Genomic DNA, 72,089 nt, shown 5'->3' on the forward strand with positions numbered 1-72,089 from the left:
TCCATAACCCACAGATCACAGACAGAACATTCAAATTTGATGCCACTAAATCCAGCCATGTTTGCCAAGGCCATGATTTCTTCTTGGGTCCTTTCCTTTCCTCCAGTGTATTGAGTCATCATTAACATATCCAATTGATAGGTGCTCTTCATAGGAGTGCTAATATTGGGCATAGTTGGAATAACTGCCTCTACAACAATAACCTTTCCATCATTAGGGATAGCATTGTAGCAATTTTTTAACAGCTTCAAGCAGTATTCGTCACTCCAATCATGAAGTATCGACTGAAAAATCATCCAATTATGGCATCATTTTTCTTGAAAAATTATACCATATATTATTTATTTAGTATAAATTATATATATATATATATTTATTTATATATCATTTCTACCTAATAAATAACCAGTTTCTTATAATATTTTGCGCCATTACCAAATCAATTGGATGGGGAATAATTGAGACAATCAAATAAGAAGAAAAGCATTTCCTATGGAACACAAATCAGTTTGTAATGTATTTGGGTTTATGTCAAGGGTAACATAATGCCTTTTAGATATGAAACTAACCTTCATAAAAATGACATGTCCTTCAGGAACTTTCTCAAACATATCTCCTTCTACATGTTCCACACCTGTAACATAAATTAAAACCTTAACTACATATATTGCGTATAAATACACCTTAGGCTATTAAGGTTTTCAAACTTATGATCCAAAATTATTATTCCTCAAAAACATTAAAACATTTGATCAAATTTTAACTTTTTAACTTATTCTTCTTCTTCTTTTTTTTTTTTTTTTTTTTGGGAGAATCAATCATGTTTTAACTTGGTGAAAAAAGAAGACACCTGAAAAATAAAAATTATGAATTGAAATAATACCAGGATAAGGTCGAGCATGTTGTATAACATGAGGCAAGTCGAAATTAATGCCCTTGATATTGGGGTATCTAGTAGTGATTAAGTTAATGGTAACTCCTACACCACCACCAACATCGACTAGTTGCCTGAGTTGCTCAAAACCTTTGTAAGACTCAAGGATCTTCTTGATGACAATAGTAGTGTGGTTGAACATTGCTACGTTAAACATCTTATTAAACATTGCCTGAGTTGGTGTATCCGTGGTCTGAGGTTGCACTTGTGAAGCGGTTCTGTTTCGGCGTGTCTGAGACTGTCCGCCACCTGCTTCCATCGTACGGACCCTAGTTCCGACCTTAAGCCACTCGCCATACGACTTTTCTCCATTCACTGAGTTCACAGGTATCTCACATTCTTTTTGGTCGTGCCCAATGCAGCCACAATTGAAGGACCAACCCACAAGCCGCTCATACTAAAAGGCCTTTGGTTGTCACCCCTTCTAGGCTGATCATCGGACCTCCTCGCCTGAGTGGTTTGTTCAACGGGACTTCCACACGTATCTGTAAGAATCTGGATTGGTTCGACTTGAATGCTTTACAATCCACCTCCACCAACTCTCCTATGCTCCTACCAATATCGTTGCCCGCCTCCTCATTAATCAAGTCAAAAGGCAGCCCCCACACTTGAATCCAGAATGGTTGTTTTAGAAATGTCACGGACCTGAATGACATTCTTTTTTCCCATTGTCGAAGAGCCAAAAGATGATTATCAAAACACCATGGCCCATTATTCCAAACCCACATCAGTTGGCTTTCCAACGAGAACTCATATTGAAGCAGTCCCTCCCCTACGTCAATGATCTTTAAGTCGTCGCCAAGTTTCCACATAGACCGCAACAAGCTTTTGGCAGCTCTTAAGTTAATTGGCTTCTTCGTGAGGAATCTTCCTATGAGGCTTAGGGAGAATTCCTCTAATATTTTATCTCTTTGTACTAATTGGATTGCCATAGCCTCATCTTCATCCGTTGTAAGCTTTATATGCTGTATGCGTTCAAGGACTTTAGACTCCATGATGTTACTTTTAGCGAAGCTAGTATGGCTTACTTCACTAATACGACTGGACAAGAACCACAACTCCCACGTTAGTTAAGAAGCAAGAAAACTAGAGGAAAGAATGCTCACAGTAGGTGAGAAGTATCGCTCCCATGTAGAGGAGAAACAACAAACTTTCTTATATCCTTTATGCATCATAAATTTCAATGAGGTTGATGGCATGCTAAGCATGGCTGTAGTTTTATACTTGCGATTACATTAATGTACTTACATAATTGTATTATAAGAGTTCCAATTAAAACAAAGTAGAGATTAATTATAGTAAACAGTTTCTCCTTTATGTGATATAAAATCAACTAAAACGTAATCGATCATAATGCATCATGAAAAGGTATAGCTGAAATTATGTGCACTTCAAACAACTTATGAGAAGCTGTCCAATACATAGCAAATAGATTAATGACACAAACACATGCAGTGCCAAACAACCAGTGCACCATTCTAAGTCTCTCCAAATCAAAATCAAAACAAAAGAAACACCCAAAAGACAAAAATCCTCAGCACCAAATCTCAACAGAAAACCAAGAAATTAAATAGACCCACTTCCCAAATCCCATTGATTTCACCTGAATCCTCAGAAATTGGAAAGAGAAATTGTTATAGATCATGAAGTTCATGAACAAAAGCTAACATAAAATGCAAACCCAAGAATACATTGTTAAGTTATAGTAACTCAGTTATCACAAACCCACAACTTAATCCACAAGTTTATTTTTTCCATATCTATTACATAATAGAAGTAAAATTATTAGGACATATGATATGCAATACTTCTTCTTCTTATTTTGGGAGCTACCTGTGTTGTTGTTAGAAGTCTGCTTGGAGGTTCTTTTTTTTGTAAGATCATTTTGCACAGTAAGGAGAGAATACATTTTCAAATTGATTGTTCATTGTGCATAAATATTTAAAATTCTAATAAGGGTAACGAAAAAACATTATGAAAAAGAAAGGTTATGATGAAGCAATTAATAATGAGTTTTTGTCTTCTTACCAATTGTGTATTTGCAAAGATGTCATCTATTATGTTGTCATCAGTTACATCCTTCAAGCTTGTAAGTAATTTAATATCCGAAGTACTGATAGGATCGTTTGTAATAGTTTGGTTATGGCTGATCGGCGTTTCTAATTGTTTCATCTGAATGTTGTCAGCAACATCTATTGAGTGTTTGTTAGACTCAGATTTAAAGACACTTGTGACAGTGTAAACTTCCCATCCCTCTTTGACATTGTAATCGTCAACTTTTATTTGGAATGTATAAGATTTTCCAAGCAAATTTTGAATTTCTTGAGGTACTTTATTTGGCTCTTGATTCTACACAATATGATGTAAAGACCAAAAAATTGTTAATACAATAAAAACATTAGGTTTAAGCATAAAATTGGAAGAGGTTAAGAATTTAGATTAGATACTTTTGAAGAAAATTCCATAGCAGTTTTTTGAATTATTTTTTTTGCATCTTTATCAAAAAGAACAAAAGAAACTATAGTAGTATGATCCTTCACTTGGATTTGTACTTTATAACTGAATATAATAATGAGAGGAGTTAGAAAGTGTAATAAGGTTGTTTGTACATTTATAATTAAAGCAAATATCATTTGGTTTTCCTATGCAGTCATTTTAACAGTTATATAGTATAAGCAATGAAGAATTTGGTCACCTAGGCATAGGGAACTAAGATTCAAATTTGCAAGTATCACACCAAAACATATTATTTTGTTGTTTTACTTTTTGTTTGCAAAGTTGACATGAGATATAATTCCACTCAAATTCTATTTCTATGTTTACAATATCAGCATAACAGGTAAAAAGCCTTTCTTGCAAAATCAGTCCCTGTAGTTAGTTTTAATTGAATAATAAAGATTTAGATTTGAAATATTTCAAGATAAAGAAAACCTTGACTCCTTCCACCCATTACAATGCTTTAATTTCTGCCAATGATAACGTAGTTTGCAATATCAGTTCTAATTTAGATTTTGGTTTTTTGTTACGTGCTGGAATATATCGAACAACATTATCGTATTCATCCTCAACAACTTTATACCTGAACAAAGCAAGAGATCAATTTTTTTAAACATCCATTGATAATCCATCATAGAGTAAAGTAAATGTTTATGAACCTGCCAATAAGCTCAGAAACCTCTGTAATGTCCAAGTTGACGTAAACTTTACTTGCACTTATGTTGTTAAATTCAGTTTGCCTTAGAAAAAAAACCCATAAAACATGTTGAAGAATTTGTTATACACACACACACACACACACACACACACACACACACACACACACATATATATATATAAAACGTTATATATACATCTAGCATACACCCAAAAGAAGGTTACCCTTCCAAACCCTATCAACATCTAGCATATGTATCTAATGCCCATCGGACAAGAAGGAAAAACTGGAGTTTTGAGGGGCTATTGTGGGATATAGAAATTTGATAGGGTAATAATGCCATGTGTCATACCCAAGGCCGAGGCGGCCAATGCAATTCCGAGGGGACCATACCCTCAGACGGTAAGGCCAGAGAGGTGAGTTGTGGCCATGTCAATGGCACAATACTAGAGGAGTCCACACTGTAGAGGAAGAGTTTCGGAGAGAGGGTTAGCCCTGACATGACTGGAGGGATGGTAGCTGCTACCACATTTAATGCACCCCACTAAACCCCCTAGCCGTATTTATGCTGAGAAAACCCCTGAACAGTGCTGTCTTGGTTGCTACAACTCACAAAAGATTTGGGATGGCGTCTGATGGAATAAGCACTTGAGTAGTGTCCTGCACGATTAACAAGTGGAAGGCCAAGATCAATTGAAAGAGGCTATATAATGAAAAAGATGCTCCTGAAAAAAAGGGTGCATGGATGATCCCCAAGAGAGAAATACTGTAGAAAATCGTTCTTGAAATCAAACTAATATAAATATCTGTCCTTGGATCTTTGCCGAGGACTAAGACTCTTCATTATTCCTTGTCTTTTTCTTCTTCTTCAATTGTGCTAGGTTATTTGATTCAAGTTCCCGCCTCTACAAATTCATTGTATTACGTCAACTCATTTTTGGCACTTACAAATATATATATATATATATAGAGAGAGAGAGAGAGAGAAAGAGAGAGAGAGAGAGAGAGAGAGAGAGAGAGAGAGATTTGTATATGGTGTTTATCTTTGATGTTTTGGGGGTACTGATAGATTCTTGTCGCCAATTTAGTTGGATTTGGAAAATTTTGAATTTGATTTGATTTTTTTTTTTTTGAAGTTGTTGTTGTTGTTGTTTTTTTTTTTTTTTTTTTTTTTTTTTTTTTTTTTTTTTTTTTCATTGTGGAAATTGTAGAAAATTGGTATAGAAATGGTAGAAATTGGTTGAATTTTTTAAAATAATTTTTGGAAATTGTTGATGGATATATGCTTTTCATTAAAAGAATTTCTTAATTTCTTTTGTATAAAAATATTTTATTAAAAAAGAAGAAGAATTACCTCTATTCTTTTTACTTTGAAATATATATATATATATATATATATATATATATATATATATTTTTATATAAAAAAATAACTTTATATTTATGTCACCAAAAGCCACTTTATATAATTGGGTCCGGTTAATGTATGCCCTTAGGGCATATATTAACAAATTCGTTTTTGGAAAAATTTTATTTGGAATTGAAAAAACTGTCAAAACTTTTTCAATTCTCGATGAATTCCAAAAATGGTATACTATTGTGTGCCCTTAAGGCACACGTTAGTAAAATCCTATATAATTTTACATATCTATTTTAAGGTTTTTTTTTTTTTTTTTTTTTTTTAACAACATATCATATGTCTCATTATTTATTTTAATTGAAGCCAAAACCAAACCTACCACTACAACCTAAACCCACCCCCGACCTAGCAACAATCCACACCAACTAAGTAACGACCATCAACATCGACAACTCACCCCAACCATGGAAACTATCAAAATCACTGCCACCAAAACCCAAAACCAATCAGAGTTGCTACCATCAACATTAAACTCACCAATATTATCACTGACAACCCACACTCTAGCCACGATGACCACTACAACAACCAAATATGAAAGGTGGGGCCTAAAAAAAAGGAGGAAACGGAAGGATGAGGGACGAGGGATGAGGGAGAGTGCAAGAACAATGACAATGAAAACAAAAACGTGGGAGATTTTGTCAAAAAGGCATTGTACTATAATGTGTTATTTGCTTGTAGAGTATCAAACACTACCTTATTCATTAGACCAAAAATTATTTTTTATTTTTTGTAAAACTTTAGTTGAAAATGATAGCAAATAAAATAAATCTAGAGGATTAAGATGAAGTACGTGAGAGATTTTATTATTTAATTTGGGTTAATATATGCTAAAAAAAAAGAAGTAAAAAACATTTAACCCAATGTGAATTTGTGTACATGGGAGTGCACTTAATAATGAACCAATTGATATTATCCAAAGAAGAAGATGAGAGAAAAAAAGTTTGATAAATGTAATATTTCCTTTTAAATATCATGCACAGTAGCTGTAGGGATAAAGACCCAGAATAATATGTTGGGCCTTGGGCTTTTGTCTGAGGATGCTGAATTGTTCGAGGAGGGGCAAATAGTTGTCAGGGATTCCCAGTTAAAGTCTCATAAGTGAGAAACGAATGGAAGGTGGTTCGAGGAAGAGATCCTCCTCGAATATGATGAATACAACTCAAGTATGTATTCTAGCAACTAGGGTAACCCTCCAAGAAGCTCCAGTGATAGGAACATGTCTCATGAACATGCGAGAAGGAAGGAAACTCAAAAATATCTAAGGGAAAGCTGCTACCACTGCATTAAATGCACTACAGCTACTTTTCTGGTCGCATTTATGTAGAGAAGACCTCTAAACAGTGCTGTCTTGGCGAATGCAACTCACAGAAAGCCAAAGGGGGTGTCTAATGGAACAAGTACTCAAGTAAAGGCTCAGATGATCAATAAGTGTAGGATTAAGATGGTCCAAAGAGGGTTATATAACGTGAGAGACCCTCCATGAGGAAGAAGAAGAAAAAGAAGAGAAAAACACCATCAAAAACTGGGAAATAGATCTGTAACAAAGCTTTAAGAGCAAATATTTAAGAATTAGTGTCCTCGGACTAATCCGAGAACGTTATTCCTTAATAAACTTCTGTTATCTTTCTCTATTTGGCATCAAAATCTATTTTTCTGTTATTAGATTCACTAAAGCCCAGTTCTTCAACCCATTATTTACAAATTTATTGTTTTGGGCTATTTTGGGCTTAAGTCCATATACCCGTTGGGTTAGAAGTCTAAACCAGGTCCTTACAGTAGCTATTAATGGAGTTTTATATACTTTTTTTTTTATTACCAAAAGACACCTATAATCTGTTAGTGAGTTTCAGTTAGTTCAACTAGGAAAATCACTTATTCTTGAATAAGAGAGTAAGAGTTCAAAAATTAATCAGGGTTTAAATTTCACAACATTCTCTATGTAATAAGGAATTTCTTTTATCAGTTTCTACTTGTTTAAAATTCTTAATTGGTTTGGTAAAAAAAAAAAAAAAATCTTAATTGGCTAATTAATAAAGTTGTATGTTAAAATATTTATTAATATTATTGGCATTTCTTTATGTTTCCAAAAAGTTCAGAATTTAAGGTTCAAATTTCTCTCCTCAACATATTGAATTATATATATAAACAAATAATGTTGCAATGGCCAGTTGATGTCCTGAGATCATGAGGAATCTTCGCAATCTCAATTAAATCCTAAACGAGCGTGTATCAAGATGTAAATTACCTATTATATTTTGTATGACAGTAAAGCACTTGTTTTATAATTACTTTATTTTACTAATTATATTATTTATTTATTTTTGAATCATTTATATGTTTCTTTTTGTGAAGTCAATTAATCATATGTTTCATGCTTATGTTTTGAACGTCTTGTTTGCCTAAGCTAAAAGCTTAGCTCTATGCCTCTATCACCTTAATTGGGGAGCAGGGTTTAAATTTTAAACACATCCATTAGAATTACCACGAGGAACTAATTGAATTATAAAGCTCTTAATTAAAGGATTGGTTTTCATGCCTTTACTAGACTTGCTTTCATTATGTTAATAGAGCCAAAATGCAATACGGTAGAGGCCAAGAGTAAGACAGCTAACGTAGGAGACCAGGAAAGACTGCTATTACCATGAAAGCAATAAGGATGTCTTGCTTACCGTTGATTAAAAAACCCCTCAATTTTCTATAGTGTTGTGATCAAGCTTAGAGCCGTCACCGGGTATAGTATAAATAACGTCCAGGTATTATTGGCAATTAGTGAGGGTGGTGGTGGTGATGGTGGTGGCGACAGTAAAAGTGATGATAATGATCATAGTGGTGATGATAGTGGCGATAACGACAACAGTAATTATGATGGTAGTGGTAATAGATATATGGGATGATATTTGCAACAATAGTGGTGATGGTAAAATTAACTATGTAACGAATCCTGATAATGGTATGAGAATGGTTTTATTGATAGAATTCGAATAATGACACAATTCTCCTTAAAATTTAAACTTGGGATTTTAATGCTTAAAAATACGGAGATCAAGGTTTCACTTTCACATACTCATTGAAATAACTCTTTTATTAACCCAAACAAAGGAAATCAACATTAGAAATTTTCAAATTACAGCTTTGAATAAACCTCACACCAAAATCCCTTGTTTGGACACAACGTAAAAGTTCATAAAAAGAAAGAGGGCATCTCTAAATAGTAAATATTACATGAAGCAAGTCGTTTACTTGAAAAACTCCATAACCCACAGATCACAGACAGAACATTCAAATTTGATGCCACTAAATCCAGCCATGGTTGCCAAGGCCATGATTTCTTCTTGGGTCCTTTCCTTTCCTCCAGTGTGTAGAGTCATCATTAACATATCCAATTGATAGGTGCTCTTCATAGGAGTGCTAATATTGGGCATAGTTGGAATAACTGCCTCTACAACAACAACCTTTCCATCATTTGGGATAGCATTGTAGCAATTTTTTAACAGCTTCAAGCAGTATTCGTCACTCCAATCATGAAGTATCGTCTGAAAAATCATCCAATTATGGCATCATTTTTCTTGAAAAATTATACCATGTATTATTTATTTAGTATAAATTATATATATATATATATATATATCATTTCTACCTAATAAATAACCGGTTTCTTATAATATTTTGCGCCATTACCAAATCAATTGGATGGGGAATAATTGAGACAATCAAATAAGAAGAAAAGCATTTCCTATGGAACACAAAAATCAGTTTGTAATGTATTTGGATTTATGTCAAGGGTAACATAATGCCTTTTAGATATGAAACTAACCTTCATAAAAATGACATGTCCTTCAGGAACGTTCTCAAACATATCTCCTTCTACATGTTCCACACCTGTAACATAAATTAAAACCTTATCTACATATATTGCGTATAAATACACCTTAGGCTATTAAGGTTTTCAAACTAATGATCCAAAATTATTATTCCTCAAAAACATTAAAACATTTGATCAAATTTTAACTTTTAACTTATTCTTCTTCTTCTTCGTTTTTTTTTTTTTTTTTTTTTTTTTTTTTTTTTTTTTTTTGGGGAGAATCAATCATGTTTTAACTTGGTAAAACAAGACGACACCTGAAAAATAAAAATTATGAATTGAAATAATACCAGGATAAGGTCGAGCATGTTGTATAACATGAGGCAAGTCGAAATTAATGCCCTTGATATTGGGGTATCTAGTAGTTATTAGGTTAATGGTAACTCCTAGACCACCACCAACATCGACTAGTTGCCTGAGTTGCTCAAAACCTTTGTAAGACTCAAGGATCTTCTTGATGACAATAGTGGTGCGGTTGGATATTGCTACGTTAAACACCTTATTAAATCTGGGGTCCAAGTCTGTATACTTGAAGAAATGCGTGCCATAAGTCCTATTGAATGGAATTCCTCCCTCAAGAATTGCACCGTTCAGTTGGGACCTATGAAGAGCTTTGGTTAGATACCATATCTTTCATTTATCTAGATTCAAGGGCGCTATACAATTACAATAGCATATTTAATTTTTGAAAATTAGATTGGGGAATTGGGTATGCTTTTGAGGTGGTACTGAACCACATAAGTGGAACTACCAAATCTTATGAGATGGTTTCATGAGACTATTCTCTCTCTATGTAGAATCCATACGCATAGAACATACACATATTATGAAAGCGACATCTTATAAGATATATTTTTTCTCTCAATAAATGACCATATGATATATCTATCTCCATTTTGTGAAGTTTAATTTTGGTTTTGAATTTCGTCCTTTACACCAAAAAAAATAATTAATTTTCTTTACTATTAAAAGAAAAATGATTAACTTTCAAGCAAAGTCAAAGTTGCAAATCTTCTGTATCGACACGGCTTTTCCATACAACTAAACAAAACTTTGTTTTGCTTTTGCCCATCAATTATTTGACCCAATTATTTTTGATACCAAGTTTTGTTGATATCAAATGTAATTATTTGACCCAAATTAAGCAAGAAACGAAGTTATTAAAAAGGGCATAAAGCCTATCATAATAAAAATAGTAAAATATAGGGGCAATTACATATATACATATAGCAGATAGTAGACTTTGACCTTTATTTCAAATTTAATTCAATGTTTAATTATATTAACCACCATTTTTATAGTTTATAAGTGTTATAATGTTTTGAGAATTTTGTAATTTCACTCGTTGACACCTTCTAGTATTTTAACTAAAACATTCAGGATTCAAATCATCTATACCCTAATTATCAAATAATAATAATAATAATAATAATAATAAAATAAGTTACGGCACAAAAATAAAAGGGTCTAGATTTTCTCTTACTTCACACATTCGTAACCAATTACCAAAGGTAATAAGCAAAAATAAATCAAACAATCAATGAAGACCATGTAAAGGGGAAAAAAAAAATTTATAACTACAAATTATTTTATAACATTTTTACAAAATATTGACATGATCAATTCTTATTAGTTTTTATCTGGACTTATCGTTAATATCATTTTTTTTTTCACTTACTAATAACCATTTATCGTATAAAAAAAATGTTGTAAAATAATTTATAGTTATAGTATTTTCCAAATTCAAAATAAGAAAGGAAAAAATAATAATAATAAAAAACGAACCAGCATTTTATAAAGACTTGGTCTTGAATCAAGGCCATGAAGGGACCCAATGACACGCCATCTTCATTAGTCACAAAGTACTCAGACACAGGAGTAAGACTGTAGAGCCTCTGGAAAGACCCAAAGTCCTCATCAGCAACCACGGTGCAACCAAGCACAGAGTGGCTGACCAGCAGCTTGAGAATGCGGTCCAGCATCATGGCTGCGTCGGGGTTCTTGGTGGGCATCTGAGCTACAATCTGCGAGGGAGAGAGCTTGGCTCCAGGACCCGCTTTGGTTAAGATATCAAAAACCCCAAGCTCAATGGCCGAGTGCAAGACCATGGGCAGCACAATGGAGGTCGAGAGCTGCATGGCACAGGAGAAACTCTTTTCTTCTCTTTGATCATTATCAAGATTTCTTGGATTGGATTCTTTTAGAAAGGCCATAATATTAGGACTAAAAGTGAACTGAACTCTTATTTGTTTTCATCACGTACAAGATATTTAATTGAATGATTGATATATATAGGCATTCAAGAATAGGTAAAACTTATTGGGCTGTGTTAACGGACACTTTATATATAGGTATTCAAGAATGGGTGAAACTCGGTTAACCACAATATTTTTTACTTTTTTTGGGAAAAATTTTTTGTTTTGTTTTTTGTTTTTGTCATTTTTTTTTCCCAGTATTATAGGTACTATTAGGAGTCCTTTTTTTTTTTTTTTTTTTTTGACAAATTTCTTTGTCTTTTTATGTACTTAACAAGCACCAAGCGGTGCTTGTTAACATTTTCCATATTGTTTACCTAAAAAAAAAAAAAAATTCCATATATACATGGTTTTTGTTGGGTGCACGTGACACCCTTGGATTCCAGCACATACATTTGTCAAAGCTTATTTATGAGCTTGTAGTCTTTTTATGTACTTAACAAGCACCAAGCGGTGCTTGTTAGCATTTTCCATACAGTTTACTGAAAAAAAAAAAAAAAAAAAAAAAAAAAAAAAAAAGACATTTTCCATACATTCATGGTTTTTGTTGGGTGCACGTGACACCCTTTGATTCTAGCACACACATTTGTCAAATCTCATTTATGAGTTTGTTCCAAAAGTCGGACAATTATTAGGTACTCCCGGAGTACTATAAATGTATACTCCCTCCTCTCACAATGAATAGCGGGTCTCACCATGAATTTAATTAGTGGGACCCACCATTTATGTGAGAGGAGGGAGTACGCATTTATGGTACTCCGAGAGTACACAACAATTTCCCTCAAAAGTCTTCAAAATTAGCTCTTTCATTTATTGAGAAATGATAAAAACTTGGGAGAAGTTTGACTTCTCTTAATGAGAAGTGATGCAAGGTGTGTGGGACACGCTGAAGTAAAAGAAAAGAAGGAAAAAAAAAAGAAGGAAACTAAGGCCATTTGGCCTTGTGGGTAGCTAAAGCAAACAGAGAGCCATTTTGGCCGTGAGTTCAAGAGTGAGCAAAACACACAGAAAAGAGAGAGTTTTGGCTTGAGAGGTGTAGTCCGAAAAGATAGAGAGAAACACAGTGAGAGTGTGAGAGAGTGAAAAAGAAAAAAAGGAGACATTTATCCTTGCTCAAGCTACACACAATGAAGATAAATTTGTGGTGTTCTCTTGGAGTTTTTGAGTGCTACAACCATGGAGAGTTGGAGTATTCAGAGGAAGATTTTGCTACTGGTATTGTGGTGAGATTGTATTTTACTCCTTGAGATTTAATTTGTTGTGTATCCAATTTATTGTGAACTCAAGTTTAGCATAAACTTGATAGTTGTAATCTCTATTTCATAGTGGATATTTTTCAGATCTATTCCATGGTTTTTCCCTCTACACCGGAGGGTTCTTCACGTAAGATTTGGTGTTTTTGTGTGATTGTATTTATGTGGTGTTAGCTGGAAATTTTTTGTTTCCATAATATTGCTATTGCTTGGTGTGTATATGTATGTATATATATATATATATATATATATATATATATATATATTTTTTTTTTTTTAATTTACACATAGACATAGCAGGGATTTAGGATTTTTCCCCAACAGTTTTCAAATCGAACAGTTCAACGAAACCATTAAAGCGAGAGATTTAAGGTTTTAAAGGTCAGATTGAAGTTGAACCGTTATGGTATCATAATTAATTTAATAATTATTTAAAATATAAATAAATATATTAAATTAATATAAATTGAAAAATAAAATAAAATAAAATAATCAAATTAAATGTATTTTTCAAAAAAATTCCATAACTTATTTAACATGCTAGTGCCTAGATAAAATGTCATCATCTCATTAACAAAAACAAAACAATAGATGCACTTAGATAGGGGTGTGCAAAAAGCCGAGGAAGCGAAAAAACCGCTTCAAACTGATCGAACCGTTGCAAAAATTTGGGTTTGGTTTCGGTTTTATTATACAAAAAATCAAAAATTTGGGTTCGGTTTTTGGTGGTAGATTAGAATGCACTAAATTGACACGCACACAGAGTAACAAAGAGTATCTAGTAAAAGACACACACCATTGCAGTACTAAGACAATTGCGAACCAAAGGCCTGTTCAGAATTGCTGTTCTAGACCAAGCTAAAAATAGGCTAATTTTGGACTAATTTTACTCTACTCTCCCTCCCTCCTCCTCAATCCAAACGGACCTGGAAAAAAGGTCTCAAAGAAGTGTAGGATGATATTTAATTTTTTAAAAGAAAAAAAAGTGGGTTTTGCATTCTTCCCCCTACCTCTAAGAAGGCCTACAAAATATTGGATTAATAAAAATTCAACCTAACTGAAATTCCAAAATTGTTTATGAGTGTGTTGATTGAGTGGATAAGATATAAAATAAATGTTAATAGAACCTAAATAAGAAAACTTATATAGTAGGTTCCAGTTAACTCAACTGGTAAAGTCTCTGATGATTGAATCTCAAATATCTTATTCAATCCTCGCCTACATCAAAAACCTATTGATGTCTTGACTTCATAAAAAAAAAAAAAAAAAAACTTATTTAATAATTTTGCATCTAAAAGGGAAAAAAAAATTAATTAGAAAAAACATACGTTTTATAGAAATTTAAATAAAAATTCTTTAATTTGAATTTAGAAATTTTAAAATCTCAATTAAAATTATTGTCTTATATGGGCCCCAAATTGTTTTGAGTCAACCCTATTTGAACCTTGAAACTCACATGATTGATTGGTTTTTGAGCCTTGATGGTGGTCTTGGGTTTTAGACTGATTGCGATGATTGATTAATTGTGCTCATGGCGGGATTCAATGATTTGGGTGTTTGGATTTTGTCATTGGTAGTGATGGTTTGATTTGTCATTGCCAAAACCCAATTATATGGTTTGAAGGTCGATTTTATGACGACTTGATGGTGATGGTTTCGGATTTGTGTGGTATTGGGTTGTTGTGTAGGGGCTAGTCTATGGTTGAATATGGTGGTTTAGTGTTTATCTTCGATGGTTTGGGGTACTGATAGATTATTGTCGCCAATTTAGTTGGATTTGGAAAATTTTGAATTTTATTTGATTTCTTTTTTGGAAAATTGATTTTTATCTTTTTTTTTTTTTTTTAATCATAGATGTTCTCATTGTGGAAATTGTAGAAAATTGTTATAGAAATGGTAGAAATTGGTTGAATTTTTTAAAATAATTTTTGGAAAATTTTGATGGGTTTATTGCTTTTCATTAAAAGAATTTCTTAATTTCTTTTGTATAAAACTATTTAATTAAAAAGAAGAAGAATTACCTCTATTCTTTTTACTTTGAAATATATATATATATATATTTAAAATAATGTTATATTTATGCCACAAAAAGCCACTTTATATAATTTTACATATATATTTTAAGTTTTTTTAACAACATATCATAAATCTCATTATTTATTTTACAATTCATCTCATTAAAATAATCTATTAAACCCCCCACCAACAACACAACAGTAATTGAACCCAAAACCAAACCTACCACTGCAACCCAAACCCATCCCCAACCTAGCAATAAGCCAACAATCCACACCAACTAAGTAACAACCATAGACATCGAGAACTCACCCCAACCATGGAAACTTTCAAAATTACTGCCACCAAGACCCAAAACCAAATAGAGTTGCTGCCATCAAAATTAAACTCACCAACATTAACACCAACAACCCACACTCTAGCCATAATGACCACTAAACTGAAAGGAGGGGCTTGAAAAAAAGGGGGAAGAGGAAGGACGAGGGATGAGGGAGAGTGTGAGAAAAATGACAACAAATTAAAACGTGAGAGATTTTGTCGAAAGGCATTGTACTATAATGTATTATTTGCTAGTAGAGTATCAAACACTACCTTATTCATTGAACCAAAAATTAAATTTTTTTGTAAAACTTCATTTGAAAATGATAGCAAATAAAATAAATCTAGAGGATTAAGATGAAGTACATGAGAGATTTTATTATTTAGTTTGGGTTAATATATGCTAACCCAAAAAAAAGAAGAAGTAAAAAACATTCAACCCAATGTGAATTTGTGTACATGGGAGTGCGCTTAATAATGAACCAATTGATATTATCAAAAGAAGAAGATGGGCGCTCTGTTTATTTCGCTGGAAAACCTTCTATAAAGATAGTTTTCCACATTTTTCAGTGTTTGGTAGTATAAAAAAATTGGCCAACGGAAAACTATTTTTAGTCAATGGAAAACTCTTATAAAAATAAGGTTTATTTTCTATAGGTTGTTTTCCAAAAACAAAATTTTGGAAAACAATCTCTCTCTCACCCAGTACATAGCTCCTATAAATATTATCTTCTTCTGACCTAGGAAAAAATATTTTCTTTCGCTCATTTAGTCTTTCTCACAATAAACTCTCTCACCTTTTCTCCTCCGTTTGTTTTTTCTCTCTTTTCACACCCTCACTATCACCCTCTCTGCCCTCTTCTCTTCCCACAGATTTCTCTCTCTATCTGCCTCTCTTCTCTTTTTTCTCCCTATTTCTTCTATCCTCTATAACACTGTTCTTTAATAAGGTTTTAGTATATTTATCAAACTATTTGTACTGGATTAGTTTGCCAGTAAAACTATTTGGCCTATGTGGCATTTTGAACTATTTAAAATGAAACTTAAGGTTATAATGGTTATTTTGAATTATGAGAAGTATGGTTTATATATATATAATGTACGTTACTGTTTATATACATGAGCAAGATGGGTATTTGAAATCATAAAAATTGGATAGCTAATTTTGATTGGATCCGTTGTCAAAATTTTAGTTTGAAAACCAAATTCATTCTTGGTTTTTATTATTATTATTTATTTATATTGATTACATTACGTGGGTTTATACAATACATATATTATACATGTTTTAAATTATACAAGAAATGTTATAAAAATTGTGAATACCAAGCACCAGAAAACATTCTCAAGCCCATATTCAAGGTTATTACCAAACACCGGAAAATAAGATAATTTTCTAGAAAATACTCTCTGAAAAATGAATAATTTTTTAGAAAACGTTAATACCAAAACAAACAGAGCAGAAAGAAAAAAAGTTCAATAAATGTAATATTTCCTTTTAAATATCATGCACAGTAGCTATTAATGGAGTTTTTACACTTTTTTTTTTTATAACCAAAAGACACCTAAAATCTGTTAGTGAGTTTCAATTAGCTCAATTAATGAAGTCTTTTATTCTTCGATAAGAGAGTAAGAATTCAAAAATTAATCTGGGTTTAAATTTCCCAACATTCTCTACGTAATAAGGAATTTATTTTATTAGCTTCTACTTGTTTAAAATTCTTAATTGGTAAATTAATGAAGTTGTATGTTAAAATATTTATTAATATTATTGGCACTTCTTGATGTTTCCATAAGATCATAGTTTAAGGTTCAAATTCTCCTCCCCAACCTATTGAATTATAATATATAATCAAATAATGTTGCAATTGCCAATTGATGTCTTGAGATCATGAGGAATCTTCGCAATCTCAATTAAATCCTAAACGTGCATGTATCAAGATGTAAATTACCTATTATATTTTGTATGACAATAAAGCACTTGTTTTATAATTACTTTTGATAGGCCAAGAATGTATTGATTCCTTGTGATAAATTAACCAATTAATTAGCCAAGTGAATTAATTAAGTTAATTAACATGCAATACACGTAGTAGTATAAACAAATCACCAACTAAGTTAATATGTAGCGGAAAATAAAGTTAACACGGTGATTTGTTTTCGAATGGGGAAAACCTACATGGCAAAAATCCCACTGGGTGATTTTAAGGTCACCACTCCCAAGAATCCACTATTATCACAACAAGCGGTTACAAGTAAAGGAATCTCAATACCTTATACCAACCTACAGTTGAACCTTTACCCAAATATCCAATTGGACTTGTTTTGTAGTGACAATCTCTCCTTTCAATGCACAGCTCTCAGTACATGACTAACTAATTGATGCGTGGAACCTAGTACGCGGCTTACACACCAACTTAAGAAAAATGTTGGCTGCAAAACTCTTCAATTCATCAACACGATGAAGATCACGAAACTCCTTGGTTACAAAACCCTACGGTGTACAAACACAGCAGCTTCTTGAAGAGAAAGATGAACTAGGGCAAATTGTCTCCAGTTCACAATATGCTTGTGAAAAACTTTTGCATTGATGTGCATTAACTGTGACGGCTCTTAAAATAATCCTTATATATGTTTAGGGTTGTGAGAAAAGAAAACCCAAACATGAATACACGGATTGGAGTGAAATCAGATCTGAAAAACTGATTTTCTTAAATCTTGATAGATAGGGTATCTATCAAGTAGCTGTCGAGCATCGGGCTAAACTGCCTTTTAAACCTCGATAGATGTTATCTGTCGAGCAAACTATCGAGCTTTAAAATCAAGTATTTCTTCACTTGAATGGCTTTAACACTTGAACTTGAAACCTTGTTCTTTGAAGCATTAAACATATACTAGATCTACCCAATTACAAGTAAAGTTCATTTTGTCAAAGGATTAGCCAATTCTATATCGACATATATTCCTAACATGATTCACATATGTCCTAACAATCTCCCCTTTTGGCAATCTGTGACAAAACCACAACAAACAAATAAACATATGGAGAAGTCATAAATCACTCAACTCATACTTACTTGTTGAATACAATAAAATCTATCCTAACACAAACTCTTGAAAAACTTTGCAAGAAGAGAGTTCATGGCAAGAAAGACTTTGACAACCTGTATTACTTAAACACTTTAAACAAAACTCATCACGGTATCTTAGTGTGAAACAGAAATATAAGATTGCTTACAATTAATAAAAAGCATGTGCATAAAGAGAGAAAAGAAACAACACATGTAGAGATAGGTGAAAGAACTGTAATAACAACCTCATCATATATATATAACATCATAAGTATAAGGTTTGCTATCACAAAGTAAGAACAATGTATCTATAAAAGAAGAAAAGAAAAAAATACATAAGTCCTCGCTACATCCCTTAAAGAAAAACACTCCTCCTAACAAAAATCTCCTATATTAACTCTCCCCCTAAATACATGACTACTCTCATCCCAAAACTACTTCCTCTTTTTGTTATGAATGACAAAGGGTAAGTAACTCAAGCAGTCATCGTGTCATCACCGGAAGAGCTAGCATCCTCATCCTCATCATCATCGTCGTCATCGGAGTCACCATTATCGTCCTCATCCTCAGATGCCTCTGGAGAAGGAGAGGGAGACTTTACGAAGCCACCAAGGCGAGCATGTTGTTGAGCAATATGGCCGACACGAGTGTTCACTGATACAACTCATCACTGAGTGTGTCAAGGCAAGCATCCATGCGTTGCAGCTACACCATGACTGCCTCGAGGGTTACACCACCCGCCGATGAAGAAGGAGCGGATGTGGAAGGAAAGAAAGAAGCTGGAGGAGTCGCTGTCTCTGTCTGTGGCCACTTCGGTCGAAGCTGGGCCTCGCTCTGGTCGAAGTTGGGCCTCGCTCCGTCTGATGGGAGCAGCGTCTATGGCACACATAGGGGAAAATAGTGTAGACTCTAGATAGGAGACAAAAAAGTGGTGGAGAATCCGCGTGATAGCCAAAGGAAAAATGAGCTTATCATGGGTCGCCGTATCCCTATAGACATCGATAACAAAGAGAATGAAGTGAGAAGGAAAGTTTATAAAGAGTCCATCAAGGAGGGACAACAAAAATCAAGCACGAGGCTTTGTGATTGAGTTATAGTGAGATAATGGATGGAGAATGAATGTCATCACTATGTTAAGGAACCTCGTACCTTTTGCAAAGCTCGAGTAAGGGGTGTTTTGACAGTTACCCCAAGAAGAAGGTGTCTCACAAAAGCAAGACGAGAGCTCGTCTTTGGACACAGTCCTTAGACTTTCACAACTAGGGTAGTCAGTAAACTCTACCCTTGGGACATGTAGCACCTCGGATATAAGATCTGGAGTGACTACAATGTGTGTAACTCAAACGTGAGTGATAAAATGAGGTACTGTATAATCAAATCCATGCATATTGGAGTAAAACTCCTATATGATCACAGAGGGACAAGCGACCGAGATGCCACACAGTGACTCCCAACCCCTACTATAGATGACAGTGGAAAGGTCAGTATCGGAAAAGTCCGATAGAATGACTTGGCGTTTCGAATGAATGCCTTGTCGAGAGAAGTTCTCCGAAAAGTCCTTACGGGCTTCATCATCATGGAACCGGACGTGAGATGGAGTAGAATCACAGGAGGAAGAAGAAGAACGAAGAGGGTTCCGGGACGGAGTGGATTTTTGTTTAGGTGCCATAAAGCAACTAACGAAAGAAAGTGAGGGAGAAAGAGACAAACATAAAAGCATCAAACAGTTCAATATAAGAATATAGAGAAATGAAGGTACGTATGCATGAAAAATGCATGAGCATGTGAAATGCAACAGTAAAAGCATATGGGCTCAGCCGAATCCAAACTTACCAGCACACATCATTTTAACATAATAATCACACATCTAAAATGCATGAATCATAGTTAAAATGCACATGTGATGCAATGCATGATGATTTAAAATCATTTAAACAAAAACCCATCCCAAAAATTTCACAAAAACCTCATTAAACATGAAAAACCCCATAAACTTTTCAAAAACCCAAAACTTAGGTCAGAAAACATGAAATGCATGATAGAATAGAGAAAAAGGATCATACCAGATGAAGAAAACTTGATTTAGGCCGAAGATCAAGTGGGGTAAGTGAAGAGGTTTAGTTTGAGGTGTTTGGGAGTGATGGGAGAGAGTTTCTATCGAGAGAAATTGGAGAAAATGAGAAAAGAATCACGCTAACCCTTTTTTTAGAAATCTCAGTTCCTTAATAGATCGAGAGGTGTCTAGAGCTATTGAGAATTAAAAACTGCCAAAAGGAGCTATTAAGAAGCTATTGAGGAGCTATTGAGAGGTGTCCACAACAAATTAACCTTGATGGATCGAGAAGCTATCGAGCATCTATCAAGCATACAAAAACTTCCTCGATGGATTGAAAATCTGTCGAGAAGCTATCGAGCCTGATTCTCAAAAACCTCAATGGATCTAAATTGATAACAGCTATCGAGAAAGAAAGCTCAAGAGGTTCAATAGATAGCTTAGCTGTCGAGAGGTATCGAGAAGTTGCCGAGATTGCTTAAAAACAGTTTTTCAAAGAAGAGAAAAATACAGACATGAATGCAATTTAACATGCTACTCAACCAAAGATCCAACCAACATTTTAAGCTCTCAAAAACATCTCTCATCAAGAAAAATGTTAAGCATTTAGATCCAAAACACACACACACACTAAACAAGTCTAACCAATTATTGATTTCAAAAACAAGTCAAGATAGTTTAGTGAGCATACATTAACGCATGTATTCCTTGTGATGGCCAGATTACATTGTACCTACACATGTGTCAAGAGTAGTAAAGAATATTGCATGTTGTGTGTGAAAAACATCGCAAGGTTGCATAAATGTTTACATGTTATGATGATTTGAGATATAAGAAAATCACTTTAACTCACACACAATCATAACTACTTAATGGGGACTATCACCTTCGAGGTACATCCTATAACTCCCATATCTCCTAGAAGACACGCTTGCAATCATATATAAAGCATTTTGATTATTTTTTCTTTTATTTTTCTTTGCATATTTTTCTTTTGAGCAAACCATGCATGGGCATATAAGAGAAAGAAAAGAAATATCCAATTATGTTAAGCTTTTGACATTGCACTTTTGCTATACTGAAGCATACAGATGTCATTTCATGATTGGCGGGCAACAGTGATGAGATAGTTATTTATGCCTTTCTCTTAGGATTTTCTAGTCCTTCTCGTAAAAAAAAATGATATGAGTGTTAAGTACAAGAGATTACTTAATCTTACTCATCACAAACACGAGCCACAAAGCTCACTTACTTAATGGTGCATAGAGATGCTTATCTAAGCTATAAATGATACAAAGTTTAGAAAACCTTGTTTCAATGGTCATCCAACAAAAACATGTTGAACAAAGCAAAGTATAAATTAGACTGACTCAAAATAAGAAAGCGAAACACACAAGTAGTGCATACTCAAAAAACAAGAAAGGGAGAGAGAAAAAGTGACTAAATCACTTGGAGCTTTTTTCCTTCCACACTTTGGAAGAACCTTTCCATTTTACAAACCCTTGATCCAGCGGTAAGGGGGAAGAATTGAAACCGTTCAAATTCGAAAGGAACATGAGGGCTTTGAGTAGATTTCCAAGAGGAGTAAAGGAGGATGGAAACTGATTCTGATTTCCCGATGAGACCATACTATTACTCTATTGAGTGGCTAACCACTTATAGCAATTAGGTCAAATATGTCCAGTTGCTCCACAGTGATGACAGAGATGTTGCTTCTTCTGCTTAGGCTTTTGAGTATTTCTCTTCTTAGCCCTAAGGTTTTTATTTTCTTTCTTATCCAGCTTAGGGAGTGCTCCTAAGATAGATTTGACCTTGTCTATGTTCTTACTAGCTAACATATTTTTCACATCATTGTTCTCAGATTCAACATTATTAGTAGGAGAAACAAAAATAGTAGTACTAGTAGAAGAAATACTAGGAAAAAAGAAATCATACCCTAAACCAGTTTGATCGGAAGCAAATTTCTGAAGACTAAGCATCTCATCAAGCTTTGCACTTGAAGTTCTCTCCAGTTGAGCCCTGACTTGAAATAACTCTGCCTCAAGCTTCTTGGTCTTCTTAGCCAAGAAATTATTCTAAAATATCAGTGCTCCAATGGTCTTCGTGGAGATTTCTTATCGTTCAAACTCCACTTCACTGAGCTTCTTGGTGGCCAACCTATACAACTTCTCATGCTTTTCTAAGACCTTGTATAATTTTGCATAGGTTGTGTGGATGTCACCTTGTTCATCCATCTTCTCAAATTTTGACTCCACCAAGTCCTCTTCTTTATCCACATCTTCAACAATCCTCTCAGTAGGATTTACAGTGGTAGTGAAGGCATTTAGGATTCCATCATTCTCATTATTAGAATCATCCTCAGGCTTGATGTCGCTTAAAGTAGCAACAAGTGCCTTGCTTTTCCCAATGGTCTTGAGATACGTAGGGCATTCTTGTTTCATGTGACTGAAACCTGGACACCCAAAGCACTTTGGTCCTGAGGGAACAGTGTACTAACTGCCATCCCTAGCATCCTTCTTTCCTTTGTCTTGGTTCTTGAATTGAGATGAACTAGATTACTTGCAGTCTTTGTAAATCCTTTAGCATTGACATTCTTCATAAACTTTTTGAATTGCCTAGTATATAAGATTTCATCTTAGAATCTTCATGATCTGAAGACTTATCAGTGTCATTTCTCTTGGCCTTCAATGTCATGCTCTTTCCCTTACTAGATTTCCCTATCCTTGTCAAACCTAACTCATAGGTTAGCAGATTGCCAACCAACTCTGTTAAAGGAATTTTATCAATATCTTTTGATTCCTCAATCGTGATGATCTTGGCATGAAATCTCTCGGGTAGAGATCTGAGCACCTTTTTAACAATCTTGGGTTTAGGAATGATTTCCCTAAAATTAAAGGCTAAGTTCACTATGTCCTTAAGCTTGGCATATAACTCATTGAATGACTCATCTTCCTCCATCTTAATCTCTTTGAAACTTGTAGTAAGCCTCTAAAACTTCGAATCTTTGACAGCCTTAGTTCTTTCATAGGTTGTCTGGAGGATGGTCCATGCTTCCTTAGCAGTTTCAGTAGAGGATATCTTCTTGAACTCCTCATTCATGACCACATTGAATAAAACATTCAATGTTCTACTGTTGAAATTTTCCGCCTTGATCTTAGCATCATCCCAATCAGCTAGCGCTTCCCTTGGCTTGATCTATCCTATCTCCACAGCTTATCACACTTTCTCATCTAATAACTGCAAGAAAGCTCTCATGCTGTCATGCATACTTTTCAGTATGTATAGTTAGGGTCCATTTGGATACAGCTAAAAACTGAAAACTGAAACTGAAAATTGAAAAGCACTGTAGCGAAATAATTTTTAAATGTGTAAATAGTACTGTGGGACCCATTTGTAATAAAAAAGTTACTGAAAAGTGAAATTTGTGGGTTCATGAACAGTACACGATGTGCACTGATTGGTCCAAAAAAGTTTGAAAAGTCAAAGTTTGCGGCTATTGTTCATTGAACAGTGATGAACAGTAGCCGCAATATGAAAAAATGCATGAAAAAAAAAAAAGCAAACAAAACGCAGACGCAGACATATCAGCCCAATCCAAACGCAACTTTAGTGTCATCAAATAAGGAAGGTATAATAAGAGACTATCCTCTATCCATGACAAACAGGGGTCAATGGATCACATAGCAAAGATTAATTCTAATTAGAGTGTGCCTGCATTGATACCACTAGATAGGCCAAGAATGTATTGACCCTTTATGATAAATTAACCAATTAATTAGCCAAGTTAATTAACATGCAATACACGTGATAACACAAACAAATCACCAACTAAGTTAATATGTAGCAGAAAATAAAGTTGACATGGTGATTTGTTTTCGAATAGGGAAAACCTACATGGCAAAAATTCCATCGGGTGATTTTAAGGTCATCACTCTCGAGAATCGACTATTATCACAACAAGAGGTTACAAGTAAAGGAATCTCAGTACCTTACACCAACGTAGAGTTGAATTCTTACCCCAATACTCAATTGGACTTAATCTGTAGTGCCAATCTCTCCTTTCAATGCACGGCTCCCAGTACGTGACTAACCAATCGATGTGTGGATCTCAATACGCGGTGTACACACCAATTTGAGAAAGATGTTGGCTGCAAAGTTCTTTAGTTCATCAACACGATGAAGATCATGAAACTCCTTGGTTACAAAACATTACGGTGTACAAATACAGCAGCTTCTTGAAGAGAAAGATGAACTAGGGCAAATTGTCTCCGGTTCATAATATGCTTGTGAAAAACTTTTGCATTAATGTGCATCAGCTGTGACGGCCCTAAATATAATCCTTATATATGTTTAGGGTTGTGAGAAAAGAAAGTCCAAACATGTATACACGAATTGAAGTGAAATCAGATCTGAAAAATTGATTTTCTTAAATCTCGATAGATAAGGTATCTATCGAGCAGCTGTCGAGCATCGGGCTAAACTGCCTTTTAAACCTCGATAGATGTTATCTGTCAAACTAGCTGTCGAGCTTTAAAATCCAGCACTTCTTTACTTGATTCTTGGACAGACTTGCATGATTTTAACATTTGAAATTGAAACCTTATTTCTTGAAGCATTAAACACATCCTAGATCTACCCAACTACAGGTAAAGTGCGTTTTGTCAAAAGATTAGCCAATTCTATATTAACACATGTTCCTAACATAATTCACATATGTCCTAACAACTTTATGTTATTAATTATATTATTTAATTTTTGTTGAATCATTTATATGTTTCTTTTTGTGAAGTCAATTAATCATATGTTTCATGCTTATGTTTTGAATGTCATGTTTGCCTAAGCTAAAAGCTTAGCTCTAGCCTCTATCACCTTTTTATTTATTTAATTATTTTTTAATGAGTTCTTAAATTAAAAATTAACGACTGATTTTGTTTTGATAATTTGATAATTGGGGAGAAGGTGTAAATTTTAAATGTTTCCAATAAAATTATCAAGAGGAACTAATTGAATTATAAAGTTCTTAACCAAAGGATTGGTTTTCATGCCTTTACTAGACTTGCTTTCATTACATGTGATTTTTTTTTTTTTTTTTAATTTGTAAATAATAGACTTGCTTCCATTATATTAATAGAGCCAAAATGCAATACAGTAGAGGCCAAGACAGCTAACGTGGTAGACCAGGAAAGACTGCTATTACCCTGAAAGCAATAAAGATGTCTTGCTTACCGTTGATTAAAAAACCCCTCAATATAATTTTCTGAAGTGTTGTGATCAAGCTTAGAGCTGTCACCAGGTATAGTATAAGTAACGTCCAGGTATTATTGGCAATTAGTGAGAGTGGTGGTGCCGTGGTGGTGACAGTGACAGTGACAATAATGATAGTGACGATAGTGGAGATGACGACTACAGTGATTATGATGGGAGTGGTAGTAGATATATGGGATGATATTGGCAACAATAGTGGTAATAGTAACATTAACCATGTAAAGAGTCCTGATAATAGTATGAGAATGGTTTTATTGATAGAATTCGTATAATGACACAATTCTCCTTAAAATTTAAACTTGGGATTTTAATACTTAAAAATACGGAGATCAGGGTTTCACATACTCGTTGAAATAACTCTTTTATTAACCCAAACAAAGGAAATCAACATTAGAAATTTTCAAATTACAGCTTTGAATAAATCTCACACCAAAATCCCTTGTTTGGACACAATTTAAAAGTTCATAAAAAGAAAGAGGGCATCTCTAAATAGTAAATATTACAAGCAAGTTGTTTACTTGAAAAACTCCATAACCCAAAAATCAGAGACTGAACATTCAAATTTGATGCCACTAAATCCAGCCATGGTTGCCAAGGCCACGAATTCTTCTTGGGTCCTTTCCTTTCCTCCTGTGCATTGAGTCATCATAACCATATCCAATTGATAGGTGCTCTTCATAGAAGTGCTAATATTGGGCATAGTTGAAATAACTACCTCTACAACAATAACCTTTCCATCATTTGGGATAGCATTGTAGCAATTTTTTAACAGCTTCAAGCTGTATTCGTCACTCCAATCATGAAGTATCGACTGAAAAATCATCCAATTATGGTATCATTTTTCTTGAAAAATTATACCATATATTATTTATTTAGTATAAATTATATATATATATATATATATATATATATATATATATATATATATTTATATCATTTCTACCTAATAAATAACCAGTTTCTTATAATATTTTGCGCCATTACCAAATCAATTGGATGGGGAATAATTGAGACAATAAAATAAGAAGAAAAGTATTTCCTATGCAACACAAATCAGTTTGTAATGTATTTGGGTTTATGTCAAGGGTAACATAATGCCTTTTAGATATGAAACTAACCTTCATAAAAATGGCATGCCCTTCAGGAACGTTCTCAAACATATCTCCTTCTACATGTTCCACACCTGTAACATAAATTAAAAACTTATCTACATATATTGCGTATAAATACACCTTAGGCTATTAAGGTTTTCAAACTTATGATCCAAAATTATTATACCTCAAAAACATTAAAACATTTGATCAAATTTTAACTTTAACTTATTCCTCTTCTTCTTCTTCTCTTTTTTTTTTTTTTTTTTTTTTTTTGGGAGAATCAATCATGTTTTAACTTGGTGAAACAAGAAGACACCTGAAAAATGAAAATTATAAATTGAAATAATACCAGGATAAGATAGAGCATGTTGTATAACATGAGGCAAGTCGAAATTAATGTCCTTGATATTGGGGTATCTAGTAGTGATTAGGTTAATGGTAACTCCTAGACCACCACCAACATCACCTAGTTGCCTGAGTTGCTCAAAACCTTTGTAAGACTCAAGGATCTTCTTGATGACAATAGTAGTGTGGTTGAACATTGCTACGTTAAACGGACAAAATGGGCTTCTGCCCTTTTCAGGCAAATTAATTAGCCTTTTGCCATTTTTCCCAAACTAAATAGGGAAATGCCCCTCTTTTGAAAATCAACTTTTTCAAAATCGAGTTAAACCTTATAGTGACGTTTTCAAGGACCTATAGTGACGTTTTTAAGGACCTATAGTGGCGTTTTGTAACTTGATATCCATGAAATCGAGTTATAGGCAATAAAATTGCCTATAACTCGATTTCATGGATATCAAGTTACAAAACGTCACTATAGGTCCTTAAAACGTCATTATAGATCCTTAAAAACGTCACTATAGGGCTCCAGAATTTTTTTTTTTTTAACTCGATTTTGAGAAAGTCAAGTTTCAAAAGAAGGGCGTTTCCCTATTTAGTTTGGGAAGAAGGGCAAAAGGCTAATTAATTTGCCCGAAAAGGGCAGAAGCTCATTTTGTCCTACGTTAAACACCTTATTAAATCTGGGTTCCAAGTCTATATACTTGAAGAAATGCATGCCATAAGTCCTATTGAATGAAATTCCTCCCTCAAGAATTGCATCGTTCATTTGGAACCTATGAAGAGCTTTGGTTAGTACCATATCTTTCATTTATCTAGATTCAAGGGTGCAACACAATTACAATAGCATATTTAATTTTTGAAAATTAGATTCGGGAACTGGGTATGCTTTTGAGGTGGTACTAGACCACATAAGTGGAACTACCAAATCTTATGATATGGTTTCATGAGACCATCCTCTCCCGATGTAGAACCCATACGCATAGAATATACACATGTTATGAAAGCGACATCTTATAAGATATATTTTTTCTCTCGATAAATGAACATATGATATATCTATCTCCTAATAATACTAGATACTCTGCTTGGGGAGCAATTGGTTTTTTCTTGGTCAAGAACAAGGAGCTCTTACTGTTTGCTAATGAATTTTCTCTGACCTAGGAAATGCTCTCCTATTCCTAGTAGTCAGTAGAATAGAGTGCCGCCTTTCGTTGTGTGGGTGCTAGTATTGGGATCAATCTGAGTAAGTGTAGTTCCATTTCCTGGTTTCCTATTACAAGAGATAGCAATGGAGGCCATGTTGGCTTTATGGGAGAAGCTATCGCTCACGGAGTCAGAAGGAAGTAAGTATGCCGTGCAGGATGAACCCATTTTGGGTGAATACCTCCTGGCCGCAAAGTTCTTTACCAGGCGAGTTCTTAGTCCGGCGGCGATTGCAAAAACTTTTAAAGTGGTCTGGAGGACTAAAAAAGGATTTGAGGTGAGAGACATGGGTAACCACTTAGTGATCTTCTCCTTTTTCGATTCCTCGGATGTGGCGAGAGTTATGCAGGGAGAACCTTGGTCTTTTGACAAGCATTTGGTGGCCATCAAACCAATGGAAAGGCACAAGGATATTACCTCCCTGGATTTTAGCAGAACATGCTTCTGGGTTCAACTTCATGGGCCTTCTATTGGGAGTATGTCTCATAAGACAGCAATGGAGATATGTTCGGTAGTGGGAGAGGTGGATGATAGTGCAAGCGGCGACGGGGAGAGAAGGGAGTTCAACTTCCTTCGAGTGCGGGTGAATGTCAATAACTCACAACCCCTGTGCCGAGGACGACGGTTATCTTTGGCAAATGGGAAAGAAAGCTAGGTTCGTTTTATGTACGAACGACTCCCGAACATCTGCTATTGGTGCGGAAGGCTCACTCATAGCGATAGGGAATGTTCTTTATGGATACGTAGCAATGGGACACTTAAGGAAGATGATAGGCAATTTGGTGCATGGTTACGTGCGACGATCCTAAATCCATCACGCAGTAAGGTGATACGAGTGGTGGGTTTCGAGGAGGAGTTTCTTCGCACTAGGCATACTAGTGGTACAGATGACGCTTCAAAAAGTGCAGAGTTGACTGGAAGGAGTTTGGGAAACGTTCCGGCACCATCTGCTCCAGCGATGGCCACGGCCAGTGCTCTTCCTAGGGCTGAGGTGGAGCACAACGTTGGAGTTGACTCTGAAATTACTGGTTTGGAAAGGGCTTGTTTTCAGGGGGTAACAGGCGATACTCAATCAATTCCGAGTAATGAGTATCCCTTACGTGGTGGTTCAAATTTAGAAAAGGGGAAGAATGCCGTTACTTTCCAAAAATAGTTGGCGGAAATTGATTCTGAGTTGGCAAAATTTGAAGTGGAAATGGGCTCGAGTACCTTGGTTACAAATGGGCCGAGTGCTAGATTATTTGATGGTCCTCCTTTGGCTAACGGCCCAGCCCTTACTCATGGGCTCACTAAAACTCCAAGTTGGCAATAAGTGAAGGTTGGGAATCAAATAGTATTTTTTGACCGACTCCAGCAGGATATTTCTACTGATGACCCTGCTATTTGTCAAAGGGTATACACGGCAAGGAAAAGAAAGCACTCAGAGAGTTTGACAGAAGAATCAGAGGATGGGAGGCGACAAAAGAAGGAAGCTATGGACTCACCAGAACCAACGGCGAAGGATGGCCACCAGCCCCGCCGATCTCAATGATTGCTTTGGCGTGGAACTACAGGGGTTTAGGGACCCGCCGTGCAGTCCGAGAGCTTGCCGAGATGGTACAAGCGCAGGGTCCCAAGATCATGTTTCTCTCAGAAACGTGGTCTAATAAGGAGTATATGAAAAAGGTATGTTATGATTTGGAATTTGATGGTTTATTTACTGTTCCTAACAATGGGAGAGGTGGAGGTTTGGCTATGATGTGGAAATCTGAGGTAATTGTGTGGGTGGATAGTTTCTCCAACTATCATATCGATGTGATTGTGAATGGTGGTAGAGAAGATGCTTGGCGACTAACAGGGTTTTATGGGGAGCCTGAAACTAGTAGAAGGAGTGAGGGATGGAATATGTTACGGATGCTAAGCTCGAAGCCGAAGTTGCCGTGGTGTTGCTTTGGAGATTTTAACGAGCTTCTAAGGGTTGAAGAGAAGAAGGGAGGTGTACCACGGTCTCATTATTTGATGCAAATGTTTCGGGAGGCATTGGATCAATGTGATTTTGTGGATTTGGGTTTCTCTGGTCCGGCGTTCACTTGGCATGGCAGACGGAGGGGAAAGCTGATTTGGGAAAGACTGGATCGTGGGGTTGCCAATTATGAGTGGCTTGCACGGTTTCCAACAGGGAGGGTGCAACATTTGTCCTTTTTTACTTCGGACCACAGACCGATTCTCTTGACATTGGATGCGGAAGGGGAAAAACAGAGGTGGAGACGTAAACCTTTTAGATTCGAAGCAATGTGGATGACTAATCCGGGCTGTCATAATACTGTGGTTCGTGCATGGGAATCCAACCCAGATGGCTTACCAATGTACAGAACAACAAAAAAGCTGTAAAAGTGTAAGAAGATGCTTAAGAAATGGAGCACAGCCCACTTTGGTAATGTTACAAGGCAGATTAAAAAGGTAAAGGAGCTTTTGTGGAAGGTAGAGGAGGAATCAGTTAGAATTGGGGATATCCAAGAGGTAGTGAGATTGAAGTCTGAATTAAATTTGTTGATTGATAGGGAGGAACAGATGTGGCATCAGAGGTCTCATGTGAAATGGGTTCAAAGTGGGGATCAGAATATGAAATTCTTTCACGATACAGCCACACAGAGGAAAAGAAGAAATTTTATAAGGGGTGTTCGAGATGAAGGAGGGGTTTGGCAGAATGATGAGGGGGTATTCTCGAATCTGTTTATTGATTATTATACTAGTTTGTTTACTTCATCTGGGTCACAGGAGCTGGACCGTGTGCTGGAGGGTGTTCAGGAAGTGGTAACAGAGGAAATTAATGCTAGTCTTGTGATGGAGTACAAACCAGAGGAAGTGGTTGCTGCTATTAAGGAGATGGCTCCCTTAAAGGCGCCGGGTCCAGACGGCATGTCACCACTGTTTTATCAATCATATTGGCCTGATGTTGGTACGGAGCTAACTCAAGCTGTTTTGTCCTGTTTGAATTCTGGTTCTATTTTAAGATCAATTAACCATACATTCATTTCTTTGATTCCGAAAGTTAAAAACCCAGAAAGAGTAACTGAGTTCAGACCGATAAGTCTCTGCAATGTCATCTATAAGATTGTTAGTAAAGTAATAGCCAATAGGCTTAAGCCTTGGCTTAATTCCCTTATTTCGGAGACGCAGAGTGCCTTCACAGCTGGCAGATTAATTACCGACAATATATTAATCGCCTTTGAGTCTTTGCATCACATGAAGATGAGCTATTTTGGCAAGAAGAGTTTCATGGCTCTTAAATTGGATATGAGCAAAGCATAAGATAGGGTGGAGTGGTTGTTTTTGGAGAAGATTCTTTTAAAGATGGGTTTTCAAGCTTCTTGGGTTGCTCTTATTATGGAGTGCATTACAACGATATCGTATTCTATTTTAGTAAATGGTGAGCCGAAGGGTATGATCAAGCCATCAAAGGGTCTCAGGCAAGGTGATCCCCTCTCTCCCTATCTATTTATGTTCTGTGCGGAGGGGCTTAATGCCATTTTAAGAAAGGCTGCTGAAGCTGGGGACATTCAGGGGTTTTCAATTTGTAGAAGAGGACCCAAGTTAACCCACCTCTTTTTTGTAGACGATTGCTTGCTCTTTTGCAGGTCGACACTAGAGGAGTGTGAAAAAATTTAGGAATTATTAGCATTATATGAGAGGGCATCAGGGCAGATGGTAAACAAGGATAAGACTACCTTGTTCTTTAGCAGAAACACTGATGAAGATATTAAGGAGACGATAAAACTCTCTCTGGGGGTTCCGGCCATCCAACACTATGAGAAGTATCTAGGGTTACCTTCCTTTGTGGGAAGAAATAAGAAGGCATGTTTCACTCAGATTAAAGAGCGGATTTGGTCTCGTATGCAAGGTTGGAAGGAGAAACTCCTCTCTCAAGCCGGGAAGGAAGTCATGATAAAAGCTGTCATCCAGTCTATTCTGGCATACTCTATGAGTGTGTTCAAACTTCCTATTAGGCTTGGCAAGGATATCGAAGCAATGATCAGAAGATTTTGGTGGGGGAAGGGGGATAAAAAGAAAATACATTGGGTGAAATGGAGTAATCTATGTACTTCAAAGTCTGTTGGTGGTATGGGTTTCCGGGATTTACAGCAGTTTAACCAAGCCTTACTGGCGAAGCAGGTCTGGAGGTTAGCACATCAAAAAGATTCTTTACTATTCAAGGTCTTTCAGGCCAAATTCTTCCCTGGTGGAACCATATTTGATGCTGGGGTGCCGATCAATTGCTCATATGCGTGGAGAAGTGTCCTTCAAGCTAGGGAGGTCATTCTAAAAGGGGCTATCTGGAGGGTAGGTGATGGTGCCTCGATTAAAATTTGGGAGCATAGGTGGCTGCCATCAACTTCTAGCGGATTTGTCTTATCACCGAAAGGAGGTTCTGATGCAGTCTGGGTAAAAGAGCTTCTGGTACCTAACTCTGGACTTTGGAATTCGGATTTGCTGGATAGGATTTTTATGCCATGGGAAGCTAAAGAAATTAAAAGAATACATGTTTGTGCTCTTGGACAGAATGATGCTTATATCTGGCCTCTCACTCCGGATGGGAATTATTTGGTTCGCAATGCTTATCGAATGCTAGCAATGGCAAAATCCAGCAGTGAACCAGCTTCTTCAAGTCCGGCAGCCACGAATCAAGTCTGGAAGGGTGTGTGGAAGATTCGAGCTTCGAATAAAGTTAGACACTTCATATGGAGGGCAGTAAAGGACTCTTTACCCACTAAGGAAAATCTGAAGAAACGGCAGATTCAGCTGGATGTCACTTGCTCTCTCTGTGATGAATCCAAGGAAGACACGATGCACGCATTGCGGTTGTGTGATCAGGCTCAATCGGTGTGGAAGTTTGAAGCTAGCTTTGTTTACTTGTATCAAAGGAAGTTCAGAACCTTTATGGATTTGTTTGAGGTTGTGCTGGACAGGGGTTCGGTATTTAAGGTGGCTTGGTTCTCCACAATTGCATGGAGTTTGTGGCAGAGACGAAACAGGATTAGAGAGAGGCAGTAGACATGGCCTCTCCATGAGGTGAGTAGGCGGGCAAAAGAGATGGCTCTAGAGTTCTTTGAGATCAATCGGAAGCCTACCCAGCCAGTGCGACGATCTATTCCTACCTATTGGCATCCCCCACAAGAAGGTATGTACAAAGCTAATTTTGATGCTGCCCTCTTTGATGATCTTGGGATGGCTGGTCTGGGTGTTGTGGTGAGGGATTCAACAGGGAATATCATTGCTGCCCTCAGTCAGAAGGTCCGCTGCCCTCACTTTGTGGAGATGGTTGAAGCTTTGGCTTGCTATCAGGCTTTAGTTTTTGCTCAGGAATTATGTCTTTCACAAGTGGTGTTTGAAGGTGATAGTCTTCGTATTGTCTAGGCAGTCAACAGTCAGGAGGCATGTTTAACTTTATTTGGTCATGTAGTGGGAGAGATTAAGAACTTACAGAGAGGCCTTAGATTTTCTTGTTTTCAGCATGTAAAGAGGGATGGCAACAAGCTTGCTCATTCTCTTGCCCGTAGAGCAGTTTCTTCTGCTGACACTAATGTATGGGTAGAAAAACTACCTAGTGATTTGGAAGATGTCTTCCAATTTGATTTTGATCACCAATAAAATTCACTTACCTCTTTCTCAAAAAAAAAAAAAATGATATATCTATCTCCATTTTGTGAAATTTAATTTTGGTTTTGAATTTCGTCCTTTACACTTATAAAAAATAATTAACTTTCTTCACTATTAAAAGAATAATGATTAACTTTCAAGAAAAGTCAAAGTTGCAAATCTTCTGTATCTACACGGCTTTCCCATACAACTAAACAAAACTTTGTTTTGCTTTTGCCCATCTATTATTTGACCCAATTTTTTTCGATACCAAGTTTTGTTGATATCAAATGTAATTATTTGACCCAAATTAAGAAAGAAACGAAGTTGCTAAAAGGGCATAAAGCCTATCGTAATAAAAATAGTAAAATATAGGGGCAATTACATATATGCATATAGCAGATAGTAGACTTTGACCTTAATTTCAAATTTAATTCAATGTTTAATTATATTAACCACCATTTTAATAGTTTAAAAGTGTTATAATGTTTTGAGAATTTTGTAATTTCATTGGTTGACATCTCTTGGTATTTAAAATAAAAACATTTAGGATTTAAATCATTTCTACCCTAATTAGCAAATTGTATATTTTATATATTAATAATAATAATAATAAAATAAGTTACGGGCACAAAAAAAAAAAAAAAAAAAAAAAAAAAAAAAAAAAAAAAAAAAACAACAACGTAGTCTAGATTTACTCTTACTTCACACATTCGTAACCAACTAACAAAGGTAATAAGCAAAAATAAATCAAACAATCAATGAAGACCAAGTAAAGGGGAAAAAAATGTAATTTTATAACTACAAATCATTTTATAACATTTTTACAAAATATTGATATGATCAATACTTCTTATTAATTTTCATCTGGGCTTATCGTTAATATCATTTTTTTTCACTTATTAATAACTGTGGGGCCCGGCCCAAAAATGATGGGCTATTCCAAGCTCAAGCCCGTCCGAGGAGCATCCTGTCCAACGAAAAGCCTCATATGAAGCGCTATTCAACCCCAATAGCGTCAAGGAAACCCGTCCGAGGAGTAATTCCTCCTCGGACGTCATGAAGCCCAGACGAGAAACTCTGCTCAGCCATTTCAGCTCACCTTCCCAACATATAAAACGAATTAAATTCAAAATATCTCACGAAAGGCTACCACCACATTAATTGCGCCCCAACCACCCTCTTGGCCGCATTAATGAGGAAAAGACTCCTGAACAGTACCGCCTTGGCCTCTGCAACTCACAAAGGGTCTGATGAGGGCGTCTGATGGGACAGGTGCTCGAGTGGATGCTTGGATGATTAACAGGTGTAAGGCTGGGATGAAAAGAAGAAAAATATATAATGTAGTGGAGTCCCTCAAAGAAGGGGACGGGAGAACTGTATGAAGAACAAAAAAAGAAATAAAATCAGACTTGAGAATAATCCATTCTGGTGTATTTCTATTTTCCTTTTGCAAACCACTGCCCATGCATAAGACCGAACCAGTTCACTGAGGCCAAGTTCTTTGACCCATCCTCTACAAACAATTATTGTGGGTTGCGCTTTGGGCCAGGGCCTGATCAACATAAGTTGGGCCAGGAAAATTGTGTAACCACAATTGGCGCCGTCTGTAGGAAGAACTAGGGCGTCAGCTAGTGCAACGGTCAAGCATGTCAGAACTAGACCCGCACCAAGAGGATCCTCACCAAGCTAACTCCCAACGGACACGACATGCCGAGTCCCAGAGGCAAAATAACCCAGCTGGCCCAGGTGAAAGGGGGAATCGTGAAGGGAGTGTGCATACCACCCGGACGAGCCAGAGTCACACTCAGATAGGAAGTCACGTGTCTCAGAGGCGAAATAGTCACCAGGCCATGCAGCGAGAGATAGATGACCTAAAAAGGAAGTTACGACGTGCGCAGCGAAGACGATCTCCCTCTGACTCAGGCGAGTCTTCTAGTCCAGAAGACGTGAGTTACAGACGAAGGTCAAGGACCCCACCAAGCGAAACCTTTTCTTACAAAAAGGAACCACGCCTTGTACGAAAGTATGAGCGCCCGTCCAGCAAAGGTTCGGGGAGCGACGCCATGAAGAAGGCGTTGGATCAGGTTTCAAGATCACCCTTCACGAATAGAATCGAAGGGGCTAAGATGCCAAGACGCTTCAACCAACCGGCGTTCGCCATTTATCACGGCAAAGCAGACCCGATGGAGCACGTGAGTCAGTTTAATCAAAAGATGGCAATTTACTCGCAAAACGAGGCCCTGATGTGCAAAATCTTCCCCTCTAGCTTGGGATCGATGGCGATGAGATGGTTCAACAGCCTGAAGACAAACTCCGTGGGCTCCTACAAGCAGCTCACTCAAGCTTTTTGCTCCCGTTTCATTACAAACACTAGAGTCCCTCGACCTCTCAGTTCGCTGCTGTCCTTGTCCATGCACGAAGGAGAAACCCTGAAAGCGTATTCGGATAGGTATTGGGAGGTGTATAACGATTTAGATGACAACCATGATAACATTGCTATCAGCACATTCACAAGCGGCCTCCCCACCGGGCATGGCTTAAGGAAATCCCTCACCGGGAAACCAGCTACTGACGTCCAACAGCTGATGGATAGGATCGACAAGTACAAAAGAGTGGAGGAGGATCAGCTGCAAGGGAAGGGCAAGGAGAAGGTCGTCCCCTTTAAGGCAAATGATTTCAGAATGAAACGTCACAATCCTGGTCAGCCGAGGAGAGATTTTCCGCGACAGGCTGGGCAGAGCACCCCGCAAACAGTGAATGCCGTATTCAGAGAGCCAGTACAACAGGTACTGGAGAAAGTAAGGGATGAACCCTATTTCAGATGGCCGGGAAAGATGGCTGGAAACCCTGCCAATCGTAATCAGAACTTGTACTGCCAATATCATCAGGACCACGGGCATACTACTGAGGACTGCAGGAGTCTGTGGAATCACCTAGATCAATTGGTCCGAGAAGGAAAGTTACGTCACCTGCTGCACCCATCAAGCGGCCATCCCGGCCAAGCAGCACAAGAACCTCGAAGGGACGTGTCTTTAAGACCCCCCACCGGGACGATACATGTCATCCTCGCTGCACCAGGAAGAACTGGGCCGCCCATCCCCAGGGTATTAGCCGTGGATCATTTCCCCTACATGGGCAGGCAAAGAGAGCCCAAGAGGTTAAAAAAGGGAAGCTCTTTGATACTGAGATTCTCGGATGAGGATAAAGAAGGAACAATTCAACCTCACGATGATGCCTTGGTGGTCACCTTGCGGATTGGGGGTTTTGATGTTAAAAGGGTGTTAGTAGATTCGGGAAGCGCGGTGGAGATAATGTACCCCGACCTATACAAGGGGCTAAACTTGACGCCAGAAGATTTAACAGCTTATGATTCCCCCCTCCTCAGCTTTGAGGGGAAGCTTGTCACGCCAAAGGGGCTAATCCGACTGCCCGTACAGACTGGGGTGGAAGTGGTGGAGGTAAATTTTATCGTGGTCGACGCTTATTCACCCTACACTGCGATAGTTGCAAGGCCATGGATCCACAGCCTAGAGGCCGTGACCTCCACACTTCACCAGAAAGTAAAATACCCATCCCAAGGACGAGTAGAAGAGATCCGAGGAGATCAGGCCGTGGCCAGGAAGTGTGTGGTGGCCGCCATTTTACATCGGCCCTTGGTCGAGACCTCGGACTCAAAAAGCTTATAGCAACCAGCCTCCTCAGTGAAGCATAACGAGGGGCTGGCCGAGGAGATAAGGTGTGAAGGCCTAGATAAGATTGCTGTCAGCGATGACCCGGAGAAGTTCTTTCAGGTCGGCTCTGAATTGCCCTCTCAAGAAAAGGAGGAACTGGTCAGATTTCTCAGAGAAAACGTCGATGTATTCGCTTGGGACGCCTACGATGCCCCGGGAGTCGATCCCAGCCTTATTTGTCACCACTTGAACGTCAACCCCTCTTCCACTCCGAGGAAGCAGCCACCCCGACGCCCTTCAAAGGAGCACGCTAGTGCCGTGAGAGACGAGGTGGCAAAATTAAAAAGGGCAGGGGCTATCAAAGAGGTCTTTTATCCCGAATGGTTGGCAAACACAGTGGTGGTAAGGAAGAAGACGGGGAAGTGGAGGGTCTACGTAGACTTCACGGATCTGAACAAGGCGTGCCCCAAGGACCCATTCCCCCTACCCAAAATTGACCGATTGGTGGACGCAATCGTGGGGCACCCTCGAATGAGTTTCCTGGACGCCTTCCAGGGCTATCATCAGATACCCCTTGCGCTGGAGGACCAAGAGAAAACGGCTTTCATGATGCCCATCGGAAATTATCATTATAAGGTGATGCCTTTCGGGCTAAAGAACGCAGGTTCGACATACCAAAGGATGATGACTCGGATGTTCGAGCCACAACTGGGTAAAATCATTGAGGTGTATATAGACGATATGGTCGTGAAGAGCAAAAGGGTGTCCGAACATGTGAAAGACCTTGGAACCATCTTCGCTATCTTGAGGGAGCACCGCTTGCGGCTAAATGCCTCCAAATGCTCGTTCGGAGTCGGGTCTGGGAAATTCCTAGGGTACATGGTCACCCACAGGGGAATAGAAGGAAGTCCTGACCAAATCAAAGCCATTAACAGCCTACAGACTCCTCGGAACCCGAAGGAGGTGCAGAAGCTCACTGGCATGATTGCGGCATTAAGCCGATTCATATCGCGATCGGCGGATCGATGCCGGCCTTTTTACCTCCTGATAAACAAGTGGAAAGAGTTCAAATGGTCAGAGGATTGCGTTCAGGCTTTCCAGCAGCTTAAAGACTACCTGTCCCGACCACCCATCATGTCCAGTCCTGAGGCAGACGAGGTGCTGTTTGCATACATCGCCGTAGCTCCCCACGCCGTAAGCCTGGTACTAATACGGGATGATAATAGGGTACAGCGACCGGTGTACTATGTGAGCAAGTCACTACATGAAGCCGAGGTGCAGTACCTACCCTTAGAGAAGGCAATTTTGGCGATAGTGCATGCAACCCGGAAGCTTCCTCATTACTTTCAGGCGCACACGGTCATCGTCCTGACTCAGCTTCCACTTCGAGCCGTGCTTCGAAGTGCTGACTACACAGGAAGGATCGCCATGTGGAGTGCTCTTCTGGGGGCTTTCGATATTAAATATATGCCCAGACCCTCCGTCAAAGGACAGGTCCTCGCAGACTTGATAGCAGAGTTCGCTGAGCCCTCTATAGAAACGATGACCGAGAAGAAAGACATGTGCGGAAAACTGGTCGGCGCGATTTCGGCCGGGGAAACCATGCATTGGAAGGTCTACGTGGATGGTGCGGCCAACCAGAGAGGATCAGGAGTTGGGATAGTTTTAATATCGCCAGACGGCGCTGTCATTGAAAAGTCATTAAGACTCGGATTCTCGGCTACGAACAATGAAGCCGAATACGAAGCCTTACTTCAAGGAATGGCAATGGTTCAAAGGTTGGGTGGAAGAGTAATAGAAGCCTTCTCGGACTCCAGATTAGTGGTCGGACAAGTGATGGGGGAGCTGGAAGCTCGAGATACTAGGATGCAAGAGTATCTGGGACAAGTCAAACGGCTACAGGAGAGCTTTGAATCCTTTAGTTTAACGCACATCTCCAGGAGCGTAAACACTCATGCAGACTCGCTGGCCACTCTTGCCACGTCCTCGGCACGTAATTTGCCACGAGTAATCCTAGTCGAAGATCTAGTTAAGGCCAGTCCCATCAGTGGAAACCCGACCCAAGTCCATCAGATAAGATAGAGCCCCAGTTGGATGGACCCCCTAAGGAATTTCCTCCAAGATGAGATCCTACCGGAGGAAAGACTAGAAGCCGAGAAGATACGTAGAAACGCTCCTCGTTTTTGGCTATCAGAGGACCGCAAGCTTTATCGGCGCTCATACTCTGGACTGTACCTGCTTTGCGTACATCCAGAAGAGTCCGAGTCTCTTCTTGAAGAGTTGCATGAGGGAGTATGTGGAAGTCACACCGGAGGAAGATCGCTGGCGCACAGGGCACTCACCCAAGGATACTGGTGGCCGAACATGCAGAGACAAGCCCAGGAATACGCTAAGAAGTGCGATCAGTGCCAAAGATTCGCCCCAAATATCCACCAACCCGGAGGGGTTCTCAACCCACTCTCCAGTCCATGGCCGTTCGCGCAATGGGGTCTTGATATTGTCGGACCTTTCCCCAAGGCTGCGGGGAACAAGCGATACATAATGGTCGGAACCGATTACTTCACTAAATGGGTGGAAGCTGAGCCTTTGGCCAACATCAGGGACGTGGACGCCCAGAAATTCATCTGGAAGAACATTATCACCCGCTTCGGAACTCCGAGAACCCTCATTTCCGACAATGGTCTTCAGTTTGACAGCAAGAATTTTAGGGAGTATTGCCGTGAGTTTGGGATCATTAATCGATATTCCACTCCCGCATAGCCCCAAGGAAATGGGCAAGTCGAGGCCGTAAACAAGGTCATAGTGAACGGGTTGAAGAAAAGACTGGATGAGTCAAAGGGGAGATGGGTAGAAGAACTACCGCACGTCTTATGGACCTATCGGACAACGCCGCGGCGTTCAACCGGTGAAACTCCCTTCTCGATGACTTACGGGGCAGAGGCTGTGCTTCCAATCGAGAACAACTTCCCCACGTTGAGGTCTAGTTCGTTTACCCCAGGTGATAACGATGAGTTGTTAGGAAGAAGTCTGGACCTAGCCGAGGAAAGAAGGGAAAAGGCCACGATTCACATGGCCTATTATCACCAGAAGCTAAGACAAGGGTATGATGCTAACGTCAAACTGCGGCCTCTGGGTCCAGGTGATCTCGTGATGAGGAAGATTCTTGGCAGCGCAAAGAACCCCTCTTGGGGCAAGTTGGGGCCCAATTGGGAGGGACCATACCGTGTCACATCCGTGGCCGGAATAGGCGCCTACTACCTAGAGGATTTGGATGAAAAAGCTATACCTCGACCATGGAATGTAAATAACCTCAGGAGGTATTATTATTAATAAAAATGGCTTAGCATATGTTCTCTTTCATGACTATTTGCCGCTTGCCAGTCTACATTACAATTATTTATAAGTTTTAAACAGAGCCCAAGTCCTGCATGGCTCCTCGGACCACAGACTTGGGGTAAATTAATACTTAAGCCAATTATTTATAAGTTTTAAACAGAACCCAAGTCCTGCATGGCTCCTCGGACCACAAACTTGGGGGAAATTGTTACTTAAGCCAACTATTTATAAGTTTTAAACAAAACCAAAGTCCTGCATGGCTCCTCGGACCACAGACTTTAGGGGAAGTTATTACTCATGACAGCTCATAGTTTTAAACAGAACCTAAGTCCTGCATGGCTCCTCGGACCACAGACTCTAGGGGAAATTATTACTCATGACAAGTCATAGTTTTAAGCAGAACCTAAGCCCTGCCTGGCTCCTCGGACCACAGACTTTTGGGGAGATTATTACTTGTGATAGATTGGGAGATTATTACTTAAAGGAAATCACTTTTAATACATGCGCACCGTCTAGCACCATCGCGACCCTCGAATGAGCAACCCAAAAACCCATTTTCATTTTGACCGTTTGCCTGTATCTACCTCGTTGCAAATTTTAAAAAAAAAAAAAAAAAAAAAAAAACGCTATTGACATACATTCTTAGTAAGCAAAACGAACATTTTATATTAATATTCCGAGTACATTAAAAGGAGAGGTCCTTACAAAAGAATGAAAAAACAAGACAACTCTCATAAAAAAAAAATAAAAATAAAAATAAAAAAATAAAAAAAAAAAAAAAAAGGATGCTAAGCCTTAGCGGGAGAATCTTCTTTCTGCTCGGGCTGAGGAGGAGGAACCTCAATGGTAGAGTCTGTGGCAGGATCCTTAGCCACATCAGGCACAAGGACGGCATCAGGCACCGCCAAGTCTTGCTCCGAAGCGACTTGGGCTTCATCAGGGCTGGCTCGGATCTCCGGAGGATAGAAGATGCTCTCGGGCAATCTTAGTGCCGAATCCGCAGGAACTCCTGCAGCGTCGAGAGCATGAGCCCATGAAAGGTCGCAGTACTCCCTGCACACCTCAGGGATCTCCTCGGACAGCCTGGCCTCAGTCTCTTCGGCCCCGAGCTGGCGAGCAGCATTCTTCTCAGCCTCTGTGGCCTCTCGGATCAGCTGGGTCTCCTCCCTTGCCAGCCTCAGTTCATCCTCCACCTTTTGCAGGGCAGTCCTAAGATCCTGCACTGCCTGCCTCTTGGTGTTAAGGTTAAGCTGAGCCGTGTACAGTTGTTTGCGCTGGTCCTCCGCCTGATCCTCGGCACTCTTCAGGCCAGCCTCTGCACTTTTACGTCAGTTCTCCGAATCCTTGAACTCAGCCGTGAGTTTAGTGTGATCATGCTTGAGGGACCCTAAGGCTTTCTCTACCTCTGTCCGAGCCTGGGTCTCAGCCTCAGCCAGATTGCGGCTATTATGGCAAAACTCCTCGGCCACGAAGACCTGCTGAGTAATCTGCAGACAAAACAAGAGTGCCCTTAAAAGAAAAATATATAATCTAACAGGATCAAGTAAATGGACAAAGCAATAAAAGGATTACTTACCAGCGCGAGATCCCTTTTAAGGGACAGGAAGAGCTCGGACTGGGTGCACCGCCTGTAGGCCTCCATGTCCCGAGGAAGAAGTAGGGGCTGCTCTAAGGCCTCCGCCACGTACCCTGCCCGACCACGATTATACTCTCGGACCGAAGCAGTGTAAGGAATGGCGAGCCCATCCAGCTCCAGCTTTGGGTCCCATGAACGAGGGGAAGCGCGCACTTCAACAAGGTTCCCCTCATCCCTGCTGTCCGAGGAGGTGCCCCTTCTGCTCCTTGGCGCCCGTGAGGTTTTCTGCTGCTTGGTCGGCTGGACAGCCACCTCGCCTTCCTCAGGCGTGTCCACCGGCCTCTTCTTCTTCAGGTCCGGGATAACCTTAAGGCCAGGGTCCGAGACGCCCTGGGGGACCACAGGGGGAAGGGTTTTGACCTTTGATGGACTTGGACCCTTCGATGGCTGAACCTTTGATGACTGACCTTTCCCCCGAGAGGTCATCAGCTCCTTTAGAGACTTTCCCTTTCCTGCCATGGGCTCTACCTCTTCGTCTGAAGTATCGTCCGAGCAGATAACGATTGAGGGAACACCAACCGCGGAATGTTGATCCTGCTCTGCTTCGGGATTAAAGGGCTCCACCAAGGGGTTTTGCTGAACTTCCTCCTCGAAGTAGAACTTGTCTATTTCTTCCTCAAGGGAAAGACGAGATGATTCAGCTCCTTCTTCAACCAAAACAGCAGCACCAGGCTCGTTTACCGGAGGTAGCTGCTCTGCCAAGTAAGGATTTCTGACACCTGGTAACACCACTGGTGGCAAATCGTGGTCAGCTAGGAATCCGTCCTGGGACACGTCAATTCTAGCCAGCCTCGGACTGCCAGCCCTTATAGCGTGACCGACCGCCTGAAAAGCACTGCTCAGAGGTTGGTAACCCAGAACCAAATGGGCCGCGCGCAACTGTCCGTCATGGGTGACGTAAATCTCCGACCTGAGAAGATAGTTCAGCGCTGGCACGTTCACAAGTCTTATCCGAGGAGCAACGTGACTTTTGTCTGCAAACAAACCAAGAAAAGTGAGGTCAGATCATGAAATTTTCCAATTACAAAGAAAGCCAGAAAAAATAACCCCTCAACACTAAATCCTTTCCCCAAAAAGAATCAATCCTAAAAGCGCCGCACCTGGGTTTCCTGCCCGAGTTGGACAGTGAATACCGTCGAACCACTCCCCAGAAGCAATGAGGAAGTCATCCTTCACGGTCTTATTGGAAATTGGAAGACAAGTAATCAACCTAACGACCTCGTTCCGGGATTTAAGATAATACCCATCATCCCCGAGGCGGTGGCATTCGTACAAATAAGCCACATTGTGCCAAGTGAGGCCTAGATTCATCCGCTCGTTTAAGACATCTATACAGCCTAGTATCTTGAACATATTTGGGGCACACTGATACGGCGTCAACCTATGGTTGAACAGGTATTCCCTTGTGATCCTGCGCATGGGAAGTGTCATCCCTCCCTCTATGAAAGCAATCATGGGGATAACGACTTCTCCCTCAACTCTATCGGTCAATATTCCTTCAAGAGGACAGTGCCGCAGCCCAACCCTCGGGGGAATGTGGTATTTAGCCCTAAAGGCTTCCATAGCGGCAGGAGTTTTTACTAATTTTTCGAATCTACCCATCTGAACTGAACTGAGGAAATGAAAGTAAAGACTGAAAAGAAAAGTAGAGTCCAAGGAAGGAATTGAAACGGAGAGAAAGGCGAAATGTACTGGTACCTTCACAAAACGCTCAAGGGGACGCCTAGGAATCTCTCTTGGACGAAGCGCTTCACAAGAACGGTTACGGCGGCGTAACGGACGCAAGTGTTCGTATATCTCTGGGATTCGATGGAGTTCTCTGGATCCTTTTGGGGTTTGAGAAATGCAGATGAAAAAGGAAACTGAACCCCGCTGACGTCTTATATAGCAGGGAGGAGAGAGAGAAAAGATCATCCCCGCCTAGAAATACGGGAAGAAACGATGGCCGTACGATCCACGCCAAGCCGTTGGATGAAGGGAACATAACGCCTCCAGAAGTTAATGGCCACGTCTCGTAAATTGTAGCGCGTCAAAAGTAACGGTCCGCACGCGCGCCCCACGATCTCCTTATTTCCCTCCACTCACAAACATCAAAACCCCGCCTTTCCCCTCGGAGGGAGGTAAAAACCGGAGTTTTGAGGGGCTATTGTGGGGCCCGGCCCAAAAATGATGGGCTATTCCAAGCTCAGGCCCGTCCGAGGAGCGTCCTGTCCAACGAAAAGCCTCATATGAAGCGCTATTCAACCCCAATAGCGTCAAGGAAACCCGTCCGAGGAGTAATTCCTCCTCGGACGTCATGAAGCCCAGACGAGAAACTCTGCTCAGCCATTTCAACTCACCTTCCCAACATATAAAACGAATTAAATTCAAAATATCTCACGGAAGGCTACCACCACATTAATTGCGCCCCAACCACCCTCTTGGCCGCATTAATGAGGAAAAGACTCCTGAACAGTACCGCCTTGACCTCTGCAACTCACAAAGGGTCTGATGAGTGCGTCTGATGGGACAGGTGCTTGAGTGGATGCTTGGATGATTAACAGGTGTAAGGCTGGGATGAAAAGAAGAAAAAATATATAATGTAGTGGAGTCCCTCAAAGAAGGGGACGGGAGAACTGTATGAAGAACAAAAAAAGAAATAAAATCAGACTTGAGAATAATCCATTCTGGTGTATTTCTATTTTCCTTTTGCAAACCACTGCCCATGCATAAGACCGAACCAGTTCACTGAGGCCAAGTTCTTTGACCCATCCTCTACAAACAATTATTGTGGGTTGCGCTTTGGGCCAGGGCCTGATCAACATAAGTTGGGCCAGGAAAATCGTGTAACCACAATAACCATTCATCGTATAAAAAAAATGTTGTAAAATAATTTATAATTATAGTATTTTTCAAATTCAAAATAGGAAAGGAAAAAATAATAATAATAATAATAAAACGAACCAGCTTTTTATAAAGACTTGGTCTTGAATCAAGGCCAAGAAGGGACCCAATTACACGCCATCTTCATTAGTCACAAAGTACTCAGACACTGGAATAAGACTGTAGAGCCTCTGGAAAGACCCAAAGTCCTCATCAGTAACCACGGTGCAACCAAGCACAAAGTGGCTGACCAGCAGCTTGAGAATGCGGTCCAGCATCATGGCTGCGTCGGGGTTCTTGGTGGGCATCTGAGCTACAATCTGCGAGGGAGAGAGCTTGGCTCCAGGACCCGCTTTGGTTAAGATATCAAAAACCCCAAGCTTAATGGCCGAGTGCAAGACCATGGGCAGCACAATGGAGGTCGAGAGCTGCATGGCACAGGAGAAACTCTTTTCTTCTCTTTGATCATTATCAAGATTTCTTGGATTGAATTCTTTTAGAAAGGCCATAATATTAGGACTAAAAGTGAACTGAACTCTTATTTGTTTTCTTCACCTACAAGATATTTAATTGAATGATTGATATATATATAGGTATTCAAGAATGGGTAAAACTTATTAGGTTGTGTTAACAGGCACCTTGCGGTGCCTGTTAACCACAATATTTTTTACTTTTTTTCTGACAAAATTTTTGTTTTTTTGTTTTTGTTTTTGTTTTTTTTTTTATGTCATTTTTTTTTTCCAGTTTTATAGGTACTATTTGGTGTCTTTTTTTGACAAATTTCTTTGTCTTTTTATGTAGTTAACATCTTCCATACAATTTACAGAGAATAAAAAAAAAAAAAAAAAAACCATACATACATGGTTTTTGTTAGTGCACGTGACACCTTTGGATTCCAGCACACACGTTTGTTAAAGCTCATTTTATGTACTTAACAAGCACCAAGCGGTGCTTGTTAGCATTTTCCATATAGTTTACCGACCAAAAAAAAAAATTCCATATATTCATGGTTTTTGTTGGGTGCACGTGACACCCTTAGATTCCAGCACACGCATTTGTCAAAGCTCGTTTATGAGCTTGTTCCAAAAGTTTTCAAAATTAGCTCTTTCATTTAGAATAAGTCTTGTGCCACATAAAGTGGCACATCACAGTGAGAGTGTGAGGGAGTGAAAAAGAAAAATGAGACATTTTTTTTTGCTCAAGCTACACACAAAGAAGATAAATTGGTGGAGTTCTTTTGGAGTTTTTGAGTGCTACAACTATGGAGAGTTGGAGTATTTAGAGGAATATTTTGCTACTGGTATTGTGGTGAGATTGTATTTTACTCCTTGAGATTTAATTTGTTGTGTATCCAATTTATTGTGGACTCAAGTTTAGCATAAACTTGATAGTTATAATCTCTATTTCATAGTAGATATTTTTTGGAGCTGCTCATGGTTTTTCCCTCTACACTGAGGGTTTTCCATGTAAGATTTGGTGTTCTTGTGTGGTTGTGTTTATGTGATGCTTGCTAGAATTTTTTTGTTTCCATAATATTGCTATTGCTTGGTAGATATATATATATATATATATATATATCTATATCTATATATATATATATATATATATTAATTTACACATAGACATAGAGGGGATTTAGGATTTTTCCCTAACAGTTTCAAACCGGACAGTTCAATAAAACCACTAAAGTGAGATGTTCAAAGTTTTAAAGGTTAGACCAAAGTCGAACTATTATAACCTCATAAATAATTTAATAATTATCTAAAATATAAATAAATATATTAAATTAATAAAAATTGAAAAATGAAATAAAATAATTAAATTAAATGTATTTTTCATAAAAATTCCATAACTTATTTAACATGCTAGTGCCTAGATAAAATGTCATTATCTCATTAACAAAAACAAAACAATAGATGCATTTAGATATTTTCAACAAAAATTGAAGTATAATAATAATAATAATAATAATAATAATAATAATAATAATAATAAGCTTTTTGTTCCATGTTGACAGATTCATGGCAATTATAGACTTATAGTACAAAATTTTGAATTGAAGTAGCATTGTGCAGTCAAAGCACGTGGGTGGGTGGCTCAGTAGGCCAGCTATAGGCACTAGCACACTGTACACTGCATACTTAAGAAAAAGACTCAAAATTAAGTTAAAAAGAAAAGAAATGTATTGTGCATCACACACTATGGTGGTCATTCGTGTTCCTAGGTTAGATTTGTGTCGTGTTGAGTTATAAGTATTTGATTATATGGGTTGACTCGAATTCAACCTATTTAGTAACCTATCAAAATCCTTAACTTGAACACGATCTGTTTATTAAACAGGTCGACTTGACACGTTTAACTCGTTTAATTGACAAATCATGTAAAGGTTAGTACAAATGGCCTATTTAATAATCTATTCAATTAATAAGTCATACTAAACCTATATAATTTTATCGATTTCCATATATCTAAAATTAATATACAATTACAACAATAAATATAAATATAGTGATAAACATATAAAAACAACAATTAATTAAACAATAATATCAAAATAACTAATAACTTTATAAGTTAAATGGGTCAGACGGGTTCACATGTTGAACATGAACACGACCCGTTTATTAAACAGGTTAGCAGTTTCAACTCAAATATGACTTGAACCCGTTTAGCCTCAACCCATGACTTATTTATAAACAAGTTAATCATGTCAGGTTTACGAGTCATGTCAGTTTTTGCCACCCCTACCACACACTATGGAAATAGAGGGTGTGACTCTAGTCTTCACGAAAGAAGAAGATACACAAAGACATGCTCCTCACAGAAGTCAATGGCAGAGCGATTGACATAAGCTATTTCATGTGTGTTATTTTATTTTTATCTTTTTATAGTTTCCTTTGTTTTTCTTACCGGCAGAATTACTTTTTCCTGCCAAAATCCGAAACGTTTCCCAGTAGCTGTGTTTCTTTTCCTTTCTTTTTTAATTTTTTATATTTTTATTTTTTAAAGTTTTTTGGTGTACAAATTCAAAAGGAAGTAAGGAACTGTGAGAACCGTATGGTTGGACTACGGTTCAAATGGTTCCTTGATTTTTTGGTATAGACTGGTTCTTAGGATTAAAAGAACTGTGTTTATGAGAGGTTCACGATTAATCAGGTCGGACCATATGGTCAGATTTGGGTTTGAAAACCATGTTTACACATTAGTGTGTATACACAAAAATGTTAAATAACATTAAAATCATGAATTTAATTCATGTCATGATTTAGTGTTATTATACACTTGTGTAGATACACATAAGTAATAAACATTGTCCATTTAACCTATGCATGTGGAATTGAACTAGTTGGTTGTTGTTAAAAATTTAGCTATAAATTTGTCATTTGTGTTTTAAATATGGATTGAATAAAGTTAGGAATGTTATAAATTTTACTATATAAGTCATATAATTTTATCATCAAACATAAAAAAGAAATAATAATAATAATAATAATTAATTTAAATACTTATTTGTTGTTTTATTGAAATGACACCAATTACATTCATGATTTTGTTGAAATGATATCAATCACATTTATTGTTACATAAGTAGGTAAACTTCTTTTTTCTTCAAAAATATAAAAATTGATGGTATATTTTAGAAGGTAAACCGTCACATCTGGATGTTTATTAAATTGGTTGATACAGATATAGATATTCAAGGATTTAACCTATGTATGTGTTTGTGTCTTTGTCGTTGATAGTTTGCTCTTTTGCCGAGCAAATGATAATGATTGTCAAACAATTTTGGACATCCTTGCAACATATGAACAAGCCTCGGGCCAGTAGATCAACAGTGGTAAAACCCAATTGTTCTTTAGCATGAATAAAAATCATCATACAAAAATCAGAATTTCAGATTTGTTTGGTGTCTCGGTTGCTTCTCAATATGAAAAATATTTAGGCCTCCCATCCTTTGTGGGGCGAGCAAAAAAAAAGAGTTTCAACTATATAAAAGAGTGAGTTTGGCACAAAAAACAAGGGTGGATAGAAAAACTTTTGTCTCAAGCAGGCTGCGAAGTTCTCATCAAATCCATGCTATAAGCAATGCCAACTTTCACTATGGGCTACTTCAAACTACCAAAAAGCCTATGCAAAGACATTGAATCTCTGATCCAAAAGCTTTGGTGGGGATATAAGGGAGAAGCAAGGAAAATTCACTGGATAGTTTGGGACAAATTATGTTTACCAAAATGTCAAGGCAATTTGGGATTTAGAGACATTAATCTTGCTTTATTTGGCAAACAGGTTTGGCGGCATGTTCATAACACCGAGTCTTTATTCTATAAAGTCTTCAAGGCAAAATTCTTTCCCAACTGCTCTATGTTGGCTTGGCACATTGGTGATGGAAGGCAGGTTCGCATACGTGGAGATAAATGGCTTCCTGATCTGCACTCAAGCCGCATCTTATCTCCACAAACAAACCTGCCTAACAATGCTCTAGTTTGCTCTCTCATTGACGATAATGGTCCTCACTAGGACGAGGAATGGGTATGGTCTGAATTTTTTCCTCATGAAGCAATGACCATTCTTGGCGTTCAATTCAGCTCTTGGCAAACACCAGATACGCTCATCTAGACTGGTACAAATTAGGGCGATATTTGACCAAGAGTGCATATAAAATCCATGGTTTTAAAAACAGGACCGGACCGGTCGGTTCGACCGGTTCAACTAGGAACCGGCCTTCAATCCGGTCCGATTATGATAAAAAACCGAAAATAGCATAAAAACCGCAAACCAGTGAAAACCGGCCATTCAACCAGAGAACTGAAAACCGGCGCGGTCGAACCGGTTACTGGCCGGTTGTTCATTTTTTGTCCTTTCGCAGCTTAAAACAACAAAACTACATCGTTTTTGGCCTTAAAAAACTAACCCTAAAGACTAACTCCTAAGTCCTAACCTAACAATCTCATACTCTCATCATTTCACATTTTCACTATCTCTACCTCTCTGCCTTACCCTCTCCACCTCACTCTCTCTGCCTTGCCGCTCACACTCTTTGCCTCTCTGCCTCGCCCTCTTCGCTTCACTCAAGCTCACACTCTCTACCTCTTTGCCTTGCCCTCTTTGCCTCGCCCTCTTTGCCTCGCTCTCACTCGCACGCCACACCCACGCCTCTCAAACATTTTTTTTTCCTTCTCATCCTCACGAGTCTGATCTCTGAAGTGCTTGTTTTTTTTATTCTTTTTGAGTTTTTTCCTTCTTGTTCTCAATCTCGCCCTCGCCCTCTAAAGTGCTCTGCTCTCTGCTTCTCGACTTCATCAGGTAACATTCTTTTCGTTTGATTTTGATTACTTGATTTTGATTTTGATAATTTGCTTTTCTCGGTTCCCTTTTTTTCTTTTTCTTTTTTCATTTCTCTCGGCTTCATCTCAGGTTCTCCGTTCCTTGACTTCACTGGGTAAGTGGTAACTTCTATTTCTATCTTTCAATTATTACTTGATTTTTTGATTACTAGATTTTGATTTTGATTTTGATAATTTTCTTTTCTCGGTTCTTTTTTTTTTTTTTTTTTTTTTTTTTCATTTCTCTTAGCTTCATCTCAAATTCTCCATTCATGTTCTCGGCTTCATCTTAGGTTCTCTGTTCTGTGACTTCACTGGTAAGTGGTAACTTCTATCTTTCAATTGTTAGTTTACAGAGTATGTTGTGGATTTTGTGTATGTTGTGGATTTGATTTACAGAGCATTACTGTTTGTGAAATATAAATTACAGAGTATTTTACAGAGTATGTTGTGGATTTGATTTACAGAGCATTATTGTTTGTGAAATATTGTTTACAGAGTATTTTACAGAGTATGTTGTGGATTTGATTTACAGAGCATTATTGTTTGTGAAATATTGTTTACAGTCTGAAATTGTTGAGTCAAATGGAGTCCGCCTCTGTACCATCTAATGAACATGCTTCTACAACCGGGTCTAATGCTAATTCTTCATCTGTGAGGGTGAAATGTGATCCTGCATGGGATCATGTAACTGAAGAGTTGAAAGATGGAAAAAGTAGTTATAGATGTATACATTGTGGGAAAACTTATAAAGGAGGGGGCATTAATCGGATGAAAAGACATTTAGCTGAAATTAAAGGTGATGTGGCTGCATGTATGGGTGTACCTTATGATGTTAGGTTTCAAATGGTTGAGAATTTGAAGGAAATTTCAAAATCTAAAGAACAAACAAAAAAGGATCAAGAAGCATCTAATTATTCGCCATTAAAGGACTCACCAGAATTTGAAGATGTCCAAGAAATTACTCCTAGAGGTAGGGGTTAGGTAGGGGAAATAGAAGTGGTCCTAGTAATTTTCCACCAAGATCCAATCTTGGCAAGAGAAAGGTTGGTGACATTGGTAATTACTTCGCTCCTAGAACAACACCGAGAGCTCAACCTTCTATTAAAAGTGTGCTTGCTGGTAAAGAAAAGAAGCGGAGGGTTGATATGGTTGTAGCAAGATGGATGTATGATGCTTGCATTCTAATTAATGCTGTGAATTCTAGTTATTATCAACCTATGTTCAATGCTGTAGCTTCTTATGGTCCTGGATATAGAGGCCCAAATTATCATGCCCTTTGAGTGCCTTTATTGAGAGAAGCAAAAAGAGAAGTCTAATTGATTGTTGATTCTCATCGTTCATATTGGGCTGACACTGGTTGTACAATATGGCTGATGGGTGGACTAATACTAGGCATAGAATATTGATTAATTTTCTCGTTTATTGTCCTAAAGGAATTATTTTTATACATTCTATTGATGCTTCTGACTTGGTTAAGAATGCTATTAATTTGAGTAACTTGTTTGATGAAATTGTTAATTGGGTTGGTCCTGCAAATATAGTACATTTGGTCACTGACAATGCTGCAAATTATGTAGCTGCTGGAAGAATTTTATATGGAAAATATAGGAACATTAGTTGGTCACCTTCTGCAGCACATTGCCTAAACCTAATTTTTAAGGAGATTGGGAAGATGGATCATGTAGCTAAACTTGCAAAGCATGCATCCAAGATCACTATGTTCATCTATAACCATATGGCTTTGCAAGCTTGGTTGAGGACTAGAAAAAATTGGACGGAAATTGTGCGTCTAAGGCCAACTAGGTTTGCTACTACTTTCATTGCCTTAGGGAGTCTTAAGGAACATAAGCATGACTTACAAGCATTGGTGACTAGCAAATTTTATGTTGAATCAAGATATGCAAAAGATAAGAAAGCAAAGGCAGTGGTGAAAATCATTCTTGACAATCAATTTTGGAATGATTGTCAAGTAATTGTGCATATTATGTCACCATTGATTCGTTTATTACGCATTGTTGATTCTGATGAAAAACCAACTATGGGTTATGTATATGATGGCATGTATAGAGTAATTGATGGAATCAAAAAAAAATTTCAAGGACAAGAAGAGACTATGGGAGCCTTATGTTAATATTATCAAGGATCGTTGGGATAATTAATTCTATAGAGATATTCATGCTACTGCTTATTGGTTGAATCCTGCATTCCAATATGACTCATCCACTCTTAATAAGAGGCTAGAGACACAATCTGCTATGATAGATGTTATTGAATCAAAAGTTTCAGTTGGTCAGTTGAAGTTGGTGGAGGAATTAAGGCTATTTCGAGAGCGTGAACAAACTTTTGGAACCCAACTTGCTCAAGAATCAGCCAAGAGATCTTAGCTGGGTAAGATAATGTTTACTTTAGCTAATAATAAAATGAAAATATGTTTTAAAGATCATAGCTCTTTTTTATATTTTTGGGATAAGTATAGCTGTGTTTATTGATTCATTGTATTTTTGTTTCTTGTTTTATATGGAACTTAGATGAGTGGTGGAAGTTGTTTGGATATTGTGCTCCAACCTTACAAAAGTTTGCAATTTGGATCCTTAGCCAAACAGCTACCTTTTCGAGATGTGAGCGGAATTGGAGTGTTTTTGAACAAATACATACCAAAAGAAGAAATAGACTGGAGCATGAATGACTTAATGATTTCGTGTTTGTTCATTATAACTACCGATTGAAAGAAAGGTATATATTATATAATCTCTTTGTTTCAATGTTTTTGTGGGGGAAATATGAGTGATTCACTGATTTGGTCAAGTGGGTTCTTTGTGATTGTGAAATATAAGCGATTTGTTCAATTATGTTCATCTTATGATATAGAGTCATAAGGAAGAAGTTCAATTTTGATCCTATTGATTATGCAAGTATCGATAAAACTGAATTTTGGGTAGTGGAAGATAAGGAACCTCCATTTCTGGATCATGAGGAGATAGAGAATGCATTATATGAAGAGGGAGCCTATCCAATTGAAGAAGGGTCTTCTAGCTATGTACATAGAGGTTAGCTTATAACAATTCTTTGCCTAGTTGCATATTTTAATTAGACTATTTATGATTTATGAGAAATGATTATTAGAATTGTTATTTCATTTATTGTTCTTTGGTTTTGGAATTTGTATAGATATGGACAATAAAGTGATTAAGGATGATGATGACATTAATTTGGAATCATTTGGTGATGAAGATGATGCTCCTCCCGGATTTAGAGATAAAAATCATCCTATTCATGTTGAAGATGAAGAAAATGAGGATGAGGATGATGATAATGATGCTAGTGGTGGAGCATTTGGTTCACATGATGATATTGATTTCAATTTTCTTCATAACAAATGAGGCTTGGGTCTTAAAAATTAGTAGTTTTTTTGAAACTTTAAAACTTATTTGCTATTTGGATGTAATGAACTTATTTGTTATTTGCCATTTGGATGTAAATGTAATGACTAATGAACTTATTGTTGTGGAATTTATGTGTATCTTTTTATTAAAAGACAAAGCTATAGATAAAAGTACATGAGTTGTTGATACTTGATATGAAACATCAAAGATACAATGCTATGATTCGAAGGCCATGCCTATGATGTGTATCTGTGATTTTGTATCCTCAACAAAATGCATTAATTGCTTATTAGATCATATTATGTTTTTTGGTTCTGGGCCTTTTAAAAGGAATAAATGATACAATGGTTTGTTTTCCTCTTCATGCCTTTTGAAACTTGGGTTTGGTTGGGGTTTGTTTTCAGTTTGGGTCTCTGTAAACTTTGAATATGAGCCTAATCATGTTTTTAGTATATTAAAAAATTATTAATTATTTATATAATTTAAATAAATATTAATTAAATTATTTATGACATCATCGGTTCAATCATCGGTCGGACCCCGATCTGACCATAAAACCGATAATTAGCTCATTTTTCAGTTTTTTCACCGTACCGGTTTTTAAAAACATGATAAAGTCTTATCCGAAGCTCCCAGTTCTGGCCCATCAAATCCATCGGCTCACAGCAAGTTCTAGAAGAATATCTGGGCACTGGCAGTCCCAAATAAAATCAAACAATTTAGTTGGCGAGCATGCCGTGAATTGCTCCCCACAAAAAAGAACCTCTACACTAGGAATGTGACCCAAAATAGCACCTGTGACTTGTGCCAGGAGGCTGTGGAGGATGTAATCCATGCGTTATGGGGCTGTCACGCATTGAAAGAAGTTTGGTGGGAAAAACCATGCCTTAGAAACCAGCTCATGGCTCGGTTTGTGGACTTTTCTGATTTATGGACTGGAAGTACAGGTAGCGACGAGCATCACTTAGCGGAGAGATTTGCCTTTGTGGCTTGGAGTATTTGACATACCCGAAACGCTTCCAGACTGAAGAATCCGTGCCTACCATTTTCGAGCATTTACCGAGACTCAATGTATTGGCTGCAGGAATATCTAACAACCCAACTTCAAGGACTTTCCGAGGCATTGACTGTTATGGACCGCATGTCACTCACAACCTATAGCAATTGGATGCCGCCACGAAGCACGCAGTGTAAAGCGAACTTCGACGGAGCTGTTTTCCAGGATACACAAATGGCATGTGTTGGCGTGGTGATCAGAAACTCGTGTGGCCATGTGATCGGAGCACTTTCAGAGAGTTTGTTTCTCCCGTCAACAGTGGACGACGTCGAGGCAGTAGCATGCAGGAAAGCAATCAGCTTTGCTCTGAACCTCGGCCTTGATAATGTGGTGTTTGATGGCGATTCGGAAACAGTCATAAATTTAAGGCCCCCAGCTCTGACTCCAGATGTCCTAGTTCCTTCGGCCATATTGTTGATATATATATTTATATATTATAAGCTTTATTATATATAAGTCTTACAAATTAATATGTTATCAATCATAAAAAATATTATCATATGAGTATCAATTATAAGTGTGATAATGTGTATCAAATTTAGTCATATACTAGGCAGTCATCATGGAGTGGACGATTATCTTGTTGAAATGACACCAATCATATTCATTGTTAAATCAGTTTGTAATTTTTTTTTTTTTTTTTTTTTGTCTTTTTAGAAAAGTTTGTTGTAACTTTTTAATATTTTTTTATGGAAAACGTTAGGGCTACAAATTTTACTATAAAAGTTTTATAAGTTTTTTTTTTTTTTGATAAAAATAAAAGTTTTATAAGTTGATGTGTTACAATCATAAAAATGTATTTTAGACCTACATTTATTATGTTGTTGAATTCTATTAGTCACATTGATTGCCACCTCTCTTTATAAATATTATATAGTAAAATTTGTAGTATTTGTAGTACTTTCTTTTTATAACAAATAACATTTTATTTTGTTAAATTTATAATATTTCTAACATTACTCATTAAATATATTGTCCCATGTTTAAAAAAAATTATAACTATGTAAAACAATATAAACACCAATAATTTACAGCTAAGTGTCTTGTAACTCAACTGGTTGGCAGCTTATACTGTTTCAAGCGGAGATATTCAAGATTTAAATCCTCCTATCTAATTATCGAATAAATTATTTAGAGAATTAAGGACTATGACAGTATAATATGTGTGCGCATGGTGTGGTGATGCTTTAATGGTTGGACCGATTCAATGTATTTTGGAGCCTAAAACAACAACTTTAAGTGGAGTCTTTTCTTATATTTTTTTATTCTCTTCTTTTTAGACTCAAACATGATCTATAAAATGGATTTACTAGTAAAGAGAAAAACCTTGTCCCTCTAGCATTTGGTTACTTAACTTAATAGACAATATTTTTTAGTTGTGTTATATTGTGTTATCTAAATTCATTGAGTAATTTTATTTTATTTATGGGTCGAGACTATTAGATACTTTCATGGTTAGGTGAAGTTGTATTATTTTGCTTTATGTAGTACATTTTATAATTATACTAGCTAGCATAATGATTTTTTTCACAAATATATATATATATATTTATATATATATATATATATATATATATAAATATATATATTTGTTAACAACTAAGATATTAAATACTAAAAGACCAAAGAGAAAAAAAAATAAATAGAGAAAGTGTTAACGTGGACCCTATAGAGGAGTACAAGTAAAATTTTATGTAAAAAACCAAAGGAATTACCTGAAAAAAAAAAAAAAAACGTGAAATTTATTTAAAAAATTAAAACCTTAAGAGATAATAAATACATATGTAATCCCATAATCAATATATATATATATATATATATATATATATATATATACATATATAACCGAAACAAGCTTCCACAATTTTCCACATTAGCATAATATTAAAAAAAAAAAAAAAAAAAACTTTTTCATGCAACATAAAACTTTTCTAAATCCTGATAAAAGCAAAACCAGCTCTCTGCCTTCTCCTTCCTCAGACTCTATTTCTCCCGTTCTCGTTCTCCTTTCCCATTCCACCCACAACCACCACAACTTAGCAGGCAGTAGTAGCACCACCACCCACAACAATCATAACCCGCAAACCACCATAATCAGACCATATAAAACCCACAACCCAAAAGAAAAAAACCATTTTGAAGATTTGCGATTACGAAATCTGGGGAAGTCCGATTCTAGATGAACTCTGCGAAAGAGAGATAGGAGAAGAGTAACATCGAGATATAACTTCTAGATGAACGTTGTTCTCTTCTCCTTTAAATTATTAAAAATTTTACTGACTCCAATTGCTCTTGCTAATTTCCTTTAGCTTGGGCATGTTTACTAATCTGAAATAACAACTCATATGGTGTTCAATGCACAGGGGAAAATTTCATATATTTTCCTACAAACTTTTCTAAAACCCGATAAACTCTTCTCCATAATCCCATGTTTACATAGCTTTTCCTACTTCATTTGTTCTCTACTTTCTATCTTCTAGGTATTAAATTTTCAAGATTGACCTGAAGAATTGGGATCCTTTTCTGATGTTGGACTATTTTTCATGTATGAAAAATTACAATCTAATATTTTTCAAATTTCAAATTTCTTTTATTGATATTGCTGACTCGCTGTTGATTAATAGGAATTAGAAAATTTATGTTAGAGCTTTATTATTTGAAACTTATTCCTCTTGGTTTCATAAAAAAGGGATTTTAGGGTTGAATGGGATTTTGAATTGTGCATGATGATCTATAGAACAGATGGGGTTTGATGGAACTGATGTAACAAAGGGTTCTGAGAGGCTAGCAAAAGCTATAGGTGATGATTCAAAAGTTGTGATATGTGCTACTAGGTTTAAGCCTAGATGGGATTTGTTTGCTCCATGGAAGGTCAGTAAATTTTGTGCCTGTGTGATTGATATCTATGCTCATTTGGCCTTTTGTAGCTTGTTTCATATTTGTATTTGCACATTGTTCATATTCATGCCCTATCTGTAGTCTTTTTGTTGTTGTTGTCTTTGTTAATTGTCATTCACAATACCTTAAGAAAATAATGAGATTTATACTTTAAGTCTTGTGACACTGTAATGTAGTTGTCACTAAACATTGGCTAATGGGGTTTCAGCTGTTACTTTGATATATATATATATATATATATATATATATATATATATATATATATATATCTATCTATCTATGTGTGGAATTCTCCAGCATTGTTGTTTACCGACGTATTTTTGTATCCATCAACATACTTTGATGTCATCCACAAGCTTGTTGATGAAGGCAATCTTATCTCAATGTCAAACTAATTGCCTCAATGCATAGGTAACTTAGAGTTTGATGTTTTTATTTTGAATTTGTTCAATTAGAGAAGGGTTGTAAATACCCTTTTATTTTATTTTATTATTTTAAGGATGATCTTCTATTGACTATTCTGCATTTTGTGTTTGCAATTTCACACTTATATTGGTTTGTGTTAAAATTTTCTTGTATTTACAACTTCTTGTCATGTACTTTCTTTTAGCTTTGTTTGGATTCAGCTATTAATCAATCGTAATTAAAATTTATCATGGAAGGATGTTGGTAGAAAGGGGCAACGAGCCTAAAGTACAATATAGAAAGAACTATTGACTCACCACACTATAGGTTGTTAAACAAAATCAAAGTAAATTGATAACCTTTATCTGTTTTGAGAATGATAAATTCTGTTTTGGACGAAAAACACTAAGAGGGCATTGATACCAATGAAAAATGTACAAAGTCAAACAGTAATTTTTCTGTACTAGACATGCTTCCTACCTCCAAGCAATTGGGGCCTCTCTAATGGGAATATTGCTTTTCTTGCAATTGCTGTGTATTTATCTTGATCTTGAAGAAGCATGAAGTTAGCATTGCTCCTTTGTTACTGTCTTTAACTTTTTTCCATTCTCAGGATTAAGGATTTCTAACTTTCAAGCAGAGTAGCACACTATTTGTGATAACTGATGACTATAGTCCTTTAGTTGAGTAATACAGTAGTCTTCTTGTATTTGAACATAATCATTGGACACTTTAAGAAGACAATAGGATTCCATGATCTTCTTCCTGAGAAAAGTTAACGCAAGCAGAAATGTCTTCAATTAATGGTTGTAATCTTTTCTCAAATAAGGGCATATGTGCGTGACATGTATACAGGTTACAATCTAATAAAAAGAATTGTTATGGGTGTTAAAATACAGTGATAATGACTATAGTGGTGATTATTCTAATGTTCAATAGGAATTTAGGAATGGCAATTGGGGAAGTCCTTATGTATGGTGCCTTTGATATTTGATGGCCCTAAAGTTGCAAATGCACATGTTTCTTTATGATGTTGTTGGTAATTTAAGTGTTGCTATCTGAAAAATACAATGTTTTTGCAGGTTGATAATTTTGTAGGTTGATTTTCAAACCACATGCTCATATCTTTTGATTTTCATGATGGAAATGATGGACTGTATGTAATTTAAAGTCTTTGGTGTTATCTTTAATGTGAGTTACTAAATTCAATTGTGGATTAGTGAAACTAAATAATATGATTCTTATTCTGTTAAGTGGACATTTTCATTTGGTGGGTCTTTGTTATTGTCAAGGAAGTTAATAAGTTATTTTCTTTTTCAAGGCATATAAGCTACACTTTTGGGAGATCTAGGGTACCATGGAAAAGAAAGAACACTGCCAAGGCCTTGAAAACAACTTTATGTTGCCTTTTGGGACCATGACTTAGTGCCCGTTTGGTTCCACATTTTCAGCTCAAAAAGCGCTTTTTGAAAAAAGCCAGTCCTAAATTTGCGTTTGGTCAAGCCCAAAACACAACTTTTATCAAAAAGTTGCGTTTTGGGCATAGAGCAAAAACGCGGACAAACGCGAAAAATTTTATGGACCTCTAAGGGTCCATAAATGAAAACGCGCAGTGCGCGTTTTGGATGGTTACCGTTGCTACGGTAAAATTACGGAAATACCCATTCAATTAGAACATCAACTCTTTCAGAAACAGTAGATCAAGAACAGAAAAAAAAAAAAATAGAACAGCTCTTTCGGAAGCAGCAGATCAAGAACAGAAAAAAAGAAAAAAAAATTTAGAACAACTCTTTCGGAAACAGTAGATCAAGAACAGAAAAAAAAAAAAATTAGAGCAACAACTCTTTCGGATCAACAGCAGATCAACAACAACAACAAGAAAATTAGAACAATAGCAGATCAAGACCCTCCGGCGGATCAAAAAGACTGACGAAAAAAAAAAGGGAGGGAGAGATTTACCGACCATCCAATCTTCCCGATCATCCAATCTTCCCGATGATCCAAGAACAAGAAAAAAAAATAGAAAAAGAAGAAGGAGAGCTGGTTCCTTCATTTGTTTCGAAGTGCTAAGAGAACAAAAAAATAATAATAATAAAAAAATAAAATAAAGAAGAAGAAGGAGAGCGACTGTTCTGGCCTGAAGTGCTAAGAGGAAAAAAAAAAAAAAAAAAAAAAGAAGAAAGAGAGCGACTGTTCTGGACTGAAGTGCTTAAGAGGAAAAAAAAAAAAGATGAAAGAGCTGTGTGAATGTTCTGGATGGTGCGTGTGGTAGGAATAAAAGAGGAACGAAGGAAAAAACAAAAGAAGGAAAAAACAAAAGAAAAAAGTGTGGGTATGTGGGTGGAGGAGAAAAAAAGAGGGAAAAAAAAAAAAAAAAAAAAAAAAAAAGAGAAGGGAAGGAGAGCCCACGTGTGTGTGTGTGTGTGTGGGGAGAGAAAAAAAATTATATCACAATATTTTTATAATAAATCTTAAGGTAGGTTATTATTAGCTAATATTGGTGAGAAAAAAATAATTTTTTTAGAAAGAGAAAAAAATAATTTTAATAGTATGTTAAAATTAAAATTAGTATCAATTTTTATCACAATATTTTCACAATACTTTCATAATAAATCTTAAGTGGTAGGTTATTATTAGCTAATATTGGTGAGAAAAAAATATTTTTTTTAGAAAGAGAAAAATTGATTTAAGTATGATGAAATAATTGATTTAAGTATGAAACAAACTCACATAAAAAAAAAAAAAAAAAAAAAAAAAAAAGTATGAAATAAATTCCCTTATATATACATTGTCCTTTTTGGTCATTTACCCCTCAAAAAGCCACTTTTAACAGTTTTTACCAAACACTCAGCTTTTTCATTATGCACTTTTTAACAGCTTTTACCAAACACTCAGTTTTTTGAAACTCCACTTTTTCATTATGCACTTTTACAAAACTTCACTTTTTCATTATGCACTTTTTCAAAAAGCTGAACCAAACTCACCCTTAGTGACTAATTACTCTTAAAAACAAAAATCTATTGTACTATGCTACCCCACGGCCCCACCCAATTTGTTAAATGAATGAATGAATGAAAACTAATACAAACGCTAATCCCATGATTACGTACCCTTAAAACCCCCCCCCCCAAAAAAAAAAAAAAAAAAAAAAAAAAAAAAAAAAAATCGATTGTCCTATGCTACCACACGGCCCCACCCAATTTGTTAAATGAATGAATGAAAATGAACTTAGGCATGTGCTGTGTCAGAACTCAGAATAGTAATTAGAAGAATAAAATAAAAAGAAGGTACAACAAAAAAGCTAGAATAATGAGAAATTCAAGAAAGAAACAAAGGTTTAAAAAAAAAGTATTCACCTAAGGGCATTTACATAAAAAATGTGAAAACTGTTATATTCTTATTTTAGCACCAAAACCACAATGAAACCTTCTATATCAAAGCTTTCAAATGTAAACAAATTTGACACTTAGCTACAGTGAGCTGCCATCTCTAATAGCTCACTGTAGCTGAATGTTATAAGTAAATATTATTTTTTAATTCTCTCACATGCATGCCTCTCCTCTTTCTCTCTTTCTTCTCACACGAGCCACCTCCTCTCTTTCTCTTTTTTGTTACTTTTCCCTGGTTATCACCCATGCCACCAGCCCTCTCGCCCCAAGTCGTCTTGTCCTTACCTTGAACCATTAAACCAAGCCTCAGTGGTTCTAGTTTGTGGGTTTTTTTTTCACCGAGTTTTTCAGTTTCCTCTTCAATAACACGTCTCAGTGTTATCTTGTATTTGCATCTCTCTTCCCTACTCTTTAAGCTTTCTTTTTTAATGTTGATGATGGATGAATATGGGTTAGGTTAGTATTATCAGTTCATTGTGCTTATTTACTTTTATTCCACACTTAGTCTAAGTAGAGTAAAAGCAATCTAGCCGTAATTTTTATTTGGGGGTTTGAACAAGCTCTTGTATTTTAGCACAAATTCGAGCTCTCAATTGGTATCAGAGCAGGTAAACTTGTCGGATTTCAAAATCCTAGTGTGATCCTAGACCCCGTGTGAGATGGATAGATCTCAATCCCTTAATGCTCCTTTCTACTTCGATGGGAGTAACTATGCTTTTTGGAAAGTATGTATGCGTGCTTTTCTTTGTGCAATTGATGAGACGATGTGGGATTTCGTCAAAAATGGTTGGGTAAGACCCACAACAGCCAAATTCAAATGGGATAAGGCTGCTATTACTTTGGCAAACGCAAATAACAAAGCGATTAACGCTATTTTCTGTGGTGTTTCTATTGGTGAGGTTCACAGGACTTCACATGTGAAGACCGCCAAAGAGGCGTGGACCATTCTTGAGACAACCTACGAAGGTACCAAGAAGGTTAAGGACACTAAGCTTCAAATGCTCACAACTCGGTTCGCAGAAGTGAAAATGAGTGACGATGAGTCGTTCGATTCCTTTTATGGGAGACTCAACGAGATAGTGATTGCCAAACTCAATCTTTGGGAAAAGATTGAAGACGCCAAGGTGGTGAGGAAGATTTTGAGATCTTTACCCAAAAGCTTCCGGGCTAAGGTCACCACCATAGAGGAGCAAAGATTTGGATGAGATAAAGATTCAAGAACTCATTGGATCTCTCCAAACCTATGAACTAGGACTACCCTCTCACAAGTCCAGCAAATCACTTGCTCTCAAAACTATAAATGAGAGAACGGATGATTCTTCCGATGAAGACAATGTAGAAAAGGAGGTGGTGTTTCTAACAAAGAACTTCTAGAAATTTCTTAAGATGAAGAATAATGGGAAGTCATTTGGCAAAGGGAGATTCTCATCATCCAAAAATGATAAAAGAGAATACAAGAAGAAGGATGGGAAAGAATCATCATCAGCCCAAGGAATCGTGTATTATGAATGCAACGGTCATGAACACCTAAAGAAGGAATCTACTTGAGAGGAAAAGGTAAAGTGCTTACTACTACCCTTAGTGACTCGGAGAGCTCAAACTCCGATGTGGAAGGAGAATGTGATAATGATAGAAATTATTCGGCTTTCATGGCAATTACCACCGTTGATTATAAAGATGAGTTGAACGACCTGGTTGATGAGCTAGGTGTACATTCCTAAGGTGAAGAAGTTGAAGATTCGGAAAATGGGGATGTGTACCTAAATGAAGGTGAGAAGAACCTTCAAGATGTGTATAATGTGTTGCTTGAAGATAGTGGAAAATATGCCGAAGTTGCAAAGAATGTTGTTAAAAGGATGAAGAAAATTGAAGAAGAGCATAAGTTCACACTTGTGCAATTTAAGGAAATTAAATGTGAAGTTGAAGAGTTAAAGGAAGAATTGCTGAATGCCTACTTTAAAATCAAGTTCCTTGAACTTGAAATAATCCAAGCAAATTTCAAAGTGGAGCACATTTCCGCCAAGAAACTTGACAGTGCGCTCTCTTCACAAAAACCTTCAAATGACAAGACCAGACTAGGCTATACCGGTGAAGGAAGCTCAAGTAGCGAACCCAAGAAGGAAGTGAGGTTCGTGTTGGCCAAAGATGTAGAGAAGCCCAAGGTAGAAAAGCCCAAAGTGGAAAAGCCCGAGGTTGAGACCCTTGTTGTTGCAAAGAGAACCGTTGGTGTAAAACCAAAGGAAAAATGGAAGTTATTACCCAAAAGTCAAAGGGAACCTCATGTAAAGCATTTTTGTCATCATTGTGGTATACGAGGACATACAAGGCCAAATTGCTTCAAGCTTCAGGCACTCAAGAGGGCTGATTCTTTGTGTGGCCAAGACAACTCAAGAAGAATGCCAAGGGAATTCAAACTAAAGGAGGAAATGAGGGACAACTCATTGGAGATGTTATGGAAATGTTGAAAAACATTTCACTATGCCTAGCTAGCTTCACCCCAAGGTTTGAAAGTTATGTCGGTCGTACCTTTCCTTTTAAGGATCTCTCCCAAAACACTCGTACAGTGTGGGTGAAGAAGGGTACTCATGCATGATCACTCACTATATCCATGCATTAATTCTACTAGCGTATTAGGTTTATAATTTCATGCATCATGACATATACAATCTTCTTCTGTCATTGCTTTTGTTTTTAACATGTTTCTTCTATAGGTCTTTATTTGTTTACTGTGTTGTTCTGTTGTTTTTACTTTATTGCTTTATTTTTTAGTGTGTTGAAATATTCAAAACCCATAACAATGAAAAATCTTAAAAGTTTGATCGCTTGTGTTGTGTATATCACATGTTGAGTTTGACCTAGTACCTCCATACTAATGGTGTAGTGCATTTATGAGCTTAACTTGTTATGTATACACATTTTTTAAGTGTGAACAACATCTAGAAATCTACGTTTGATTGTTGTAAATAGATCTTCAAACTTGTCATGAATGATTAGTCAATAGTCATGTTTGATCTTGATACATGCGTAAACTTACACCTATATATCTCTTCACAATTTTTATTGTTTTTCAAAGAGCTCCACAAATGTTTATCTCTAAAAGGAGAAAAGAGATGAAAAATCCTTACTTCGAAAACTAGTTTGACTAGGAAAAGGTAAAGCAAATACGTATTAAAATGTACGGTGCCAAAGCCAAAGGCTTATTCGTCAAAGAAATATCAAAAGTTCATGATATCAGTTCTCAAACATTTGAGTTGTATTGATCAAAAGCATGAAAAGTGAAAGCCACATGAAAAGCTTTCAATCATATGTAAACACACTAATGAGGGGTCATATATGTTCATTTCTACAAGTGAGATAGGTCACTTGACTTCGTGCTAGTTATGTATGACTTGATAGAATTGATCATTGAAGGTTCATATTAGACTATGGACTAGTTCATACTTGATCCACACACATAACACAGATGTATAATGTTCAATGAATGCCTACTTCATTTGTGTGATTGTACGTGTTCAATGTGATATGTTTATACTCAATCGCTTGATGATCAAACCCAAAAAGATTTTTGAGTATTTTATATGCTTTTGAAAGTTTTTTTGAGTAGCATGTTTGTGTTATGAGTTTTTCCAAAAAGCAAAAATTGTTTTGTAAAAAAACTCCTTTAGATGCATTTTCACGAGTAAGTCACAAGTAAGAACTTATCCGCGATAATGAGGAAGCTATTTCAGTTCTTCCTAAATTTTACACAAAGAGTTTTGTGACTCTTTCACAACTCTTTCGCGAGAAGTAGCTTCCCACAAAACAAACCCTGTGCTTTTGAGGCCATTTCACGAGTAACTTCATGAGTACCTTACCCGTGAAATGAACGGATTTTCAGTTTTTAAAGGGCAAACAGTGACAGTTTTTCAAAACATCTCTTTTGCCTTCTTTGTGTCTCTCTCAACCCAAAACACATTTTCACTAAAAAAACTCAACCAAATCTCAAGAGCTTTCATCTCTAAGACTCATCTAAGGTATGCTTTAACATTATTTCTCTTTTATTTCCTTAGATTAAGCCTTAGATTCTAGGATTTCTCGGGTTGGGTTATTTTGAAAGGGGTTGAGAAAAACTTAATTTCTTGTCATTTTTTTTTTTCTTGATTGGGCTATGTCCCATTGCGGTTGTTTGTGTTGCATTTTAACTTGTATTTAGGCAAGATTTCCACATGTTCATACATTGTTTCACACGTTAGAGGTTTGTATGCACTCTAAGTGTTTGATAAAATGCCCAAATGACATTTTCTCATTGTTTTAGACTCCGATGAGTACCAGTTTTTAGGGATTATTATGTTTTTACATACTTAACATGTTTTTACATACTTAACATGTTTTGAACATTGGTTGTGTGGTTTACACACTTTGCCCCATAAGTGCTTTGTCATGCATTGCTCATGCACACCACAAGCACACTTGATGCACACACTCTATCGCTTAACATGTTTTTACTTTTCACTCATGCTATGTAAATCTTGTTAGACCGTTAGCTCTTAAAACATATTTTTGTGACTTTGTTTGCTTGTATTTATGCTTTTTAGGACTATTTTGTTCGTTTTTATGGACTAACTTGTGTCTAATCAAGTTTGTTTCCATGTTTTTTGTTTGTTGTTGTTTCTTTGTGTTGGTGTTTGTTTTACAGATGTCTCCTATTAAGAAAAATGCCACAAAGAAGTCTTTAAAGCAACCCCGCACCTCTTTGGACTCATTTAGAAATGACGACGCTAACATGGCCTTCCTTGATCACTACAAACGGGCCCTAATCTTTCTAGAGAGGTCTGTGGACTTAGAGTCCCTAGAGGGCACCTTCATTCCGGATGTGTTCAAAGAAAGGACATGGACAAAGTCTCTAAATCCGATGGGCGATGTGTTTGAGGACATCATTCAAGAATTCTTTGCCAACGCCATTGTGGAAGATGATCACATTAATTGTTGGTTAAGGGAGAGAGAGTTCTTTGTCTCAAGAGAGTCAATTTAGGAAGTTCTGGAGATTCAACCGACGACTCCAGACACATCTCTTCAATATGATGAGAGAAAGGAGAAACTAGAGCCTCTCATGGAAGTTCTTGGAGGACAACTCAAGAAAAAGGCTTTGCACACGATTACGTTCACCCCTGAAATGCGAGCCTTGACCTACATCATGATCTTCAACCTCTATCCAATGAAGAACTTTACAACTTTATTAGGACCAAGGACGGTGTTCCTACATGATCTCTTCACTCACAAGGAGATCGACATTTGTGGTCACATCTATCACCTCTTTGTCAAGAACATTAAGAAGAGGAATGCGAGGCTACTTCTACCGTTTCCAAGCCTTGTCATGTCTCTTAAAGTAAGGACAAAGGTGAAGATTCCAAGTGGGCTTCTAGTCATGCAAAGGGAAAACCCTATTAGTAAGTAGACCATCATCTGAAGCAAAGCTCACATCCCCGGACCAAGCGTCGGTGTTTCTCAAATTCCGAGAGATGATGTTGCAAAAGGAGGAAACACTAATGAGGAAATTGAGTATTTCACTCCAATCCCAGAGGATACTGCACGGCCTTCTTCTCAAGCATAAGCAAGAGCACCCGATCTCCGTGATCATCTACTTGGAAGAGTTGAAGAGTTCCATTTGATGCTATCTTAACACATCAACTACTCCACAAATCAATTCACATACCTTCAAGGCCAAATTACTGCCCTCTCGTCCCAAATTGATGACATGATGCAGAAATCGGAGTCGAACTCGGACTCGGAGTCTGATGCATTTTAGGACATTTGGGCATTCCGGTAAAAAAGGTGGAGTAGTTTAGGCTTGACAGGGAGTACAGCTTGAGGGGGAGTAGTATAACATTGGTTTATTTTGGTGTTTTCTAGTTTATTTTACGCTTTTATAACTATTGGATGTTTACAGTGCTTTCGTTTAAAGCTTTCAAGTACTTTAGTTTAAAACTTAGTTTTCTTTAGTACTACTTTGTATCTTGGTTTTTATAGCTGTCTTGATGCGTACTGTTTTCTATTGCTTATTGCTTTAGTTTCTTTACTGCATCATGTGTTTGTTGGACATGCAATTGATTTTAGCATTGCTCTTAATTGCATTGTGTCTTCAGATGATCATTTACTTGATAAATGTTCATTGTAGTCATTTCCTAATGACTATTTATGTTTGATCAAGTTATGCTTATTGTTATATATCCCTTTGATATCTTGATCACATTTTACTTGTTCCTTATATGTGTCTTGTGTTCTACTTGTCTTTGAGCTTAATGAAGTTTTGTTGTTATATGCATGTGTTTCAAGATACATGTGTATTTTGGTGCAAGTGCTTCATAGCCTTTAGATTTAGCTGTGAGTGAGTTTTGCCTATGTTTCCAAACTCATGTTTAAGTCTAGAGTCCGTTTACGGGTTCTATCACAAAATAGCTAAAGGGGGAGATTGTAAATTTGTGATTTCCAACTATATTGTGTTGGCTTTAATTCTATGCCAAATTTGATTGTAATTTTTTCAATCATTTTCCCTGTATGTATGTGGGTTTAATTGTAAGGAATGAGTATGAGAGATCGGTGAAGAATCAAGCTTCAAAAGTTGAACAAGTGGATTTCGCGACTAGCTCGCGAGCAGCTTGCGAGAAGTAACCTACGAAAAAGCCACGTGTAGAGCACATGACTTGAAGATGAAGAGTCGTGCCAGGCTATCAATTTTGCAACTGTCTCGCGGGAAGGGCCAACCCACAAAGGACTCACGAAAGTCTCTGTTTGGCAAAAAGTTGTGTTTTGCTTTACCAAGTCTTTAACCACACTATATATACCCTATTTACCCACAAAGTGTAAGAAGTACATTTCAGAGAGAAAACCCTAGAAAAAACACTTGAGAGTTAGAGATTGTTATACCCACAATCATCTACACATTTTTTTGTGGTTTTCCTCAACTCCTACCTCTCCATCTCTAGATCTTTGAAAGGTTGTTAGCCCAAACACTTACCACACCCATTCTAAGTGTAAAGTGAGATTTTTGTTCTGCTAAAAAGCATTGGAATGAGCCATTCATTGGCGGATGTAATCATGCTGAATTACGGGATTTGGAAAGCTAGAAAAGACAAGAATTCGAGAAGTCCGTTAGTAGCAGGAGCTTGGAGGGCTCAAGTACATGGGGTAGACTAGGCTTGGAGGGTCTTATGTTATTCGTGTACTCCAACTTTATTCTCTAGTAGATCGATTTCAACTTGGAGGATTGCGAAGAGGTTTTTCGCCAAGTTTTTCGGTTTCCTTTTCGATAACATGTCTCAATATTATCTTGTATTTTCATCTCTCTTCCCTAATCTTTAAGATTTCTTTTTATTGTTGATGATGAATGAATATGGCTTAGGGTAGTGTTATTAGTTCATTTCACTTGTTTACTCTTGTTCCGCACTTAGTCTAAGTAGAGTAAAAGCAATCTAGCCGTAGTTTTTATTTGGGGGGTCTGAAAAATCTCTTGTGTTTTAGCACAAATTCAAGCTCTCAATATAAAATTTACAAAAGAAAAAAAAAAGTGAAAAAAAAAAAATTTACGCCGTAATTGATTTCTTGAAATTAAAGTCCTATACAAAAAGAAAAAGAAAAAGAAATATATTTAAATCACTCCATGGTCCACAATCTAAATAATAATTACTATCTCAAATATTTATAATCCACTTAATAATATAAAATTTAACAAAAAAAAAAGTGAAAAAAAAATTACCCAGTACTTGATTTCTTGAAAGTAAAATACCATACAAAAAGAAGAGGAAAAAGAAAAGATAAATTACTCTATAGTCCTAACTCTAAATACTAATTACTGTCTTAAATATTTATAATCCACTTAATAATATAAAATTTACAAAAGAAAAAAAAAGTAAAAAAAATATTACCCGGTACTTGATTTATTGAAAGTAAAGTACCATATAAAAAGAAAAAGAAAAAGATAAGATAAATCGCTCTGCAGTTCACGCTCTAAATACTAATTACTATCTTAAATATTTATAATCCACTTAATAATATAAAACTTACAAAAGAGAAAAAAAAGTGAAAAAAAAAAAAGTACTCGATACTTGATTTCTTGAAAGTACTATACAAAAAGAAGAAAAAAAAAGAAAAGGTAAACCACCGAGGCAAAACCCCACCGGGTGAATTTAAGGTCACCACTCCCAAGAATCTATTGTTATCAAAACAAGCGTTTACAAGTAAAGGAATTTCAATATCTTATACCAACCTACAGTTGAACCCTTACCCCAATACTCAATTGGACTTGTAATGTAGTGACAATCTCTCCTTTCAATGCATGGCTTCCAGTACGTGACTAACCAATCGATGCACGGATCCTAGTACATGACTAACACACCAACTTGAGAAGGATGTTGGCTGCAAAGTTCTTCAGTTCATCCACACGATGAAGATCAAGAATCTCCTTGGTTACAAAATTTCAATGCATGGCTTCCAGTACGTGACTAATCAATTGATGCACGGATCCTAGTACATGACTAACACACCAACTTGAGAAGGATGTTGGCTGCAAAGTTCTTCAGTTCATCCACACGATGAAGATCAAGAATCTCCTTGGTTACAAAACCTTCTGCGCACAAACGTAACAGCTTCTTCAAGAGAAAGACGAACTAGGGCAAATTGTCTCCAGTCACAATTTGATTGAATAATCACTTTGCATCAAATTGCATCACCTTTGACGGCCCTTAAAATAATCCTTATATATGTCTAGGGTTATGAGAAAAAAAAATCCTACACAAATAGCTTGGATATGCATGAAAAACATATCTGGAAATCTGAATTTCATAATTCTCGATAGATACAGTTTCTGTCAAGAGTTGTCGAGAATCACATATTAAATCTCAATAGATATGTCTGTCGAGTTATCTGTCGAGCTTTAATAAGCAATACTTCTTCACTTGATTCTTGGACAGATTTGCATGACTTCAATACTTGGACTTGAATTCTTGTTCCTTGAAGTATTAAACACATCCTAGATCTACCCAATTACAAGTAAAGTGCGTTTTGTCAAAGGATTAGCCAATTCTATATGACATATGTTTTAACAAGTTCTACATATCTCCTAACAATCTCCCTCTTTGGCAATCCATGACAAAACCACAACAAACAAATGAAGTATGAGAGAAGTCAAAAATCACTCAAATCATAATCACTTGTTGAATACAATAAAATCTAATCCTGACACAAACTCTTTAAAAACTTTGCAAGAAAAGAGTTCATGGCATGATAGATTTTGACAACCTGTCTTTCTGAAACACTTTAAACAAAACTCATCAAGGTATCTTAGTGTGAAATAGAAATAAAAGATTGCATACATAATAAGAAACATGTGTATAAAGAGAGAAAAGAAACAACATATGGAGAGATAGGTGAAAATGATAACAACATCCTCATCTATATAAAAGAGATATAAGTACAATGTTTGCTATCACTAAATGGTCACAAGACTAGTATACAAAAAGATAATGTATCTAAAAAGAAAGAAAAGAAAATCCCTCATAAAAATGAAACACTCCCCTTATCAAAAAATCCTATGCTAACTCTCCCCCTAAGTACATGACTACTCTCATACCCAAAACTACTTCCCCTTTTTGTCACGAATGAAAAAGGGCAAGTCACTGAGAAGTGGTCATCTCCTCATCATCGGAAGAGCTAGCATCCTCATCATCATCAACATCACCGGAGCCATCATCATTGTCCTCGTCCTCTGAAGCCCGTGGAGAAGCAACGAAGCCACCAAGGTAAGCCTGACGTCATGCAATACGACCCACACGGGAAGTCACCTGACTCATCTCATCAGTGAGAGTGTCAAGGCGAACATCCATGCGCTAAAGCTGCATAATCACCTCAAGAGTCACACCACCACTCAAAGAAGAGGAAGGAGTGGAGGTGGATGGAGCGGAATGGGCTAGAGGAGTCGTTGTCTCGATCCGTGGCCACTTCGGTCGAAGCTGGGCCTCACTTCATCGAACAAACGCCGCGCTAATGGCACCCATGACAATGAAATGAGCAAACTCGAGATAGAAGACAGAAGAATGACAAATGATCCTCATGATAGCAGAAGGAAAGATAAGCTTATCATGGGTCATCGTATCTCTATAGACATCTAGGAGAGAGAGAATGAAGTGAGAGGGTGTCGGACCGTATGCCTTACCAATCCATCCAACGACTAATTGGTGAAGGAAGAGGGGGCACAAATCTTTTATAGCATTCGATCGCAAACCAAGT

General features: G+C 37.2%; 4 protein-coding genes and 1 pseudogene across 4 annotated transcripts in view; 1 reads left to right on the forward strand and 4 right to left on the reverse strand.

Moving 5' to 3' along the window:
- LOC126696424 (anthranilate N-methyltransferase-like) overlaps nt 1-1,193 on the reverse strand; it is a 1,206-nt gene extending 13 nt beyond the window's left edge. The window contains exons 1-3 of the mRNA XM_050393170.1: nt 884-1,193; nt 570-634; nt 1-284 (exon numbers count right to left, since the gene is read on the reverse strand). The exon at nt 1-284 is cut by the window's left edge and continues 13 nt beyond it. Of these exons, the coding sequence (XP_050249127.1) occupies nt 1-284; nt 570-634; nt 884-1,193 (659 nt within the window). The remainder of the gene's footprint in view (nt 285-569; nt 635-883) is intronic.
- Nucleotides 1,194-1,326: 133 nt separating this feature from the next.
- Nucleotides 1,327-1,929, reverse strand: LOC126696425 (uncharacterized). The gene has a single exon (XM_050393171.1). The coding sequence runs from the start codon at nt 1,927-1,929 to the stop codon at nt 1,327-1,329; it is 603 nt and encodes a 200-aa protein (XP_050249128.1).
- A 6,785-nt stretch (nt 1,930-8,714) lies between these two features.
- LOC126696857 (caffeic acid 3-O-methyltransferase-like) lies at nt 8,715-11,619 on the reverse strand. Its single transcript, XM_050393584.1, has 4 exons — nt 11,159-11,619; nt 9,664-9,974; nt 9,326-9,390; nt 8,715-9,044 (listed from the first exon to the last, which is right to left on the reverse strand). Exons 1-4 carry the CDS (start codon nt 11,584-11,586, stop codon nt 8,748-8,750), a joined length of 1,101 nt encoding a protein of 366 aa, XP_050249541.1. The 5' UTR covers nt 11,587-11,619; the 3' UTR covers nt 8,715-8,747.
- Nucleotides 11,620-26,083: 14,464 nt separating this feature from the next.
- On the reverse strand, nt 26,084-45,889 carry LOC126696859 (caffeic acid 3-O-methyltransferase-like; annotated as a pseudogene).
- A 5,390-nt stretch (nt 45,890-51,279) lies between these two features.
- Nucleotides 51,280-54,077, forward strand: LOC126696426 (uncharacterized). Its single transcript, XM_050393173.1, has 5 exons — nt 51,280-51,667; nt 52,131-52,758; nt 52,865-52,996; nt 53,566-53,744; nt 53,866-54,077. The coding sequence occupies exons 1-5, from the start codon at nt 51,280-51,282 to the stop codon at nt 54,075-54,077; spliced, it is 1,539 nt and encodes a 512-aa protein (XP_050249130.1).
- Nucleotides 54,078-72,089: the final 18,012 nt, after the last annotated feature.

The sequence above is a fragment of the Quercus robur genome, chromosome 8 (genome assembly GCF_932294415.1).
Source record: "Quercus robur chromosome 8, dhQueRobu3.1, whole genome shotgun sequence".
Taxonomy (NCBI): Eukaryota; Viridiplantae; Streptophyta; class Magnoliopsida; order Fagales; family Fagaceae; genus Quercus; species Quercus robur.

Excerpts from the sequence above, each read along its gene's own strand:
- LOC126696425 (XM_050393171.1), bottom strand. The coding sequence starts at position 1,929 with ATGGAGTCTAAAGTCCTTGAACGCATACAGCATATAAAGCTTACAACG.
- LOC126696857 (XM_050393584.1), bottom strand. The coding sequence starts at position 11,586 with ATGGCCTTTCTAAAAGAATCCAATCCAAGAAATCTTGATAATGATCAA. Across the intron at positions 9,391-9,663 it reads ACATGCTCGACCTTATCCTG|GTGTGGAACATGTAGAAGGA; the intron begins GTATTATTTCAA and ends TTTATGTTACAG. Across the intron at positions 9,045-9,325 it reads GACATGTCATTTTTATGAAG|ACGATACTTCATGATTGGAG; the intron begins GTTAGTTTCATA and ends ATGATTTTTCAG.
- LOC126696426 (XM_050393173.1), top strand. The coding sequence starts at position 51,280 with ATGGAGTCCGCCTCTGTACCATCTAATGAACATGCTTCTACAACCGGG. Across the intron at positions 51,668-52,130 it reads CCAAGAAATTACTCCTAGAG|GAATTATTTTTATACATTCT; the intron begins GTAGGGGTTAGG and ends ATTGTCCTAAAG. Across the intron at positions 53,745-53,865 it reads TTCTAGCTATGTACATAGAG|ATATGGACAATAAAGTGATT; the intron begins GTTAGCTTATAA and ends GAATTTGTATAG.